Source organism: Triturus cristatus, chromosome 5_2 (assembly GCF_964204655.1).
Source record: "Triturus cristatus chromosome 5_2, aTriCri1.1, whole genome shotgun sequence".
Classification (NCBI taxonomy): Eukaryota; Metazoa; Chordata; class Amphibia; order Caudata; family Salamandridae; genus Triturus; species Triturus cristatus.
This window is the reverse complement of record NC_140588.1, coordinates 189946264-190018352: the sequence shown is the minus strand read 5'-3', so window position 1 is coordinate 190018352 and position 72089 is coordinate 189946264. Positions and strand designations below refer to the sequence as shown.

The 72089-nt window shown below is 47.2% G+C and overlaps 1 protein-coding gene across 1 annotated transcript; it reads right to left on the bottom strand.

The window, feature by feature from the left end:
• Positions 1-24490: 24490 nt before the first annotated feature.
• On the bottom strand, positions 24491-34403 carry LOC146822771 (zinc finger BED domain-containing protein 5-like). Its single transcript, XM_085606298.1, has 2 exons — positions 33608-34403; positions 24491-24609 (listed from the first exon to the last, which is right to left on the bottom strand). Exons 1-2 carry the CDS (start codon positions 34401-34403, stop codon positions 24491-24493), a joined length of 915 nt encoding a protein of 304 aa, XP_085462424.1.
• Between the last annotated feature and the right edge of the window lie 37686 nt (positions 34404-72089).

Here is a 72089-nt window from a genome sequence, read left to right as displayed (position 1 = left end):
AGGGGGCGCTACCAAAAATTTCGGGGAGGGCTGATACTTCTAGCAATATGTAGAGTGGAGATGCAGGGGCTCTAAGAAGGGGTGCAAACACAACAAAGCCTAGTTAGCAAGTAAATGGTCTTTTAAAGACCTGTGAAGTACTTGGGTGCTGCTGTGTGGTTGCCCAGGAAGCTGTCTCAGCTGGGCTGACATACACGACGAGGGGGGGGCTGACGCCCTTCCAGACCAATGGGCGTTGCGTGCCAGCATGCCTCTATAGGGCACTGCGGATGGGCCAAGAACTACCTTTGGATGCACTGAGGACTAGGTGGGAGGAGGACCTTGACACTCCTATTGAGCAGAGCGACAGGGACAAGATACTAGAACGAATACCAAAAGTCTCCAGAAATGCACGGTTTAAACTTATCAATTACTACATACTCCATCGAGCATACCTGACACCTGAGCGCATGCGCAGATACTTCCATACACCAGACGCAGCATGCCCCTGTGCGGCGATGAGAGAGCCCATATGTTACACATCTTCTGGGTGTGCCCTGCACTACACCATTTCTGGGAGCGAGTAACACAGATGATCGGGACGTGTATCGGGAGGGAGATCCCACAAACCCCGGGGAACTGCCTGCTACGTTGGATCCCCCACCGTTCAAAGACCAAGATAACGGGGAGGTTCAAGAACCTAGCATATATCATTGCCAAGCGCGAAACAGCTCAGAATTGAGAGGCAACAAGAGGGCCGCAAATGACAGTATGGAAAAGGGAACTGATAAAATGGGTGGACTGCGAAGGAAGGATTCTTCTGAGGGAGGCCCAAAGGGGCTTAGGTACCATGGACGCGGCGCGTGCCTGGGGTGCGCTAGTAGATGATTTGACCAACCCAGAGCGGAACTCGCGGGCAAGCTCCCCTGTGGCACCACAGTGATAACTTAAACATTCCAAAGTTAACGGCCCACTACACGACACCTGCTTCTATGGCACATAAGGCACACCAGTATTATCCACAGGACAGGGCGCCCCTCTGACCAGAAGGCTCTTTTCTTTTCTTATATACCAACCTAGATATTGTTTGAGATTTACTGACATGGGGAATGGGAGGGAGTGGGGTTGATTGATTTTTGTTGTTTTTCCTTTCTTGTACTCATAATGACAGATTGTGTTGTTCATTATGCTAAAGTGTTTTCATACTGTCATAACACAATTCAGTAACACTGTTTAAAAAAGTTGTATTTGTTCTTTTTAGCTTTATCAAGGCACTGACAGTTTCCTTGCTCAGGGCTGAGTTGGCTATTTCTACTTAATCTAGTGCTCAAGGAAATGACTTGATCTGCAATGTCTGCGCTTTGGCTTCCAAATTTGTTCCTTATGGTGTGGTTGCTTCGCTGGATTCACAGCAGCTCCTGAGCCTCACTTTAGCCTGTCGGTTTACTTCATGAGTCTGTTCCTGGAATGTTAGCTCCTGCTCTTCAATGCAGACATCACTGCTCCCCTTTCACAGATGCTTTGCACACCTTAGAGTCCACTCATTACAGCACTTAGGGTATGAGGGTTAAACCATATTAAGGCATCTCCTTCACTAGAGCCTACCTTTATTACCAACTTAGTCAGTTCTTATGTGGATGGACTTGCTGTCTTCACTTGAATGCCAGTCCTGGGTGGGCTTGGGACTACTCCCTGGCATTCACAGGCTGTCTAGGGCAAGCCCTGTTCAATCCCCATCTGCCACTCCAGTGTGTAATACCCTCATACAGCACCAAGGAGGGTTCTCTAATACAGATCCTATTTCTACTGCATAGGTAGGCTGTCCTTTACAGACTGCCTGTCTGGGGTGCATACCATTTTGCTCAGTCGCTTCTTATGCAAAGCTCATATGCCCCTCTTCCAAGCTCGGCTACTATCAACAGGACCTGCTGTAGCTTTGCTCTTTCTCCTTCTCCTTCAGTATCTTGGTTGGGAGCTTTGTCTGTGCATATGTGCACTCAAAGCGTGGTTGCAGGTTGTTGCCCCAGGACTTTTCATACTGGTGGGATTTATTCTGCCTGTGCTAGGACTGTGTGTCGCTAGGTCAGACCCATCCCTTGCACTGCAGAAACGTATTGATGATCTTCATTACTCCGAGTCCAGGTCTTCCTTGTCACAGTCAGAACTCACGAGCGAATTATCCTGTCCACAGAATGATCACCAACCAAATAAAAACACGCTGTTTCCCATCCCTTCCAAGATGGTTGACCCATATGTCGTATGTAAATAATATTAAGGGGAAGTTAGCTTAGCTCACTTCCTATTTTTCATGTCTGTACCAAGTAATCACCAGACACAAGTAAGTATTACATTCTTAAAATGTTGATTTGGACCTGCTTTAGTGACCCTTGTGTTTAGTAAGAGGTAAGATGTCCTGCTGCAGAGGATCCACAGTCATATATAAATCAGTGTAACACACTGTAGTGTTAAAGGAAAGACCCTACTTTAGCAGACCAAAAGAGCATGTTGGAATTGGACAAAACACAACTTTTGTATTAAGAAAAGTCCTGCTCTAGTGGACTTAATATGGTTTGTGAGTCTTGGCCAGGTTTGTGGGATTGTAAGTGTCAGAACATCTATCCGTGGACCACGGAGCAAGCGAGAGCTGCTGGGACCAACCGTGGTGGTTGAGTCCTTTCACTCCTTATGTCCCAGGGCCAGGCCTTCTATGGATCCTGAGCAACTGAGCCAGGTACCCCTCAAGCACTTGACTCTCAGATGGTGCACAGGTCGAGCAGTCTGAGGTTTTCAGGGGGAGGTAAATACAGGGGGTGAACACAAGCTCACAACTCAAACTGCATTCAATAGCAGCAATAATTGATTGTCCAGTCAAATAATTTCTTTTATAATAAAAGTAATATTTATATTTGAACAAAAAGTGAAATATTGCATATATAAACAAAACACACAGCCCCCAGAGGTCAGGTTGCTAATGTTTAATGTGAAGGCTTCTAAGCCTCATTTCCCTCTCTCTAGCTGTGGTGGTTATTCCCCATTTACAATAGGCGGCATCCAGGTTAGGCCCCGCTAGCAGTCCAAGTCTCCAGAGCTCCACTCCAACTCTTTTAAAATAGTCAAGAGTGTTCCAGCACCTCAAGGCTACCTGGCAGACAAGTTCCCCCAGGGCCATTCAGCCCCTTTTATCAGTCTTACCAACACCAGCAGAGATTGCACAACTGGTGTCTCCGAGAGCGTCTCGCGGGCGAGCAGGATGCAGCAGCTACCTTCAGTGAGTAACACTGCAGGGGCAGGAGCTTGGTATCCTCAGCACTCCTCCTATGCGACTGTAAGTTTCCTTTGATCCTTCCCATGGGTGAGGGGGGATTTGGCTCCTTCTGGTTCATACCCTCAGTCAGACCTTCGGCCCACACGGGTTACCATAGAGGACTCTCCCCTCGACAACGCCATCAACGATTTGTCCTCTATGGTGGCCCCCCTGGCATACAGGGTCACCATGTGGAAACTAGCTGCAATGGCTGTTAGCATTAGCTGAAGCCATTTTGTTTGTGGCAGCCATTTTAGTTAGCCATGTGCTCGCCATGTGCTTTCTCCCTCTTCACTATTGCCTGCCCTTGTATTCAGCTTGTGTCATCTGTTACAGTTAACTCTTTCAGCACTGAGCCAGAGCCTTGCAGATGCTCAGAAAGACCTGTAGCTGCCAGAATGCACCTGCTCTTAGTTTATAACTGTCAGGCTGTTTTTATGGATGTAAGGAGAAATGTCTCCCCTCCCACTTTGTTGAGCAAGCAATTATTGCATACCCATATTAGTCAATAACTATTCTTGTATGTGCCAGTACCTCCCCTTGGACTCATGCTGACTATGCAACAAATGTATATATAAGTCCCATGTTCTCTATACTCCTTAGACTGTGTCATTACAGTGGCCTGAGGGTACCGTATTGACGCAGTCTCCCTCATGTGAGATCAGTCTCTCTCATGTGAGGTTAATAAACTTGTGTTTTACTATTCCAGCTTCCGTGCCAATCTCTTCTTTGTTGGTTTAAGGACCAGGTGCATCAGTGAACCCCTAAAAAGGTTTCTTTTCTACAACCACTCCTACTCTGCTGCCATCTTTGTCCTTTATAGTGGCCCCTCTGGCATACAGGGTCACCACTCTTACACTGCAAGGAGGATGCAGTGGCTGCCTTCAATGAGTAAAACAGTAGGGGCAGCAGCTGGGTATCCTTGCACTCCTTCAATGTGAAGGTAAGTTTCCTTTGCTCCATCCCACAGGTGAGGTGGGATTCGACTGCTTTTGGTTAGTATTCTCAGTCAGGGCTTGGTCCCACACAGGTCCCCATGGAGTCCTCTTCCCTTGACAGCGGCATCGACCAGGCTATCAATCAAACAATCAATCATGGTTTGTAGAGTGCGGCTGCATCACCAGTAAGGGTCTCAAAGCGCTGAGAGATCCTGCTGCCTGTTCTATTGGTTGAACATCCAGGTCTTGAGGTCTTTTGTGAGCTGGTGGAGCAATGGTGAGGCTCTGAATTACAGGGGGAGGTTGTTCCAGGCCGTGGCCGCTAGGTGGGAGAACAGGTGGCCTCTTATGTTTGTTCAGCGAATTCATTGAGTGGCTGCTAGGGAGAGGAATTCGGAGCGGGGTTTTTCTGGTAAGTTAGTGGGAATTAATTTGATTGTTGAGGTGCGCCGGTCCTTCATTGTGTAGTGCCTTGTAAGCACAAGTGAGCAGCTTGAAATGCCATCTCTTCGCTACTGGCAGCCAGCGAAGTTTCCCGTGGTGAGGGGTGGAATGAGTACGGCTGGGGAGGTGGAGAGGGAGTATGGCAGCTGTGTTCTGGCTAGTCTGGAGTTTTATTTCAATCACAAATAGGGAAGTAGAAGGAGCTGTGATCCATTCAGCTTCCAGCTAGTTAGTTGCAATCAAAGGGAATGGATCACTTGTAGCTGGCACCATGGTTCGGGTGGTTGTTTCCGATATTTGGTAAAAAACCCTCATTCACGTAAGGCAGTTCGTGGGCGGTATATCTTGATTCTCCGCCTTGATATCTAAATACGTGACAGCATCATCATAGGGTTTTTCCCATGCTTCCTCCAACCCGGAGGGAACCACTGGATGTTCCAGTAGTGAACAGGGAAGAAAAAAAAATCAAAAATAAAAAGGAGGTGAGAAGTGCTCAAGTGTAGTGATTGGTTATGTTAACAAATTCCTCAAGCTACCTATATTCACAAATTTTTATTCTATTAGGTGCAGGGAAAAAGATAACAGGAAGACAGTGTCAGCACAAGTCGTGACTGCACCGGAATCGCGTAATATCGCTGACTTGTTCGCCCTACGGAGTTCTAATTTGGAGCCCCGAAGGTACTATCCTTGATGAAGTTCATTCAAATAGTATTGGAACTTCCACCTAGTATTGGATAATATACCAATCTCACTTTGTTTTCACCTGAGGTCCTGAAGAAAGCCCCCGACGCTTCTGGGCACTCTAGGGGCTGAAACATGTCGACCGACCACTCAGACTAAAACTGCAGCGGATTCATTACATGTCCACTCTGCAACTAGCTGTTTTTTATCTTTTTCCCTGCACCTAATAGAATAAAAATTTGTGAATATAGGTAGCTTGAGGAATTTTTTAACATAACCAATCACTACACTTGAGCACTTCTCACCTCCTTTTTATTTTTAATTTTTTTTTTCCCTGATCACTACTGGAACATCCAGTGGTTCCCTCCGGGTTGGAGGAAGCATGGGAAAAACCCTATGATGATGCTGTCACGTATTTAGATATCAAGGCGGAGAATCAAGATATACCGCCCACGAACTGCCTTACGTGATTGAGGGTTTTTTACCAAGTATCAGAAACAACCACCCGAACCCTGGTGCCAGCTACAAGTGATCCATTCCTTTTGATTGCAACTAGTCTGGAGTTTTGTCATAAGTTGGGCAGTGATCCCTACGTAGAGGGAGTTGCCGTAGTCTAGAATGCTGGTGATGAGAGCTTGCGTGGCGTTTACCTGGTTTTGGTTGGGAGCCATCTAAAGACCTTCCTGAGCATTCGAAGGGTGGGGAAGCAAGCAGAAGAGACAAAACCAACCTGCTTCTTCATGAATAGCTAACTGTCGAGGATGATGCTGAGGTTACGGGCATGTTCAGTGGGTTTAGGGGTTGGGCCCAGCTCAGGGGGCCACCATTCATTGTTCCAGAGGGTATACTTGCCTTTCCCTAAGATGAGTACTTCTATCTTATCGATGTTGAGTTTGAGGCAGTTGGTCTTCATCCAAGAGGCCATGTCTTTCACACATCTTTGGAACTTGTCCTTGGTAGTCAATTTTTTTCAATTCAAAAACTTTATTCGATCATAAATTAATGATCATAAAAGTACATACATACATAGGTATAAAAAACATGAGGATTCAGCAAATTTTAGATTAATCACATGTCATGAAAATGGTGCTTTTCCTCAGACATATCGATTTTAAAATATATACAGCAGTAAAATAGCAGATGTCCTGTGAATTAAGTCCAAATAAAAGCCCCATGGCTGAAACAATATTAAATACATTATATTTTTTAAAAAGCGGTTTCAGGTATACTTTTCGAAGATGGAGATAAAGAGGGCATAACAATAAAAAATGCTCCGTACTTTGTTTAGTAGTCCCGTCACACGGACAGGGGGCGGTAGTATAAGTCTTCATTACAGGATACGCAACAAGCAAATGAACAGTCCCCATCCGGAGTCTTGTCAACACAAATTGGTGGGAACGAATAGTAACCAATTTAAGGTATCCTGGAGGCCCCATTTCTTCCTTATTATATTTGTCATAAAAAACATGTGAGGAGAACTGGACAGTAGCTGCGTTACGCTTCATCATGCTAACCCTCAAAAATTCATGTTTAATCTCAGTCTTCGTGATATCTAAAACACAAGAAGGGTTATCACCAACCCTAAAGTTAAAAAGAACATCAAATGTTCGGATAATATAGTTAAGCCACGGGATGCAGGAACATTTATCCAAGTGAAGGCAATCGGAGATTATCTTTCTTGTAAAGCCAGTCTGTTCCTTCGACCAAATAGATCTCCATACTAACAGGGGTCTTAGTCTGATCAAGTCAGATAGATGTTCTAAACCAGACTCTTGATGGATCAACTTTGTTGAGGAAGAAGATGGCAAACAAAGGAGTTTTTTGATAAATTTGTTCTCCTCTACCTGGAGCATGTTGTTGTTACAGTGGCCCCACACTCCTGAACCATATAGGGCCAGAGCAACACATTTATGTCGATATAAATACAACATGTCTAGTATCCGTCTTGAGCCTAGCTTGGATGCAAACCTAAATAAGCCAAAAGAGCACTTGGCCATTTTGGCTCTTACATTTATCATTTCGGAGGTCCACATCCCCCCACTATTAAAAGTGATACCCAAATAACAAAATTTGTCCACCACTGTTATGGTTTGGTCCATAACTGTAAAGGGCCTTAGGTTCTTAATTTTCTTCCCACAGGGCATTATAAAAGTTTTTGAATTATTAATTTTTAATTTTCTCCCCTTAATAAAATCTGCAAATTTATTCATTAGTTTTTGCAACCCTAAGGGGGTTTGTGAGAGCAGAACCGCGTCATCCGCATAAAGCAAAATTGGGATGGATAAGCCACCAGCAGTCGGTGCATCTGCACTTGTGGACCGTAGTTCCGACTCAATTGCATTAATAAAAAGGGAGAAAAGGAGAGGTGCAAGGACGCATCCCTGCCTAATACCGGATCCTATTTTAACACTGGGAGTGCATTCCCCCGATTGCCCATATCGTATCTTGGCTGTCAGATTCCTATAAAGTTGGGCCAGGAAATAAATAATATCTTGAGGGGCACCCATGTCCAACAAGGTTGACCACAGAAGACCATGGTCAACCAAGTCGAAGGCACTGGACAGATCGGCAAAACAAAGAAACAACGAGCCTTGTTTGGCTCGTGTATATTTACATATAATAAGGTCTAGGTTAATGCACTGTTCTATAGTGCCCAACCCCTTGCGAAATCCATACTGTGAATCTGCAAGGATCCCTTTATCTTCCACCCATTCCTCCAGACGACTCAATAATACTCTACTCGTAATTTTTAGGGAAGCAGTAAGGAGGGAGATCGGGCGATAGTTTTTTGCCTCACCCCTCTCCCCTTTTTTATATACCGGAATAATAATTGATTCCCCCCAGGTCTGTGGAGCCGCAATCGTCGCAGCTGCATTAAAAACCTTTGTTAACAATGGGCTCCAAATGGAAATCTCGGCTTTATAAAGGTCAACGGGTACCCCGTCCGGGCCCGGCGCCTTTCCCCCCTTACTAGCCCGAATGGCTGCATCTACCTCTAGGACTGTGATATTGAGAGGTATGGGGGTTAAAGCCATGGTTTCACTATCCCCCCCAACAGCTAGTCCTTCGGGGTTAAAAACACTAGTAAAATGAGCCACCCATTGTTCCTCAGATACCTGGGCTGACATTACCGGAGCTTCTTCATTTTGGAGGAAGGGACTATTTACAGTGGACCAGAAAAGCTTGGTATCCTTAAGGTCCACTGCCTTGGTCAAATTGTTCCAAGCCTCTTCCCTTAATTCCTGTTTCCTATCCCTCAGATGAATTGTGTATTCCCTTCTGAGGGTATTAACTGCTTCCTTATCTCTGGGTTTTCCCTTGAGAGCAGCTTTGAGTCTTTGGAAGGATTTGGTGCATTCTCTGTTAAACCATCCCCCATTAATCATAGGGCCCTTTTTTTTTCTTCCAGTTAAAATTTCAGCAACATTTTTATTAATAATGTCGAAACTAACTAGAATATCAACATTATTCTTTCCGGGTTCAAGACAGCATTCCACCTCGTCAATACAGGCAGACACGATAGTACAAAGTAATTGTTCCTCGTTTTGCCTACCCCATTTAATTCTAGGGCCATTAGGTCTATGTGGGACTATATCTGTCACTTCACCATGTAACGCCTTTTCTTTGTCCCCCCACAAAGAAAGATACATTGTTAAACAGTTATGATCACTTAGGGCCGGATCTACTATTACAGGTAAGGAACACAGAGCTGTAATACTGGTGGAGACAATGAGGTAATCGATAACCGTGGCACAGTTCCTACCAATAAAGGTTGGTACCGAATTACCCTCACTGTCTACCCTAGGTAACATAATACATAAATCCATTTTAAGCATAAAAGTGTTAAGGGAATCCCCATAGGCCGAATGCATAAAGTGGGTCTGATCTTCCCCCACGTCGTCCCCATGCCCACACACCCTATTGCCACCAAATGGGCACATGTAAATGTTAAAATCTCCGCCCCACAAAATATCAAAATGCACATCACTGCACCCATATAGTCTTTCCACCTCCGCTTCAAGTTCATCAACCATATCTGTATTTGAGTGGTTAAAGGCATTATTGTAGTGATTTATAACTAAAACATTTCGCCCATTCCTATTTTGTAACCACAACAACTGAGAGTGTAGACCGACTGTCCGGTGGATTTTTACTCGAACCGGTAGCCTCACAGAAAGCAGTATCACCATTCCACCGCTGGCTCTCCCCATGTTGGATGGTTGGGCATGGCAATTATAAGCAACATACCCGTCAAGATAGACATCTTCGGCCGCCCAAGTCTCCTGGAGACACAGGATATCAAATTGGGTTATAAATTCTGACCATCCTAGACATTCTAACTTGTTATTCCATCCAGCAATATTCCAGCTCGCCATCTTATATCCCCGTTCCATTGAACTAACAGCCTCAGTGGATGGTGGGGATAAGGTGTGGACATGGGTTAATTCCCCTGGCACGGGATCTACAGATAATAAGGTCAGGCTTGTACTTCCATTGGCCGGGGTAAAAGCATCAAAATTACAGTGAAGCTGGGCAAAATTACATGTACTGCCCCCAGAACTACATGTAACATTGTATCCATTGGGTGTATTAGTAACTATTGAACCTTTTTCCCCCGTTCCTCCACCCGTGTCTCCCCCTATATCACCACGGAATTCCTTCTCCTCCTTCCCCGTGGCTCGATGGCATCAATCGCAGTCTTCCAGGCCACTAAACACCTCAAACCTGTTGGTGGTATCTAAGGGTGTAAAGGGTTTGAGATGATCCATTCTCCTATGTGTTAGGGGGTTATATCTTGGGCCTATAGTATTCCACCCATAAAAATCTACAGCTAATGGTAGTTTCCTGTCGCTAAATATAGGACCATTATTGTAGACAGGTGGGCGATATGGGTTTGGAAGCATTTGTCTCAATAATGGTGGGGGGGGGAGCTCGCTGTGATTGATGATTTGGTGGGAACACCACTGAGCGAGGGTAAAAATATGTTAGGGGACGGGGGGTAATCGGTTTACTATCGTGGTCTGACGGCCAATTAAGTATAAAATGGACGGCATTCTGATCTCTAAAATTAATGACCACTATGTCTCCCTCAATATCTTTGGGTCTTCCTCCCACCCAAGGAAGGCGGCGGACATGTATAATTTCTCCATTGATATTATTTGCAATAGGTCTGTGTAGACTTAGCCAGTGTGATATTTTATTTTTCAACTGGGTAAAGCTCTCCCGTTTGTCCTTCTCCAGCTCTGGTACCCCAGTAAGGACTACTACAAGGGGTACTGCTTCTGGTGGAAGTTCTGGAAGGGGACCCTTGTTATAATTATCTCGAGCCGGTCGCTCGTTACCTCTCTCTCTATTTATATTCCCTAGGGCTTGACCAGAGTTATTCCGCTGTCCATTGGACGTTTCAGCCTGTACTGATGTGGGTTTACTGTTAGGTCCAACAGGATTACTCCCTGATGTACTTCCACTCATACTAATTGAGGGTTGAGGCTGAATAGTAGTCTGATCAGGGGTAGGTAGCGTTATTGTAGCGGATGTACCTGATGAAGGGGGTACCATTGGGACTTGTATAGAGGGGTTAAACGACACTTTATTAGTTACAAGCTTTTTCTCCAATTCTTGTTCTATCTTTCCAAGTCTGTCTTCTAGTTTGTTAAGTCTTTCTATGATAGCCAGGGAATAGGTCCTCATTATGGACTCTATGCTCTCAATCAAGGCCCTGTCTGAAGATTCCTGTAACTTCCCCACCGTTGGGGGGCTATCGGTGATGGAAATAACAGGGTCAGTAAAGGTAGTTACACATGAATGCGTAGGAGATATTGCTTTCCTTCCTTCGTCTGTTACTTTAACCAGTCCTCCTCTAGTACTAACACCCTTTTTCGTGCCAAAGTCTGCATGATTAGGTTTCCTCTTTGAAAGGTTATTTTTACGCCGTTTGGCCGGAGGGGGGCCATGGATTTTAACTTGCGTAACTTTTTTAACCCTACTGTTGACTTCTTTTATTTGTTTGGGGATTGGGGTAATTTGTGCTTTAGTTATAACAATAGATTTAGTGGTACTGGGAGTGATGACTGTAGTTACCTGGTTACTAGTGGTGCCTAAGGGTTCAGATTCTCTCGCAGATGTACCTTCTCTAAATATTAGAGGGATACTGTCCTGCGAGGTAGTGCAAATATCACCCATAGAGCTCATTAGCGCTGGTGACACCGGCAATGGTCTATTCTTTAGACTATCAATCGACCGCCGTCGTTCAGCCCGAAGTTCTTCAAGGGTAGGGGGAATTGGGGAATCCAAGAGGGTTTTCTTAAAATACTTATCTAATTTCCCATCTACCAGACCCACCGACTTCGCAGGGCCCGGTAACTCCGGGGTTAAAATTTCAATGGACATAATGTTCATACAATGAACCCCACAAACACTTACACAATAGTTCTATGTTGATCGGTATTCGGGCAGGGGTTCTGGCCCAGTCCAGTCTCTGTGGGTCTATGAGGGTCTCAGAGGGTCCGCCCTTAGTCCGGGCTTTGTCCCGGGTGATGTCCCGCACACGCGTCCCGCTGACGCGTAGTGACCTCAGGTCTTATGCTATTCGTAGATAGAGGGGGCGGAGACACGGGAAGAGGCGGCAGGTGTGCTGGATGCAACACGCACAGCCTGCTGGACCTCGCAGTCCCGTCCTCCTCCACCGCACTCCCCCAGTCTATTTTCGAAATCCACAGGGGCTCCCCGCATACAGGTCCAGTAAGACTAGTGCCCAGCAGGGCTCCACACGGCTTCAGTCAAAAGGGCTGGAACAAGGCAAGGACTCCTCGGCGAGCGGCACCCGCGAAGCGGGGGCCGCGAGCGGTTTTCACCGGTCAGCAGGGGGCGGAGACACGGGAAGAGGCGGCAGGTGTGCTGGATGCAACACGCACAGCCTGCTGGACCTCGCAGTCCCGTCCTCCTCCACCGCACTCCCCCAGTCTATTTTCGAAATCCACAGGGGCTCCCCGCATACAGGTCCAGTAAGACTAGTGCCCAGCAGGGCTCCACACGGCTTCAGTCAAAAGGGCTGGAACAAGGCAAGGACTCCTCGGCGAGCGGCACCCGCGAAGCGGGGGCCGCGAGCGGTTTTCACCGGTCAGCAGGGGGCGGAGACACGGGAAGAGGCGGCAGGTGTGCTGGATGCAACACGCACAGCCTGCTGGACCTCGCAGTCCCGTCCTCCTCCACCGCACTCCCCCAGTCTATTTTCGAAATCCACAGGGGCTCCCCGCATACAGGTCCAGTAAGACTAGTGCCCAGCAGGGCTCCACACGGCTTCAGTCAAAAGGGCTGGAACAAGGCAAGGACTCCTCGGCGAGCGGCACCCCTGGTAGTCATTTGGTCGTTAGTCAGGGAGAGGATGAGTTGGGTGTCGTCGGTGTAGAAGATGATGTTGAGTTCTTGGCTGTTGACAATGTTGGCCAGGCATGTCATGTAAATGTTGAAGAGGGTTGGGCTGAGGAATGAGCCTCGAGGTACACCACAAAAACCAAAGGAAATGATGGACGGAGTGTTGAACATTGCAAGCACTCACCCCCAGTCAACTGATCTGGGTTTAATCCATCACCGTTCTTTAGCCCACTCTGCCACCCCAGTTCAGACACGGCCATATGCAAATCAGTCTGACCCTGTGCCTCATGGGAACAGTCCAGCCCGAACTGCCAAGCCATGTCTTCCCTGGACCAGAAACAAGCTTCCTAGGACCGGTTTCTGGCATTTCAGCCGTCTTCAGCCAGGCTTGCTTGAATCCAGTGGCAAAGGGAGCAAGGGACTCACGTCTGAGCATACCCTGCCAACTTATGGCGAACAAAGCAAAAACCAAAGGAAATGATGGACGGAGTGTTGAACATTGCAAGCACTCACCCCCAGTCAACTGATCTGGGTTTAATCCATCACCGTTCTTTAGCCCACTCTGCCACCCCAGTTCAGACACGGCCATATGCAAATCAGTCTGACCCTGTGCCTCATGGGAACAGTCCAGCCCGAACTGCCAAGCCATGTCTTCCCTGGACCGGAAACAAGCTTCCTAGGACCGGTTTCTGGCATTTCAGCCGTCTTCAGCCAGGCTTGCTTGAATCCAGTGGCAAAGGGAGCAAGGGACTCACGAGGTACACCACAGCAGATGTTCTTAGGGACCGAGGAGTAATTGAGGAGACTGGACTTCTGCATTCTTCCTGTGAGGTTGGATGAAATCCACTTGAGGGGTGCTCCTTGGATTCTAATCTGGGAAGTCTGTTGATCAGTGCATGGTGAGATATGGTGGCAAAAGCTGCTGAGAGGTTGAGGTGGGTCGGTAGTTCTTAGGTTCGTCTGGGTCCGTGAGTGGCTTCTACAACAGCGACTTCACATCGATATTTTTCCATTTCTGCGGTAAATAGACCATGGCGATTGAGAAGTTGAGGACTTTGGGGAGCTTTTTGCTGATGGGTTGATTGCTGAGGATGAATATATGGTGGGGGCAGGGGTCTGCTGGGGCTCCGCAGTGCATAGATCTCATGATGGACACCTTTTCCTTCTCAATGAGGATGTTCCATGAGGTGAGCAGGTGTGGGAGTGCGTCGGTAAGCGTGATGCGGTTGATGCTGTCCTCGGCGGGGGTTGGGGTGCGAAGGCTTGGCAGATGGTGTTGATTGTGTTTTGGAAAAAGTCTGAGAGGGTGTCACAGAGAGCTTGCGAGGGTGTGATGTTTTCGGTTGCCGATGGGTTGGTGAACTCCTTGACCATGTTGAAAGTTCCTTGTTGTTGTGGAGCTGTCCTTGATGCAGGTGGCTAGGGCGGTTGTAGGAAGCTGGCTTAGTATATGGTGCACACCTATTTAAGTGGTGCACCTTGCAATAATCCAGGCAACCCTCATGGTGATTTTAGTGGTCTTTGATAACCATAGAAAGCTCTATAAGTGGTAGCTGTGGAGAGCAGCCTTCAAGCTTATCTGCAAGGAGTGTTAAGCTGCTTGTTTTGCCAGTTTAATCTGTAATGCAGTTCAGATTAAAATAAGCTACATAGTGTTTATCAAAAATAAGTCTATATATTATGACACACTATTACATTGATATATCTCCTACCCGGAGATATCAACAAAATACCCAAGAATATTTCAAAAGCAATCAGGTAAGTTGCACAAATTACAGTTGTCTCCAGGGGGAGACCAAACTATAAACTATGAAAGTGGAATGCGAACTGCAATGGAGAATGGAACTTGGACCAAAGACCCAGTAGACCCAGGGACACAAGAAACCACCCAAGGTAAGTATCCAAGAACCCCACGGAGGCTGTGCCCATAGTGGAAACACAGCATTCTGCCCAGTGGGCGTCATTGGAGAAGTCACGGTTACAGTTTTGAAGAAGAAGGACACTTCCCAGAGGACCCTAAAGAAGTCCTTTGGAAGACGGAAGGTTGGAGAGCTCCTGCATCCATGGACGCCCTGGCAACCAGGGAACTAGGTTACCTACGCCAGGGAACCCGAGTGCATAGGGGTGAAGTGACGTCTGAACCTGTCGTAGAAAACAATGGACGACTTTGAAGAAGATGCCTCTGGAGAAGACTGTGAAGGAGTCCGGTGGAATTCAAAGGTGGGTTCTGGAAGTGAAGAACCTGCAAGCAGAGGGGACAGAGTCTATACCACTCTGAGGTGCCCAGGAGGCATGGAGACACAATTCCCACCAATGTCAGGATCTTCTGAAAAGTCGACGGCGACCTTCTTGCTGCAGCTGTGAGGACCAGGCAATGCTGAGGAAGACCAGGAGCTTTGCATGAGCTGTCCCACATCGGATGTTGGTGACCAGATGGTCGGTGTCCAGCAGGAGCACCAACAAGCCTTGACAGCCACAACTGGCATGGAAGACAAAAAAGGAGCAACGTTGGGACCAGCAAGGTCCAAGGGACTCACCAACAGCAGGAGAGTCAGAGCAGGCCCCAAGCAAGCAGGGGAACTCACTGAAGCAGAAGACCCTCAGCCAACAGGCCGTTGGCACAGGAGTCGTGAGAGGTCCTCGAGCAGCTCACCAAAGATGGAGGCCACGGTGCAGAGCGTGTAGTGAGGATGCTGCTCTTGGAGGGAAGAGGTGCTGGAGGTTCCTGTAGCCCGAAGATCTCTGAAGTGCAGAGCCAACATGCCTTAGCAACGGTAAGTCAACGCAGTGCACAGGGGTTTGGTCCCAGCAGTTTCAACGAGGGATACTGGCCTCAAAGTTGCAGAGAGGACAGGTCAGGCCTCGAGGGAGTTGCAGAACCACCATCTGTGTTGCTGAGCCTTGGGAAGTCGACAGGAGCAGCAGACCAGTCAACTTCTTTGAGGTGCCTGCAGATGCAGGTCTGTTGAAGAACCTGAAACAAGCACAGAAACAAATAAAAAATAAAGAAGAAGACTTGAAGAACAGCTAGACCAGGAGCAGCAGGAGTCTTCCTTGGTGCAGTCTCAGTTCTAGTCAAAGTCCAATGAAGTCCACTGAAGTCCAAGTGTCCTGACAAGTGAAGAGCGACATAGTTTCAGGGTTGCTTTGTCCCACGACATATCTAAGGACCCACCCACAGGTAAGCTTTTAAGTTCCCTAGGGAAAGGGTTGGAACAACTCTGGGGTCGCTCCCAGGGGAGGGGCTGGACAGAGGGGCGGATACTCCCATGTCCTTTGTCCAGTTTGGCGCCAGAGCAGGAGCAAAGAGTTCCCTGATCTGGTTCAAACTGGAGTATGCAAGTAGGGCACCAAATGTGCCCTTCAAAGCAGTCTGATGGTGCTGGCAAGTGCCCCCACCCAAGCCCAATAAACTAAGTCTTGTTTGGGAGCTGGTCACATCTCCCTGTTACAGGATACATATTGTTCTTCCTTGACCTGCTCAAATTTGGCTCAGCAGCAGTAGGGTAGAATTGTGTATGTGGTCGGCAGCAGCACTAGCTTGCCTGCCGACCAAGGCTATTACAGGGAGTACAGGGGGTCCCATAAGGATCCACCCAATACTGTTGAAATTAAAATGCTTCTGCATGCGCATTGTTCTATGTAAGTTAGCATTCGCTGCACCATTTTGTGTTAAGATGCCATTTTAACCCATGATCGAAACTAATCCCTTGCTGTTTCTCAGAAAAGGCGTCTGCTGAGTTTCACTTTTCCAAGGTTGGGTTTTGCATCCCTAATGAGTACACTGTTCTTATTATTGCATACAATTCCCACTAGATACAGGCCTTCTCCCACTCTGTCTGAAGACGGGCCCTCCTGCAGTTACTTTGAACTCTGTAACTTTGTAAGATATGAACAGTGAGATTGGTTTTTTTTCTCGTTTGCATTGCTTTACAGCACCTGCCTTGAAAATTCCACCATGGGTGTGTTCTAGCCCAGTTAAAAAATGTACTAAATGTATCTCTATGCTTGGACTTTAGTCCCTCTGCAGCACTCCTAGAGACTGGGCAGATTGGGCTCCGCTCTGAGTGTACTTTGAATAAACAATCATTGGTTTGTATTCTCTACTACCTGACCGACTCTTCATTTGTATGGAAGGCTGAGAGGTAGTCATTAGTGACCCGAGTGACCCGAATCGGGCCACTTCCTTCATACTTCCAACACTGGAATTGGTATTGGGGTATGATTCCAACATGTTTGATACCAAACATGACCGGGTTCGGTGCATTCACTGTATAGTTAGACATCTCGTAATGACTTATGTCCACTATATATCTAAAAATAGCTGACTGTGCTTACAAAACCTGAAGACTCAACTCCAAGGTTTGTAGGGGTGTCCTGCGCATGCAGTGGCACCCTCACACTTGTAAACAAGCATCCTTCCCTCAGGACTGAAGGGCCTACTATAGGGAGGACTTATTTATTTATTTATTTATAAAGTTTTATATAGCGTGAACATAATCCCGAGGGATATAAGAGCGCTTTACAATTGGAGGGATAGGAAGGTAACAGTTGCATTACATGTGTCAAATAGGAATAGGTTTTAAGTGCACTGACCTCAGATATAAGGAAACATATCTGTTGTGAGAGGTGCAAGCACCAGCTCACACAGGCTGCCATGTGAGGCCTGTAGTCACAGTTTAATGAACTCCCATATGTGGCATAATACACGCTGCAGCCCATGGTAGACTCCTGGTGTACCTATGCTCTGGTAAGCTTAGTACCATATACTAGGGACATATAAGGGTACCTCAGTAGCCAATTGTGGAGGCACAAAAGTACTTACCATAATCAACTTAGGGGAGAAAGCACAGTTGCTGGGGTCCTGAATAACAGGATCCCAGCAAACTAAGTCAAAAACACACTGACAACTCGCAAAAAGTGGGGATAACCATGCTAGAAGGATCCTACCTTCCTACAGCTGTCTTCTTGGTGTTCTTCAAGAGGTGGAGGTATCGGTTAAGGGCATCTTTCTGTCTGGAGTCACGTTTCTTTTTTTCAGTTCTGTCGTGAACTAGTAGGGTTGTTGTGTTCATTTCTTGGGGTTGGTGGGTTTCTTAGGTGCGACCTTGTCAGCGCTTGTCATAAGCCAGTTAGCAAAGTTGTCTGCCACTTGTTCTGTGTCTTCAGTAGTGGTGGGTAGGCAGAAGTTGAGGCGTTGCTTTGATACCTTTGCGCAACTGTTCCATGTCTCGCTGCCGGTGGGAACAGGGGCATTGAAGGGCTCCGAGATGAGGAAGTGGAAGCATTGGTGGTCAGTTCAGGTGAGCTACTTGGTGTGGGTGTATTTTACTCTGTTGCTGGGTGAGAAGATAGGATTGAGCATGTGTCCTGAGGTGTGGGTGGGGTCGAGGACCAACTGTTTTAGTCCGAGTTTGCTAAACTTCCTAGGAGGTCGGCCATGCTGGCATCGTCTGTGTTCTCAAGGTGGAAGTTAGTGTCTCCCAGGAAGATGTAGAGGTTCAAGTCAATGGTAGTAGAGGCAATGAGTAGGGGAGGGCATTGTAGAAAGCAGGGCGGGTCCTGGAGGTCTATAGGCAAGGGTACCTCTGATGATGGTTTTGGTGTTTGTTCAGGTTTGGAAATTGAGGTGCTCCATTAAGGGGGTGGAGGCGTCTGTGGAGGCTAGAGTATTTGAGGTTCTCTTTGTAGATTATGACGATGCCACTGCTGTTTCTGTTGGATAGGTCTCGTGTGCAGTCTTGTATCCATCGGGGGAAGCTGTGGCAATGTCACGTGTGGATGCAGAGTTCAGCCAAGTTTCTGTGATGAAGACTGCGTCCAGGGCGCGAATCATGATGGTGTCCCAGATTTGCAATGCATGCTTTCCGAGTGAGCGGACTTTGATTCTCAGACAGTAGATCTTTCCTAAGGTTTTGTCGACTGTTTTGTTTGTAGGTGTGTGTGATGTAGTGTGGCTCATGGGCATGGAGTGGGTGGTGTGCTTAGTGGTGCAGGTGAAGTGGCAGTTCCAGCAGGAGAAAGGGCCTTCAGTGGTTCTAGGGGAGGCATGGGTGCAGTTGTTGTTGACTTTGCATCCAGGGTTCAGGGCTCAAAGTATATCCGAGGTGAAGTGGTGGCAGTCCGTGGGGAATGGGTTCCTGGTGCTGGGCGTGGGCCGGGCACTGGGCATGGTCCAAGGGTGTGCACGGCAAGCCCTCTGCTATGATCTTTGTGTTTTAAGGTGACCCCCTTTGGCAAACAGGGTCACCACTCCTACTCCTCACACAGGCAGTGGCCTGAGTAGCATAGTTAACTTCACAGCTTTCACCTCTGGCATGCGAGGTCACCGATTACACACCACACACAGCTGATGGTCCGATCAGCACAGAAGTCCTCTCTTAACACCTCACCACAGGGATTCACTCACCAGGATACCCCACTGTACCATGCTCCTTTCATCAATCTACACTTTCTCACAAGGCACATAGGTTTTGACAAGCAGGCAGGCACTCATGCTCCAGTCTGCATGGGCAGGGGGTCTTTGATTTTCCCTGGGTGATGTCCCCTCCCCCAGCTGGGAGACTGGCAGGCCTTAACCCCACAGTCTTGGTCACAGGCAGAAGTCTTGTAGAGCTTCTCCTACTCCTCGCACAGCCCAACAGGCTGCTTGACAGTAGATAATTTTGTGGATTTGGTGCTCCCATTCTTACAGCCCATTTGATGACACCTAATGTGATTTAGGGTCTGAGTCTTTGAGGGTTGTATGGGGGTCTGCTTCCTTTTGAAGTGCCCTCTCCTCTGCCCTGCCCTTCCTTCAGCAAGCAGTTTGTTACTACAGGAGTGATTTCAAATCTGACATCCCCACAACACAGACCCTAAGAGGGCCAAGAGGTTGACACCTGGATGTCAGGCACAGTAAAATGTGTATCAAAAGGTGACCACAGGGCCTCAGTCCTACTCATTATGATTCTTATATCATCCCTATCTCCTTCCTGAGATGCGCCCCGGCCCCTTTCCAGTAACCAAATCGAAGAGCACCCTTTGAAGTGTACTGAAGAGCCTGGCTCTTTTTCCTCGAGTCTGTGTCCCACCCAGTTCACATAAATGCAGCAATCCACAAATCTATCTGGGGGACACTTCTCCTCCCCATGCTCCTTTAGACAGTCCTCGGTCTCCCAAAATGGACCCCAGAATCTTCCATGTATTGTACCATTAACAGGCACACATACACCCAGCACATGCATACAACACACGTGCTGCAAAGCGCTACATAGTAATTTGATGTAGGCCAAGGTTGAGTTCAGCAGTGGAACTTTACATGAGTGAGCCCATAGGCCTTACTCTATTAGCACAGGTAAAAGGTTGCTCACTTCTACTGATTACTACACGATATGTTGCAGCCACGTCGCTTGTGCTGCTTAACTCCCGACAAACATAAATACAATAAAAAAGACCAATCCTAAAAGCCCACAGGGACCTGGGTGTAGCTATAAGAATGAACACAGTAACTCCTGGCAAAGGAAGTTGCCTTTCATCATTGTGAGGGTAATGCTTTGGGCTCCCTTCCGGTTCAACAAGACCACAATGTGTAAGACAAACCTATGTCATGGCACACATGCATGTCCATATTTGCCCATGATAACATAAATCAGCACCAGGCGTCCAGACATTGTTGCAGCTGAGGTACTCAGAGCAGGGTACATGTCCATCCCTTTGCAAGGGACTTTTCTGTCCCAATAGTTGGCATCTTCCATCCAGGCTTTTTTCCTGGTTCTTCTGCATTACAGAGCCCCGTAGAGACTCAAAATTCAGCAACTCCGCAAGAAGCGTTATTATGCTGCACAAGTGCAGTTGTCCCCCAAGGCCAGAGAGGAGCTGTCATGGTGGTGGGAACATATGACAGCATGGAATGACAGGGCCACATTTAGCTCTCAACCGGACGCAGTCATAGAATCAAATACCATCCGATGGGGTGGTGGTGCCAGGGTTGGGCCTGTGTCTACTGGAGGACAATAGTCAGAGGCCAAGTTGGAACGTCACATAAGCAGATTGAAACTATTAGTGGGCTCTTTTGCCAAAAATAGTTAGGGCCTGATTTATATATTAGTGATATGTGAATACAGACCAACATGTTGGTCCGCCCACCCAATTTAAATGTGAGTGGACCTTCGGTTTGGCTATGGCAGTGACTACTCTGAGGATACAGGTCCGCCTGCCCAATCAGGATGGGCGGAAATGAAGACATTTTTTTAATGTACAGCACAACCAGGCAAATCCTGATGGCGAAGGACAGTAAAAATCAAAACATGGTCCCTCCACCATTGGACTCCCATGACAAGGGGAGCATTACTATTTTTTATTTCCAAAGAAAATCACGTATTGGGATTTTCCTTTTAAAAATAAAAAAATAATACTGTCTGGGACATGGATGCAGCAAACAGCAGTTTGCATTCAGAGGAACCGATGTGAGGGCTGTTCCTGCCAATGCTTTATAAATGACTGCCAGCTTGGTGGTAGGGAACTCCATCAGGGCAACAGAAGTATTTACTGCCTAGTCCTGGCGAAACAACGGCCTGACTGCCAAAATATAACTCAGGGCCTTGGTGAATGAATTGTTGCATCCTCTTGCATCTGGACAACATTTTGGAGAACCAGTACATAAACAAATTGGGGGGGCTCGAAATCCAAGATATTAGTGGAAATTGCAAAAGATTTCTGACATTTTTGCCTGCAGCACAGGGTTTCAGTAGAAGCAAAATACCTTCCAGTTCAGAACTGTGGGCCCGATTCACAGAACTAACTTAAGACAAAATCCTAAACTTACTACCATTTTTGTATTCACAGAAGGCACTTACTCATTTTGGTATTCACGGAAGACACTTAGTCACTTAGGTATTCACAGAAGTTAGGAGTCCTAACTTTAGGACTCCTAAATGCCTTCTGTGAATACCGAAAGTCTTAAAGTTAGGATTTTTCTCAATTTAGGAGTCCTAAAGTTAGGACTCCTAACTTTACTACTATTAAACTGAGAAATATCCTAACTTTAAGACTTTCGGTATTCACAGAAGGCATTTAGGAGTCCTAAAGTTAGGACTACTAACTTTACTACTCCTAAAGTGAGAAATATCCTAACTTTAAGACTTTCGGTATTCACAGAAGGCATTTAGGAGTCCTAAAGTTAGGAGTCCTAACTTTACTACTCCTAAACTAAGAAAAATCCTAACTTTAAGACTTTTGGTATTCACAGAAGGCATTTAGGAGTCCTAAAGTTAAGACTCCTAACTTCTGTGAATACCGAAATGAGTAAGTGCCTTCTGTGAATACCAAAATGAGTAAGTGCCTTCTGTGAATACCAAAATGGTAGTAAGTTTAGGATCTTGACTTAAGTTAGTTCTGTGAATCGGGCCCTCTGAATCTACCAAGTAAGACTTTTTCCCAGAAGGGGTTTTCTTTGCTATTTCTCGGCATAATAAGACTTTTTCTAAATCCCACTTTACCTGGCAATCCTAAATTGGGTATTGTTCAATGTCTAAAGGTGTATGAGGATTGTACTAGAGAGTCCAGACACGATAATGCAGTCAATTATTAATTGCATTGCAAAACCTTTCAAACCAGTTTTGTCAGCTACTTTGGCTAGATGGGTACGATAGCTCATGTCAGAAGCAAGCTTTGATGTTAGTAGGTTTGGGGCTCCCTCGGTAAGAAGTGCTGTGGCTTCCAAGACATTTCTATATTGGAAGAAATTATGAAGACCGGAGATTGGACTTTGGATTCTACATTCAAGATATTGTATTCAAACCAATAACTGATCTTGCTTCTGTTGAGTTGAGACAGCTTTGAACAAGCCTACTCGGTCGGTGCCTCCAGTCCCAACACAGAATACAAAATGTTCTAGCTACCTCATCAAGAAGTTTTAATTCTGTTAAGGACATGGAGTCAGGGATTATCCCACCCTCAGGAAATGTATGTGATCATGTATGCTTATACCTTATTTGATTTTACTCACCAGTGGATTAATTGTGATGATCACTGTAATTGTCGTAATTGTAGTGAAAGGGCCTGGGCCCATTTGCTAAGTTCTTCTCCAATGTTGATCCTTTGATGGTTCTTTTTAGCAGCATGAAAGTGTAAAGAGGAGCAAAGGTTCATACATGGCATACAATAACCCTAGGTCGACAACCAAATGAGGGTTAGTTAAAATGTATTACAAATTCACAACTAGTTGGACATATACGAATCTTAGCATGGAGTATAAAAATACAGAGGAAACACTAGAAATCCAAATCTCCTGAAGAGATTCACTTGATGCAGTAAGAAGAGGACAAGTTCTATAACTATAATGCATGAAATCAGGAAGCATAAGTTAAGGTTCCCCTGCATCTGCACTTCATTGTAGTAAAGCATTTAATTCTATCTAGCCCTACTTTAACTCTAGACGTGGCATCCCTAAAATTAGCATTTGTGCACGAGATTAAAAAGAGGAAAGGTGTCAGTGGTTAGAGCCTTCATAAGGAGTCACTCCCCCATAAGATTGGTCGGCAGCATGAAGCCACAAACAAGAAAGGATCAAGTTTGTGCTCAAGTGCTCTCTGTCAAGAAGGCAAAAAAGAATGGGGTATCTGTCCCTCTCTACAATGCGTCATATACCCAAAGTTGTATTCAGTGAATGCCCCAAGAATGCTTTTCTCACACACACTTCACAGTAGGCTCAGCCATGTAAATTTCCATGACGTCGATTATTTTCACGGCCTTCTCCATGTATGCTCCTCTGCAACAGTTCGTCCTTGATCTTTTTTCCTTCTCCCATGTTAAAGCACCTCCCTCCACCTTATCTTCGCCAGGTCAAGCTAACTGTACCTCCTTCATTCCTCAACTATCTAATGGACACAATACCCTTACTCTTTACTAACAAGCGTTTATCCACCTGCAATGCAAAACATGGGAACGGATAGCATTCTACAGTACTCAATTGAGAACCTAAGCATTAATTTCAGAAACAAGAAAATTTCAGAATGTACTGTGGATTCAGGCCTACAACTTATGCCAAAATAACAAATGCACCATGTTATTTTAATTAATATTCCCATGAAACCATTAGCATGTTCAGTAGAGGCGTTTACTAAAGTATATTAATATGTCTATTTCAATTACATCATTGGCCTAAGAAACATTCAAAGTAGGTTAATAAGTCAATGAGTCACATAACTAATGAGCTCTATATGAGTGTGTTAAATCATTTATGTTTATTCAGTACAAGTCTATGAATCATTTGTTAAGCTTCACATTAGATTATGTTAATTTCACAAGAACACGTTAATTGATCCACATTTACCCTAACATCTAGTTTCACCAAACACTGAATAACATGTGAGTGCGCATGAAGGGAGGGAGGCAGCGTTGAGAGCTCCCACCATGCTCGGCGGCTGATACGACTGACGGCGCTCGACGGCATTCGAGAGAAAGCGCTGCAGTTTTTCGGCATCTGACCTTTGCCTGGGAGACCGGCAATGAACGATCCTGCGCAGTGAACGAGTCTGGGCTGCTTTTTTGCTCTTTGAGACTGACTAGGTGACATTGAGGAATGATTCCTGGTGGTTGGTGGATACTGGATGGAGCAGCTGAGCAGACAAAGCAAAATTAGTAGATATCAAATTCATACTACTATCCGAGAGTGGAGTTATTTTTACTCTGATCCAACTCTTGGACAGCCATGGTGAAAATTATACCATTAGGGGGTTCCTTCAATCCGGATACCGCAAAAAGATTGATTTTATGACCCCCTGTGTTTTCACGTAACCATACATTCTGATACTGTGGGCATTGGAGATGAGAACTTCTCCACCACCGAGTTACTGCTACTTTGAATCCTAGATGAACTCAACTCAATAAAGGTCTCCCAGGCAGAAGCTAGTAAAAGAATAGAATCACAGCTAATTTCGATAAATCAGAACATGTTGAATCTAACCACATGATTTGCCGAGGTTGAATAACGGGTTTCCAATATCGAAGATGCAAGACTTGGACAGGATTCTTTGATTTCTAAACTTCAGACCGAGCTGGAGGATTTACAAATAATAATTGATGACGCTGAAAAACGGTCACGTCATACAAACCTGACGTTCTCTGGGATTCCTGAGTGACGGGAAAATGGCCAATCTATGGTCAGCCTCATTTCTGACCTTGTAAGAAATAAGCAGAGTCTCGTGAACAGGATTTAACCATTACAAGAGCTCATTGTGTACCGGCTGTTCAATCTTCTGGTGCCAAGTATCATCAGACAGAAATCGTGAACTTTGGAGGCTATCTGATTAAGGAGAAGATGCTCACAAATGCCATTAAGAATAAAGCTTTCCAGATTACTGTGGACTTTAGGATTCTTTCCCATTTGTCTGCTATTTCAGCCCATCGCAGAAAAGAATTTAAGAGCTTCATTAGTGGTTTCCAGCAGGCTAGGGCCCCTGCGGGCATTATATAGCGATCAAAACTCAAAGTTCTATTTGCAGTTAATTCTTCAGTGAAAACAGAAAGTGGGAGAAGGGCAGTAGTAAAATTGCTTTTTGTTTCAGATTTATTCTGTAATTCTCGATGCCTAGAGTCGCCTCAGTCGTTCTTTAGATGCTATGTCAAGGCACCACTTTAGGGATAAGGGTGGGAGGGGGTCAGAGGGGTTGGGAGGTGGGGGTGGGATAGGAAGGAGCATGTGGTGGGTCAGTTAGCACCTTTTTTGGTTTGTTTATTTCAGATTTTGCAAGGATGCAGTGTCCTAGTTCATTCTCAGAGTCCAGAGTAATCAGCTTTTTAAAAAAGCGAAGATGGAACTTGATTCAAAATTGTACCACCTCATTAGTCTCCTTAATATCGATTATAAACTGTTTACCAAAATTATGGCCAAAAGGGTTGCAGTTGTAGCGCAAATTATTGTTCATCAAGATCAGAATGGCTTTCTCCCAGGAGATTGATAACTTCAAACACACATTTTTTAATACAAGCAATAGATTATTTTGGAGAAAATTAAAGCCACTGCCATTATGCTAGATGCTGAGAAAGAATTTGATTTGGTGGAGCGGGGAGTACGTTTTGCAATACTTCGTACAGTTGCTAGTTTTTTGTTGATGTTATGAAGATTATATTTAGGGGCTAAGGCAACTATAATGATTAATAATATTTCCGTGGGAGACATAAATATTAGTTGTGGTACTCGTCAGGGATACCGAATGCCACCCATATTGTTTGCGCTATTTATAGAACCTTTGGCATGTGCTCTTTGTTCAGATCAATCCATTAAACCACCTTTCAGGGCTGTGCCTAAACTTAAGCTACATGCGGATTATATGGTTTTATATATAAAGGCAGATAAGAGTAACGTTCAACGTGCTTTTAATAAGATTTCTGAGTTCGCGGCCATAGGGGGCTACAAAATGAATCAAGTAAAATCTGAAGCTCTAATTTTTAATAGTTCCCCATAGATATTACCAATCGCTATGCAAGCGTCTTTTTCAGCTACACGCCTGATTAGCTATTTTGGGATTAAGGTAACTACAAATTATAGTGATTTATATGAGCTAAACTATGCTCATTTATTAATTAAAGTTTGTGCATTACTTAATCGTTGGAACAAACTTTCTTTAACAATCATTGGCCGCATATCGCTTGCTTATAAAAATGAATTTATTACCGCTATTTCTGTTTGCTTTTTCACATGTACCAATTAAACTAACAAAGGCTTTTTTGGGAGCCCTAGAAGGTAAAATTCAGTCTTTTATATGGAAGTCAAAGCGACCTAGGGCCAAGCTGTCAGTACTTTCTTTATCTCAAGAGGAGGGAGCGATAGCCCTTCCTTATCTAAGAAATTACTATCAGGCCACACTTATACGTTGGATGACCTTAGCTTAAAAAATACAGCTTTTGGAGATAATTACTAACTATGTATTATGTTGAAAACAGCAAAAATTAATTTGGCTTCCTTTTTTACAATTCCAAGACTACCGAAACGTACGCGCTATAAGATACCTCAAATAGTAGTAGAACACACCAATTATATTTGGTGAGAATATAGGATTCCATATTATCACCCTCATATGAAGTTAGATGCATGTTTTGGTTTATGGTTGAGCTTGGGGCATTCTATACTAACATGTTGGGCAAATATAGGATTTTCTACATTAGGTGATTTTTTTTCACAATAATGGCTTTATATCTTGGCCAAAACGTACTCGTGAACATAGATCATTGAGTCCAACACTGTTAGAAATGGGGGTCTCTAGTTGGCAAGGGCTTGCACCTTTGTCCAAATAGGGACCCTTCTTCCTAGTCAGGATAAGGGAGTTACACTCCTAAAATAACCCCTGCTCTCCCCCTTGGTAGCTCGGCACGAGCAGTCAGGCTTATCTTAGAGGCAGTGTGTAAAGCATTTGCACATAACCAACAGTAATACAGTGGCAGCACTACAAAAGGACACACACCAGTTTAGAAAAATATCCAATATTTGTATATACTTAAGACAAAACCAAAAACTATAAAAATCCACAATACAGTCCTTAAAAACTCTTCACTTATCAAAATATGCTTTACAAATAGTTCCTTGATGTTGATAGCTCCGTCCGGGGCTATCACGGCGTCGTGAGCAAACAAATCCAAACAGTTCGGCTGTCCGCAGCGTCGTGGGCCAGCTACGGTGTCGGGAAGACCCGCAAACAGTACCTTTTAGAAATGCAGGGCATAGATGACCTCTCATTGAGCTTCCGAAAATACTGCGTCCGCAGGCATCGGTTCCGGAGGTCGGTGCAGGAGTGGTCGGGGCCCTCGAAGTCACATGCGTTGCAGGTCGATCTCCTCTCTGTTGGAGTCAGGACCACTGGCGTCGGCAAGCGTCATGTGCTGCGGTGCGAAGTGCAGCGGTGCCCTCAGGCCACGGTGCGAGCAGCGGCTCAGTGGCGGCGTCAGATGGCATCATCGGTGAGGCCAGGGTCGCGGTGCGAGATGAAAGTGGTGCTCGTCACGGTGATGTCAGGTCACGGTGCAAGCAGGGGCGGCGTCGTTGCTGAAGCTCTGTCATCGGCTGACAAACTGGAGTCGATGGCACCGGCGTCGGTAGGCCAAGGCTGCGGTGTGGGATGAGAGCAGTGTGTCGTGTAACTTTACGAGCAGTGCCCTGGAACCACGGTGCAAGCGGCGGCGGCGATTTTGGCGTGGAGAGGCGTCATCAGTGAGGCAAAGGCGTCGTCGTGAAGCGAGGCAGTGCGGAGTGCGGTGCCCGCAGGTCGCGGTGCAAGCAGCGGCTCGGTGGTGGCTTCAGCAGGCGTCGTCGGTGAGAACAGGGTCACGGTGCGACGTTGCGGTGGTGCCCTCTGCAGTGCCAAGGTATCGTCGTGAAGAGAAGCGGTGCGGAGTGCGGTGAGCAGCGGCTCAGTGGCGGCGTCAGCAGGTGTCATCTGTGAGATCAGGGTCGCGGTGTGGCGTTGCGGTGGTGCCCTCTGCAGTGCCTTCAGAACACGGAGTCAGCAGCGGCATCGTAGACGTCGTCGAGTTGCTTTTTCTTCTGTTGCATTACAAAACACACAGTCCCCAGTGCTAAGGGCAGAAGAGCTTGAAGTCTTTGCTGTTCTTGAGACTTCGTGAACAGGGGGGCAAGCTCTACCTCAAGCCCTTGGAGAAACACACAAAAGTAGATTGCAGAAAGTTCAGTCCAGTCCTTTCACTGCCCAAGACAGAAGTAGCCACTGCAGGCCAACACAGCAACGCACACAGCAAAGTGGTAGTCCCTCCTCACAGCTTCTCCAGCTCTTCTTTTTGGCAGCCTTCTTGATCCAAAAGAGTTCTAAAGTTCAGGGGTCTGGGCCCCAATATGTATATCCCAAAATCCTTTGATCTCTTAGGCAGGGAGTGTCTGTGCCCGGCCAGAACCAGTTCTGCCTTCTCTGGTGTGACTTCCTGGCAGGTGGTGGAGACGGCATTGTCAGAGGCAGACCAGGCCCTTTGAGGTGCAAGGAAATCTCCTCCCCCTCCCCCTCTGCAGCCCAGGTCTATTCATCCCTTTCCTGACCCTACCTATACTATCTGGAGCCACTCCTGCTCCCCTGCCTTCTGTCATCCAAAACCCAGACAGGCAATCCACATTCCAGCAGAGGCACACGGGATGACTGAGCAAGAAAATACCTACTTTCTAAAAGTGGTATTTTCAAACGCAGACTGTAAAAATCACCTTCACTAAAAGATGCATCTTTAGATTCTGAGTTCAGGGACACTAAACGTTATTTTCCTCCCTAGTACCCAGGGTCCGTTATGTTTATAAGATGTTATAAACAAACTTCCCATTCTGTTCTATGGGGAACAGGTAGCCTTGCAATAGTGAAAAACGAAATGGGCTGTAATTCACTATCAGGACATGCCACACACACCAGGGCATGTCCTACCTTTCACATACACTGCACCCTTCCCACAGGGGTTCCTTGGGTCTACCTTAGGGGTGGCTGACATGTAAGAAAAGGGAAGGTTAGAGACTCGCAAGTGTGTACACTGGCCAAGTCGACATGGCAGTTACAACTGCGCGCAGCCTCTGCATTGGCAGGTCTGAGTTACCTTTTCAAGGCTACGCACGGGGGTGGCACAATCAGTGCTGCAGGTCTACTGGTAGCATTTGGTTTACAGGCCCTGCACACTCAGTGCACTTTACTAGGGACTAACAAGTGAATCAAACATCCAATCATGGAAATACCAATCCATAACACAATTTACCAAAGGGGCACTTGCACTTTACCACTGATCAGCAGTGAGAAAAGTGCGCAGAAACGCTAAGTCAGCACAAACAGAGTAAAAAAACGGGAGGTCAGAATGCAAAAACTCAGGGGAAACACACCAAAAGATGCCAAGTCTAAAACATGTCCCCTCCAGCTGAAAGTAGGGAGAACTACCCACCCTCCTGGGAGTTCTCTTCACTAAGGCGGAAGAACCTGGACAGACCATCTGCATTGCCGTGTTCTGTGCCAGGACGGTGTTCCACTGTAAAGTCCATTCCCTATATGGAGAAGGACCATCTCAGCAGCTTTGGATTCTCACCTCTCATTTACATCAACCATCTGAATTTCCTGTGGTCTATCTGAACCCGGAAGTGAGTCCTAAACAGGTAGGGCCTCAGCTTCTTCAGTGTGCAGACCACAGCAAACGCTTCCCTTTCTATGGCACTCCACCTCTGTTCCCTGGGGAGTAGTCTCCGGCTAAGGCAGACTACAGGCTGGTCTAGGCCCTCTTCGTTCAGTTGTGAAAGCACCGCTCCCACTCCGTGCTCTGAAGCGTCGGTCTGCACGACAAATTCCTTGGACAAGTCAGGTGCCTTGCGGGTGCCGTGCACATGGCAGCCTTCAAGGCATCAAAAGCCTTCTGGCAACTCTCAGTCCAGATCACCTTCTTGGACTGCTTCCTGGAAGTCAGCTCTGTTAAGGGGGCAACAATGGTGTCATGCCCCTTAACAAACCTCCTGTAGTACCGGTGAGTGCTAAGAAGGCCCTCACCTCTGTCTGGGTCTTCGGGGGGCTCCTAAGCCAGAATGGTGTCAATCTTGGGTTGTAGGGGCACCACCTGACCGCTTCCTACCTGGTGTCCCAAGTACACCACAGAACCCTGCCCGATCTGGCACTTACTGGCCTTGATCATGAGGCCTGCCCTCTGAATCACCTTCAACACTTCACTGAGAAGCTGCAAGTGTGCTTCCCAGCTGGAACTGAACACTGCGATGTCATCCAGGTAGGCGGCACTGAAATCCTCCAGCCCAGCCAACACCTGGTTGACCAACCTCTGAAAGGTGGCAGGGGCATTCTTCAACCCAAAGGGCATCACCCAGAACTGGTAATGTCCTTCTGGGGTTGAAAATGCTGACCTCTCCTTGGCCCCATCGGTTAAGGCAATCTGCCAGTACCCTGACGTTAAATCAAACATGCTGAGGAACTTCGCAGCTTCCAACCGATGAATGAGCTCATCAGCTCTGGGGATGGGGTGTGCGTCAGTCCTGGTGACGGCATTGACCCACGGTAGTCCACACAAAACCGCAGTTCTGGAGTGGCACCGGGTGCAGCAGCCTTTGGGACCAAGACCACTGGGCTGGCCCAAGGACTGTTGGAAGGCTTGATCACCCCTAACACCAACATCTTAGAGACCTCATCTTTAATGCTGGCCTTGACCCGGTCAGTTAACCTGTAAATCTTGTGTTTCACAGGAGGGCTTTCACCGGTGTCCACATCGTGGGTACACCAGTGAGTAACACCTGGGGTCAGGGAGAACAGTGGGGCAAACTGTCCTAACAACTGGTGTCAGTTGCTCCGCTGCTCTGCGCTCAGGGTAGGGGAGAGGATTACACCTTCGACTGACCCATTGCCTTCCTTGGTAGACAGGAGGTCAGGGAGAGGCTCACTCTCCTCTTCCACCCCATCATCTGTCGCCAAGAGCATGCTCACTTTGGACCTCTTGAAGTGGGGCTTGAGGCGGTCCACGTGGAGGACCCTCAAAGGGTTTCTTGGAGCCCGCAAATCCACCAGGTAGGTGACATCACTTTTGCGCTCCACCACCTCATATGGCCCAGTCCACTTGTCCTGCAAGGCACAAGGTTCCACTGGGGCCATGACCCACACTTTTTGTCCAGGGTGAAATTCAACCAGATTGGCATTCTGGTCATACCACTTCTTCATTTCTTCCTGGCTTGCTTCTAGGTTCGCCTGAGCAAGTTTCCTGAAGCGGGCAGTTTGGTTTCTGAAGGCCAGCATGTAACTAAACACATCCTGGGGAGTTTCCTTCCTTCACCAAACTCAGAGGTCCTCTCACAGGGTGACCATACAGGGTGACCATACAGGAGCTCAAAGGGGCTGAACCCAAGAGACTTCTGTGGCACCTCCCTGTATGCAAAGAGAAGGCACGGCAAGAGGACGTCTCACTTACGCCTCATGGGTTCTGTTAGACCCTTAATCATGACCTTCAAGGTCTGGTTGAATCTCTCCACCAGACCATTACCTTGTGGGTGGTAAGGGGTGGTGAACTTGTAGGTTACACCACACTCCTTCCACAGGGATGTCATATACTTGGATATGAAATTGGTCCCTCTGTCAGAAACCACATCTTTGGGGAGCCACACTCGGGAAAAGATCCCCCTTAACGCCCCGCCCACCACTGGTGCCGTTGTTGTCCTGAGAGGGAATGTATGACGTGACAATGCACACATTTACAACACATGCCTTTACAACGCAATTTTTACATCGCAACATCCTTTACAACGCATTCTTTTACATCGCATGCCATTACATCGCGTTTTAAGAAACTACCTTTACAATGCATTCCATTACATCGCATCATACCATTACAACGCATACCATTACAATGCATACCATTACATCGCATTTTAAGGTAAGTGTTGGATAGTGTAGGGGTAAAAATTACTCTTCTAACTCCAGTGAGTGCAGCAGTAGGGTAAGTGTTGGATAGTGTAAGGCAGTGGTTCCCAAACTTTTTTGACCCGTGTCTCCCTTGACCTAATTGGCAGTTGGCCGTGGCTCCCCACCATTTTTTTCCGGGTGGGGGGTGGATGGGAGGGGATGTCAGCCTGACCTCGGGAGTACTTCCTGTTGTCTTCCTTAAATTAATTGGGATGCAATGAAGGTATTATAATCATATTTGTAACAAAATACGAAGATAACAGCTGTTTAATAAAAATTTGTTAAGTGTGAAGCGATTCAAGATTAATAGCCATATATGTTTCCATGCAACTTTTTTTAACCACACAACAATAGATCAAAAATTTCTATATGATAAAATATCTTTTCAATGGACAGGTACAACAACAGAGTCCGAAATTTGCCTTACAAATCCTAGTGAGATGGATGTGCTTGTTTTTCCTTACATAACTCCTGAAATCTTGGAGTTATTTTTGAGATCGCAATACGCATTTCTTTTTCAAGGTTAATTTTTGCCCTATATTTAGACTTTATCACTGCAACTGCTGAAAAACCAGCTTCACAAAGGTACGAAGTAGGAAAAGGGATCAAAACAAGCAGGGCTCTCTTGCTTATCATTGGATATTCATCACCAGCTTGGCACCAGAACTCAAGCAGTGACTGAGACTGGAACCTTACTTTCAATGTTGAGTCACTTGAAACATCAATAAGCTGTTCTGCTTCCTCATTGCTGAAATGCTGAGGTATCTCAGCATTGAAGGGGTCTCTCACCCATTTTATTGGCTCCACTTCATCCTCTGGAAAATATTTATCAAGGTAAAAACGCAGTTGAGACAAATACAGAACAAAAACGGTCCTCAGTTCCTCCTTTAACGCCATCTCATTCTCCTGCAGAAACTGGTCCAATGAAGGAAAACATGTATAGTCACCTTTGCTTATACTACTTTTCCAAAGGATCACTTTCTTCTTAAAGCCTGAAACTTTGTCTGACAGTTGCAAGATGTTAGTATTATTGCCTTGCAAGGACTTGTTCAGTGCATTCAGTTTTTCAAATAGATCAGAAAGAAAAGCCATTTGTATTAGAAAGTCTGCATCAATAAACTTGTCAGCAAAACAATGTTCATCATCATGTAGATATGAGTATATTTCATTCCTCAGTTCATACTCCCTAAGCAGGGTGTTACCTAGAGACAGCCACTGAGAACTGCTGTAGAACAAGAGACATGAGTGTTCCGCACCCATGTCCTCACACAGTTTAGCAAAAAATCTTGCTTTCAATGGTCTTGTTTTAATATAATTTACCACTCTGATGACAATTTTCAGAATACCATGCAGTTCTTCACTGAGGTTTCCTGCTGCCAGTGCTTCTCTGTGAATTATGCAGTGTGTCCAAACAGCATTAGGAGCTTTAGATCGTATGCGAGCTTGAAGTCCTTGGTAGCATCCTGCCATGGAACGGCCCCCATCTATACAAACTCCAACACATCTCTCCCAGTCAATGTGATTCTGTTGCATAAAATCATCCACAACCGCATACAAGTCTTGACCTGTAGTTCCACCTTTGATTTCTTTACAGAACAGCAAATCCTCAACAATTAGTTTTTCGTATAGAAACCGGACATAGCAAATAAGATGGGTGTCTTTGTGGTTGTCTGTTGCTTCATACAACTGGAGTGCAAAGTCTTTGCCTCTTAGATTACAGATGAGCTGATCGTTAATATCTTGAGCCATATCATTTATCCTCCAGCGGATAGTATTATTAGAAAGAGGCACTTTCAGCAGCTGTTTACCCGCATCATCGCCGAGCATGATTGTTACCATCTCAACAGCAGCAGGCAAAATCAGCTCTTCTGCAATTGTGTGGGGTTTTTTACTCTGTGCAACTAGATAGGCCACTTTATATGAAGGCAGGAGGGAGTTACTATTAATTTTGGTTGGTTTTGAGAAAGTGGACTTTTGTAGTTTGGCTTCTGCAACTTTTCTTACAAAAAATTCCCTTGGCTTTCCCAACACATTTGGGTGAAGACTTTCAAAATGTCGCTTAAGTTTACTTGGAAGCATGGATTCCAGAGCCAAAACTTTTAAACAGATTGCACATTGAGGACGGTCCTCGTTATTAACCTGAACACACGCGAAACCATAATCCAAATACCTGTCATCATACTTTCTGTACTTGGCCTTTCGTTTCCCGTCCTCTTTTTTGTCAGAAGAACCTGCAACTTCACTTTGCTCAGACGAACTTGAGCTTGGCATTAGAAATCTCTTCATTGTCAATCAGAAAGATGGGTATCAGTTCCTCTCGTCTTAATTATTCGGATTGAGAAGAATTTACAAAATATATAAAGAAAGGTCTTTCTATCTGTAAAGTTCCTGGCCGTCTTTTCTTTTCCTTTGCTGATGTATTTCCAGGTTTCTTGCGGGTCTCATCCACAGTCTCCACGGAATAATAAGCCTGAAGTACAAAACATCCACGTAAGACAAGTATAAGTAGAACTAAAGTTATTCTCTGCCTAATGATGGATCTATTATTTCTGTTATTTTGCAATAGTAGCCCATGATGATGGTGACCATTTGGACTTATTATTCTTATTGGCACCCCGCACAGACAGAAAGAGCATTCAGTTTTTTAACGAAATCTAAGGTCAAATAAAATGGCAAATGGAAAGTTTGCTGCAATTTAGTGCAGCGATTGCAACCAACAATAGAAAACATGAGCAACTCTGACTTAGTTCATATAAGCAAGGTTTAAGCCCGCGTAAAATCAAATAGAAACACATTTGGCCGAAACTAAATAAAATGCTGTACTTTTGCATTCATCAATGGGAAAGCAAACAAGAACACATGGGATGAATGAGGATCCACATACATTTGCATACATTTCCATACACCGTGGGTCAGGAGAAAATGTCCCTGCATATTTCTTGGGTTACGCCCGGTCAGAAACTCATCAAAGCTGCAGTGCTAGAAGCACGGCAGGTGAGCAGATGGCGACTGATGGCTAGTATTGTAGGATTTAAGTCTATGATCGGCATGGCATTTGATTCATAATTATAAACAGTGCTTCAGGTATCAAAGGTTGCTAAGAGTATAATAACATCTTTTTTTCACAATTTTCAAAATTTGTTGGCAAAACGGCAAGATTAGAAGATCGCTTAAATATTTGTCTCTTCCGTGTGATAGAGGGGGGCTCGCAATCCCACAGTTACTTTTATATTTCTGGGCTGCCTTCCTCCAACAATTCGCCCCATTGGTTAACCCAGTAGTTAATTGGGAAGAGTTTGATTTACCATCCATATACGAACTAGCCCTGGGTACCAATTCTAGAGGACTCTTCCTGAGACAACACGAGCCCAGTTATTTTAAGAAAGTTAAGTTTAAAACTGTTACCGGGGCATGGAAAGTCTGGCGTAAAATTACAAAATATATGAATATTCCTAGGATAAGTCGTTACACTCCACTCTGGCACTCCTGTTTGTTACCGCAAAGCATGAATGACCCTATCTCTGCTAGATGGGAAAGACTGGGAATTATCTCCCTTTTTGATTTTCTGGGTTTAGATATGAAGGCTAGTTTTATAACTCTTCAAAATCAATTTAATATACCCAAGTCTGACTATCTAAAATACCTTCAAGTAAGATCTGATTTAAACCCCCAGTTGCCTAATATAAGCTGGAGTAGAAACTCTCTTATCAAAGCTACTATGAGGCTCACCTCCAGAATTGGCACATTCTATATGCTCCTCCACGAGAATTCACCGGATGATATAGTACAGACCAAGCTATTATGGATAAATCGACTCGACAACCCAGATATAGACATTGACAAGGTTTTGGCCATGTCTTCACAACTATTACTCTCTACTAATTTAAAATCACAACTGTATAAAACCATTTACAATCTTTATTTCACTCCGGCAAAATTATACTCATGGGGTAGAAGAAGTAATGATCAATGCCCCAGGTGTAATTTGGGACCCGCTACGCTAACACATATGTTCTACTACTGTGATAAGCTTACATCATTAAAAAAAATGATTTGGGAATTCTGGGAGGAAATCTTTGGGCGCAAACTGCCCGTGTCACCCACCATCTGCATGCTAGGATATGATGGTACGCTAGAGTTGAACTCCAGTGAGGAAGCTGTTCTTTTTATTGGGACAGCGATATATAGAATTATTCTTGCTGCATTATGGAAAAATTGTGAGGCCCCTAGTTTTCAAATGTGGTTATCCAGATTTCTATCTGTATATAATTATGAGACAGCAATATATGCCACTAGGGGTCTTCAATCCAAAAGAAGAGGCGTTAAGATTTGGTCCCCTATTGCAGCTTGGATCACTGCAGCAGATGGTTCAATGTAATGTACAAAACCTTTGCTAATGTGTACCGCATATCTTTTTTGTACAATTGCTGGTATTGTTTTATCTGGACTCTGTGAATTCGTTTTTTTCTTCTCTTTTTACTCAGCATGTATTAATGCATTCTCTGCCCTTTTTTTTTTTTTTTTTTTTTTTTTGATGTTATTGTTTGTGGTTTCTTTGGAGTTGTCTAAATAAAAAATTATTTAAAAAAAAAAAAAAAAAAAACAGTATAATAACATCTAATGTGCAAAATGTTTCTACTATCATTTGTATTGCTTTCCCGTCGCCCTGCCTCAAGTATACCAGCAGAGCTATATTTTCTTGCAAGAATGAGTATCCATCCTCATGGTGACCATGGACGTGCATTACCTCATCCGAATCAAATCAAAGCTTCCAACAGTTCATGATGAATATTGGCAAAGCGTCCCGCACAGCGTGGTAGTTTGTTTCCCTGTACTAGTAGTTCTCAGTGCCTCTTTGGGGCTGAAAAACTGAGGCATTGATGCGCTTTTCTTCAAAGACACAAATGTCATGGATGGGTGGAAAATAATTTCGAAAGGCTGCTTACTGTGCCAGGAGAAATAAATGGGGCTTTGGAAGGCTGACTTGACCGTATTCTCCTCCGCAGTACCATTTTGCAGGCTCAGAAATGTATCAATCAGTACGCGGGTCTAAAAGATCAAACAGTGCTGGATTCCTGGGTGGTCCGGCTTTAGAACTGGTGGTGCCCAGTGCCACAATGTTTTTTGGCGCCCCCCCCCTCCCAATGACCAATGACTCAGATGCATTTAATACATTTTATAGCGTCACTCATAAAAGTGAAGGCAGGGCCGGCTGTAGGGAGGTGCGACCGGTGCCACCACACCGGGTGCTGACTTCGCAAAGGGGCGTAAATGCACCTGCTGCCCCGTTTCTGGCCTCTAGCAGTATTCAGGCAGCAATTAAAATGTCAATAAAGCTACGGTGATTAATGTTCTCCCAGGCAAGATCAGAGTTTTGCCTAATAGAAGTTTTGACTCGAAGAAGTTGTTATTCTTGGTTAGGTAGTGCAGAGGGTTGATATGCCTGCTGCACAGAACATTTACCATGCAGATCACCAAGCAAAATTCATTTTGCCAGTTCCATCATGATTCTACCATACACTTAAATGAGAGAGATATTTGTGGGTACTAAAAGCAGAGGTTAGTCTTGCCGATCTTCTGCCCAACCTTCGTTTTACTCCTGTATCACCTGCATTATTTTTACTGTAAAAACGGCGCACGTTAAAAATCGGACATAAAATGTAAGCCAAGCCAAGGCCTTCTTCTCTCTGAGAGAAGTCCTTGGCTTGGCTTACATTTTATGTCCGATTTTTAACGTGCGCCGTTTTTACAGTAAAAATAATGCTGGTGAAATGCCGATCGCAGTTTGGGAACCACGGACTAAAAGGGGCAAAAGGTGAAGGTGGCGAGAGGAAAAGCCAAAGGCACAGAAAGGCAAAACTGAAAAGAGGTGCAAATCGCAAGAGACAGAGGTGAAAAAGAAGGCTAAAAAAGAGAAGCAGATGTGGGTCTCAGATTTTGTGCAGCAGCAGCTAGGGTGAAAAGGGCGAGGCCGGGCCAGAGAGCCAGGCACAGCTGAGGCAGGCACAGCTGAGGCAGGCAGGGCCAGCAGGACTAGGCAGGGCCAGGCAGCGCCTTTGTTGCATTTACGCCCCTGTGCGAAGTCAACACCCGGTGCGGTGGCACCGGTCGCACTGCCCTAGAGCCGGCCCTGAGTGAAGGGTGTCAGAGCACTGTACATAACACACACATTACACAGAGACTATCAACCATAGGTGTGCAAATCAGTGTATAGGACGTGTTACATAAGACAAGGGATAACAAGGGGTGAATTCACATGTCATCCATATTGGTAGGCAGTATAGTTGAAGAGTACTTGGTCTGGAGAAGCACAAACTCAGAATTTCAAATGTAACACAACAGATTGGGGCTCTCTTTAATGACAAGAACAGATTTGTACACAAGTGAACCATTTGCTCAACATTTCAATAAGGAAAGTCTGGGGGGAAAACCCATATGTTCTAATCTATACCTTGAAGTCTGCCAGCAGTTCTTTTATGACAGTTATTAGCTTACTGTAAACTGCAACTAACAAAAGGAAATCTCTGACAAACGCAGTAACCCACGGACATGTTTACGTTACAATCAAAAGACCCATTCTCCGGAGCAAAGACGCACAGACAATGGCAACACTGAACCGATTAATTCAAGTATTCCTTCAATCAGGTTTTGTGCTTCCTGTTAGTCTCCCTAAATAGGATAGGAATGCTAAGATGTGGGTCCCAAACTCGCTGTGCCATAGGACTCAAACTGCACCTCAGTGATGAGGCCCAACAAGGCCAGAACCGGACTTGGATTGCTTGCATTCCTATTTAGAGAGGATCTGGTTTGTGAAGTCATTGAGAAGCATCCTGTGCAGGATAGAGCCAAAACTGCTTTGCATATGGTTGGATCTTATATGTAATGGTACAGACGAATCAGAAAACAATGGAATGAAATGCTGCTTGAAGCTCAGGTTAGTGCAATTGTTCCATCTATCACTTCCTGTGCTTTTATTCCACGTCATTTTTGTTACGCATGGCACGTATTTAATAACCAATACTACATTCAAGTTGCTTTATACGTTGTAGGGGTCAATATTTTGTGACGTGAACTTGATTGAAGCTTCAAAATATTCTATTGCTGCAAAACTACATCTACATGGAACCACATGGCTCAACTTGAATTAGTCTGGGGCTCGGTGGGGACGCACGAGCAAAGATTACGCCGGGTTTGTTGTGAAAACGGAGCGTTAGAAATAAATATAAAATATAAGCAAAGCCAAGGCCATCTCTCTGGCTTCTTGGCTGCCGTGCAACACAGTCACTAAACGGACCCCACAGGACCCCACAGGAATCCCTCCCTTGCCAGTCCCAACACGGACCCCACAGGAATCCCTCCCATGCCAGTCCCAACACCAACGGCCCTTCTAACTTCACTTACCTTATGTTGGAAGAGGGTCCTCCAAGGCAGAAGACGGCGGGTGGTAGAAGATGGCGGGCGGCAGAAGACGGCAGCAGTAACTTCCCTCAAACGGCCCGAGCTGCGTATGGCATGCGTATGCCAGTAATGGAGACTACCTCCGATGCCTGTGAACGCACATACGACGCGTACACGTACGCACGTGTGGCAGCAGTGCGCCTCTTGGGACAAACCATGTCCCCAGTTTTTGCAGGTGAATTCACTTATCCTCATTGTGGTCGCGGCGCCCCTGGCTCCTCATTACGGCGCACCGGGGTGCCGCGGCGCACACTTTGGGAACCACGGGTGTAAGGGTAAAAATTACTATTCTAACTCCAGTGAGTGCAACAGTAGGGTAAGTGTTGGATAGTGTAGGTGTAAAAATTACTATTCTAACTCCAGTGAGTGCAACAGTAGGGTAAGTTTTGGATATTGGAAGGGTACTATGCGTTGTAATGGTATGCGTTGTAATGACAAGCGATGTAAGGCCTGCATTGTAGTGACATGCGTTGTAGTGACATGCGATGTAATGGCTGCGCTGTAATGGCATGCGATGTAAAGGATGTTGCGATGAAATGACTGCGTTGTAAAGGTTGTTTTTCCCCTGAGAGGGATTGCCTTCGGGTACCGGGTGGCATGGTTCACCAAGACCAGGATGTACCTGTTGCCCATGGCTGTCTTGGGATCCAGTGGCCCCACGATGTCCATCCCTACCCTCTCAAAGGGTATCCCAACAACTGGAAAAGGTTGGAGAGGAGCGTTGACCTTCCTCCCACTCTTACCACTTGCCTGGCAAGTTTGACAAGACCTGCAATGTCCATCTGACTGCCTTCGCATTTGGGGCCAGAAGAAGTGGGTGACAAGCCTGTCAACGGTCTTGTCCTTCCCCAAATGTTCTGCCAAAGGCACGTCATGAGCCAGACCCAGTAGGAAGGTCCTGAAACGCTGGGGTACTACCAGCACCCAGGCTCAGCGACCTTAGGCTCACTATACAGGAGATCATTCTCCCAGTAGATCCAATGTGATCCGGACTGATCACCAGCTGCCTGGTCTACAGCCTGCCGCCGCAGACCCTCTAGAGAAGGGCACTCTTTCTGCTCCTTGCAGAATTCCTCCCTGGTGGGACCCCCTTCTTGCTGCCAATGGGTCAGCTCAGAGATGTCCCCCAGTTCAGCTACCTGCTCCCCTGTAGCCACTGGGGCGTTCCCCTCAAGGTCCGCCTCCTCCTGGTCCATGGGAACTTCAGGGGCCGGTTTCCTGCGACCCCTGCCCTTTCTCTTGGCAGGGACTTGGGCCACTGTTTCAGGCTCTAAGTCCTCTTGACCACCCTCTCTGGCCACCATTGGCCGAGTGGACACGCATGCCCACTCTGGCAACCCAAGCATCTCCAAGTGAGACCTAAGCTCAACATCCTTCCACAAGGACTGCTCCAGGTCGTTACCTAGCAGATAATCTACAGGCATGGAAGGGCTCACAAACACCCTCAAGGGACCTGAGACCCCCCCCCCCCCCCACTCGCAGGGAACCTGCGCCACCAGACACTGGCGCTCTGAATCGTCAACCGCAATTACTTGGTGGAATGCCCCTGGGACAACCTGCTTCTCAGAGACCAGGTGACACCGAACTGAGGTCTGGGTACTCCTCCTCCCCAAGCGCTACACTAGCCAACACCTTGGACCGTCCACCAGTGGGTGGCTGTGCCCCCTTTGAACACTTGGAGTCCCCCTTCATGTGGCCCACCTGGTCACATGCAAAACACCTGCAGGGGCGGTCTCAGCAGGCTTTCCCGATACGACCCCTGGCTTCTTATCTGCAGGGGGATGGGAACCTGTACCCTGGGTGTTAGTTTGGGGCCCTTTAGAGAACTCCTGTGCTTTACCCTTGTCCCCCCCACCTTTCTGCTGAGGACCCTGCCCACCTTTGGCTGAGTCTCGCCCAAAAGATTTTTTGTGGACCCTGATACTCACCCAGTGGTCTGCTTCCATCGCAAGCTTCCTGGGGTCAGTCAACTTACTATCAACTAGGTGCTGGTGCAGATCTGCAAAACATAGACTAGACAAGTGATCCCATGCAATCAAATTGTAGAGCCCCTGAAAATCTGTCACATTACTGCTCTTCACCCAGCCATTCAGTGACCGGCAAAACACATCCACACATTCCAACCAAGTGTTGGCATCAGACTTCTTACTGAACCTGAACTGATCCCTGTACTTTTCAGGAGTAGGACCATACTTAGTGAGAAGGGCGCCCTTCATGACTGGGTAGGTGAGGTGATACCCCTTACCCAAAGCTATTAAAGTATCCCTTGCTTCTTCTGGGAAGAGAGGCCACAATCCTGCTCCCCAATTCTCCTCAGGGACCCCATTCATGTGGATTACTGCTTCGTACCCCTGTAACCACCTTTGTATGTCACCCCCCTTCTTGAATTCCTTACCTACATTCTTAGGGATGTGCACAATTCTGTCTGCCTGGCTTGATGGGTTGCTGCCACCATCTGAGCTGGCTCTACTCCTCTGATCCAGCTCCTTTATCCTGATCTTGTGATCTAACATCATCCTTTTCTCTTCCATGGCTAACTTAAGCTTCTCCAGTTCTACTACCACTCTCCTTGCTTCTTCTGGGGACAGGCCACTGCTGCCTTGCCTGGAGGGTTCCTCCCCTCCCAAAAGCACATCCACCCTAGAAATAGGCTCCTCCGCCTCTCCACTGAGATCGCCAGACTGCTTGCTGGCATGTCTGGCTGCTACCCAGGTCCTCAGTGACTTTTGTAGCTCGTCCATCCTAGTGAGGCCTCTGACTTTTAGGTTTTGGCAAATTGATTTAAATTCCCTAACATTGTAGGCTTCCAACCTATCCTCCTCAAAGGCAACTTCCAGGGATGCAACGGATGATGCTCTTGATTCCGGCATGATGAAGTAGCAAGTTCAAACTGGCAAGATTAAAAATAGGCCAAAAAGAAAAAGAACCAGTATGTTGGACGTAATGGTCTGCGATATGATAGTAGTGCACACCAATCACTGTAAGTCAAGTGCAAACGCATGTCCTACCCCACCGCTGCCACCAATGTTAGAAATGGGGGTCTCTAGTTGGCAAGGGCTTGCACCTTTGTCCAAATAGGGACCCTTCTTCCTAGTCAGGATAAGGGAGTTACACTCCTAAAATAACCCCTGCTCACCCCCTTCGTAGCTTGGCACGAGCCTTCAGGCTTATCTTAGAGGCAGTATGTAAAGCATTTGCACATAACCAACAGTAATACAGTGTAAGCACTACAAAAGGACACCACGGGGCGTGGCCAAGCCGAGAGTCAAAATGGTCGCCTGATCTCTCAGCTCCGCCGACCGAGTACCGAATTCCGCTGAAACATCCGTATCACACTGCCTTGATCGGGGCTTTGAAAAACGCTGACTGCACACCGGAAGGGCTGTGGCACAGCTTGAGACTGCCCGCGGCCAAAACGGAGGTGGGAAGCCTGATCGGCGAGCTTTCCTTCATCGTGCCGGATTGAGACGAGGGCGCGGCCGCAAGGTCTGTCGGCCGAGAGGCACCTCGGCGGCGCGCGATCACCGGGGCAGCTGTCTCCGTAAGCGTAGTGAAACGCCCGGAGATGGCTCTCTGAAGGCTTTGAAGGACGGACCTGGGCCGCGATTGCCGACCTCCGCTCCTCGCCGCTACTCTATTAAATAAAGGGGCGGAGGGGCGGAGTGTGGAGTGAAGACCTGAGAGGCAGGAAGGCACAGCACACTGTCACTGGCATCGGCAGCAGCGCTGGCCTCCTGAGGCATACACCCAACGCTTGCAGTGCCTGGGGGTGGAAGAGACCCCGCAAGGACCGGGTGAGGAGATTACTTGGCGCCTTCATACACCAAAGGGTGCCCGGGGCCAGAATCATAGCGCTGCAGTGCCACTGGCTCTGCTACACGGCCGCATGGTTGAGGTGACTGGTGGTTGGGAGCGGCTTTGGGACTGGTCCTTGTCCTGCAGCATACCAGTTTAAAGACTCACTAGCCGGGACGCTGCTGCAGACATCTGTGAGAGTTACCGTGACCAGTAGGCTATGGTAAGCTTACATAAGTAAATATTAGCATTTACACGTATGGCAATAGTTATATTGTTTTTAGGCATACCGAGAGGGTAAAACAATTGGGAGATAATGCGCTGGGTTACAGTTGTGTGATTAAGGATGGGTTTTAACAGTTTGGATGCAATATGTTAGTGACTCCGGGGAAATTAATTCACAAATGTTTTAGTAGATAAGATTACAGTCCAGAACCGATGAATCTGGTTTTTCAAACAATCTTGTGAAAGTGTCTTATCAAACAAATGTTTTTTTAAGCTTATGAACTAAATTAAAATGTAATTTACATTTGTATTTCTAGATACCCCTGAAGAAGGGAATGTATTTCCCGAAATGCATTGGGTTATTGGATTAAAATCATGGTATGTGAAACCCACTTCACACTCCTGTGTTTTTGTGATCATCAACGTCAAGTTATGATTGGATAAAATGAATTGAACATGAGTTTAGAGAAATTGATACAAAAGTATGGTGTAAATAATGAAGAAAACAATGAAGAAAAATAGGATAAAAAAGCATATGAAATTGATTCATTTGATTCAAATTATGTCTGGGCTGTGCAGCCTGATGGAACTGAAATGGTTTCCTCCACTGGTTTAGTTATGTTGCAGCGCAACGAGACGAAGCGCGGAGCAGGTATTGCACGCTTGCAAAATTTAAATGACCAAAGAAAACTCAATTAAAGAAAGTTTACAACACGGATTACAAGGTGTGCATCTCACTCTACATATCTTATTGCATGAATTTTTTCGTCTCAACTGAGATTGCACCCAGGATTACAGGAAGAATAAAGGAAGTTATCAGAAGCAGGAAGAAAGATTAATATCAAAGCAGCGGTACAGATGGTTAAAGGCTCAGGAGTCCGGGTTTCCTTCCGTATCATACCATTACGAAGAGGGAAGCATTTTACACAAGAAATCATTACGAAGACTTTGATAAGAATGAACTATCTTATGAAAGGACTGTGAAAGGAGTTGTTTGATATAATGGAGTAATGTGAATTAGTGTATGGAGGGGGGTTAAAACATAAGGCATTCTGGGAGATGTAGTGAGTCCGATTTAAATATCCGTTGAAGTGCAGCTTGGTTAGTCCTTTGTCATCATCGATTTAGATTTCCGGTGTACACACGTGAAGTTAATTGCTAGGTGATACGAAACAAGGGAAGGAAAGCTACTAAGGATGCTTCAGTATAAATGTTTTGAGCGCGTACATGAACGTGATTTAAGTGCTCTTGCACGCTGGGAAATGAAAGGACGAAATTCATTATTTTAAGATGACGGGTTGACCAGTAGGCTATGGTAAGCTTACATAAGTAAATATTAGCATTTACACGTATGGCAATAGTTATATTGTTTTTAGGCATACCGAGAGGGTAAAACAATTGGGAGATAATGCGCTGGGTTACAGTTGTGTGATTAAGGATGGGTTTTAACAGTTTGGATGCAATATGTTAGTGACTCCGGGGAAATTAATTCACAAATGTTTTAGTAGATAAGATTACAGTCCAGAACCGATGAATCTGGTTTTTCAAACAATCTTGTGAAAGTGTCTTATCAAACAAATGTTTTTTTAAGCTTATGAAGAAAATTAAAATGTAATTTACATTTGTATTTCTAGATACCCCTGAAGAAGGGAATGTATTTCCCGAAATGCATTGGGTTATTGGATTAAAATCATGGTATGTGAAACCCACTTCACACTCCTGTGTTTTTGTGATCATCAACGTCAAGTTATGATTGGATAAAATGAATTGAACATGAGTTTAGAGAAATTGATACAAAAGTAAGGTGTAAATAATGAAGAAAACAATGAAGAAAAATAGGATAAAAAAGCATATGAAATTGATTCATTTGATTCAAATTATGTCTGGGCTGTGCAGCCTGATGGAACTGAAATGGTTTCCTCCACTGGTTTGGTTAGAGTTACCGTGTTGCCATCTCACCCTGCCATCAGCAAGTAACTGTGACACAAGAGAACACTGTCGCCTGCCACAACACGACTGCGGTGGGGGTCTCTCTCCCCTCCCACCTTGACCCCCTGTGCAGAGCCAGAGTGTGCTTTTTGTATAGAAGTTATACGCACCTGCGCACACTCCGGTGTTAGAGGGGATCCCAGACACAGGAAATCGGGGGCCTGCCTTCCTCCTACGATCGGTCTGCACAGGGCTGAGTGGCAGTCTTTGGCGATTTCTCCGTCGACTATTGTATGTAATACCTGTCACCAGCCGCAAGCCAGCCCGTTGGTGGGATCCGCGCGCATCATGGCGGGGGGCCGTAGCTCGACGGCAGCCCTCCAGGCCAAGTTCACGAAGTACGCCTGGGAAGGGGGCCCCAGCACGAGCCCGAAAGGGGGACCTACCGTGACCGACAAATCCGAGACAGGTGGAAAGCAGAAAGAACCAACTTTACAGGACATCCTTGAGGCCATCACCACAGTCCGCACGTCGCTAGAGTCACGTATTGATACGGTGTCCACTGAGGTGTCCCTTATCAGGGAGAATATGCGCTCAATGAACTCACGATTGAAGGATGTTGAAATCAAGGCGACCTCTCTGGTGGAAGACATGTCGGAGTAGCAGAGGAAGATGGAGGAGCTACAAACTCACGCCATGAAACTAGAAGCCCAGCTTGACGACTATGAGGGCCGCTCCAGACACAACAATGTTTGTATAATTGGGGTACCTGAGCGAGCTAAGGGACCCCGGGCGGACCTATTCGTGGAGGAGTAGATCACTACCTATCTCAAGCCAAAGGGACTCTCCAATTTCTTCTCGGTGGAGCGAGCGCTTCAGGTGCCAGGGCCCCACCGAAACCTCTTCTTGCTCGGATCTTCAATTTCCGCGACAGGGATGTCATCCTACCGTGTGCCCGATCTGCCCTGTCATTGGAATTCCAACATAGTCGCATCACCTTCTTCCCAGTCTTCACCCTCAAGGTGCAGAGACAACGACGAAGCTTCTTGGAAGTGAAGAAAGCGCTCCGGGATAAGGACTTGAAATATGCCATGATGTTTCCGGCCAAGTTGAGGGTGGAGTCGGAGGGGAAATCCTGGTTCTTCACCAGTCCAGAGGAAACATGTGACTGGTTGGAGGGCTGGCATACGGCGGGCCGCTGTAACCATCAGGCTCAGGGTGTGAGGATGGACGGAGATGCCCGGGCCTCAGGTGGTGGCTCACCTCTTCAGGACAGGAATGAGGCGGCGGGTGGTGCCGAATAACTGGTCTGTATTAAACTTCTTTTGGATGGTCGACTGTTTCCGTTAAGATGGAGGGTTGTGGGGCAGTCAATTGCGCCAGACTTTTGTGGTACAGAGCCGGCCTGTTATCGATGGCTTTGTTGATCTGAACTCCTTGACCTTTATCATTGTTAAATATGTGGGTGTTAGTGGGTATATATTGGGCCCTTGCCAGTGCTCTTAGTTTAAGCCCAATAGGCTATTAATGTTTATATCAGTTATATAATTTCTCAGAGATGAGTGCTTGGTTGGGCTGCACGCACCCGTACGTTTTCGAAAGGGTGGGCAATAGGCACTCTGCTAGTTTGGGGGCGGGAAGTTTTGGCACTGCCGAGCAGGGAGGCAGGGAGGGGGGCTTTGGGGGATGCGTATTGGATCTGGGGGGTGGGCGGGAGGGGAGGTTTTTTGTGTTTTGGTAGAGTTATTGTTGTGGTGCGTGAATGTCTTCTTTTCTTGGACGCAGATAAAATTCTAGCAGGCACGGTGTTGGCAACGCCCTCATGAATAACTGTGCTGGTAAATGTAATCCCTTGTCTTGCCCCCGGTTGTCCCCTCCCCGGGGCATATTGTATCTTTCAACCTGTGTGATGAGCACTATGGGTAAACAGAAACTTACGTTGCTCTCATGGAATGTGAATGGGCTGGGGGACAAAATAAAGAGAGGGGTGGTTCTCCAATTCCTGAAACGCCACTCACCGAATGTTGTGTTTTTGCAGGAGACCCACATGCTGGGCAACGGGTGTAGGGCCCTGTCACAATGGGGTTTTCTGCTGGTTACTCACTCTGCTTTTGGCTCCGGTTCCCAGGGGGTGGGTATCCTCGTTCGTAAATCCTTTCCCCTAATGATCAACTCGATCCGCACGGACCCGCTGGGTAGATTTATAGCTCTGTCTGGGACCTGGGAAGGAGCCTCCCTTAACCTGGTCTCAGTATACATCCCACCGGGCCTCCATATACAGGCCTTTATCGATCTCGGTGACCTGATTCTGGGTTTGCCGGACGGGTGGTTATTGATAGGAGGGGACTTTAATTCCATTGTCTCTGATACCCTGGACCGTTGGCCCCAGAAAGACCTGCCATTATCCCGCAAATGGATCCACAGTTTTTTAGGTGCAATGGGACTAGTGGATGTCTGGCGGTGCCTGCACCCAACAGAACATCAATATACGCATCTCTCGGGTCCCCACGGCACCATGTCATGCATTGATTATGTGCTTACACTCACTCATCATCTCCACACCGTCAAAGGAATACGACACTTGGCTAGGGGCATATCGGATCATTCCCCAATTCTGTGTACACTGGAGGTGGGAGAGCCTTCGGTCGGCCGGGTGGCGCCGATCAACCCGTGGTATCTCACAACCCCCCCCATTAGGGACAAGGTTCTGTCTGAAACTGACTTGTATTTTCAAGAAAATCAGGGGTCAGTGAGCTCTGCTATCTCACTCTGGGAGGCCTACAAGACTGTCATTCGTGGGTGGTCCTGGTACAAATCGCGGGGCAGCTGAAAGAGAAGGCTGCGGCCATTGTGTGCATAGAGGATGAGATCCTTGAACTGGAACGGGCAGGTAGGTCGCAGGATTCGAAAGAAATGCGCCAACAGCTCCACGTAAAAACCAAGGAACTCCTAGACCTGGCCACAAACACGGCTAAAGCGCAATATCGGGCTACCCTTAGTAGGATCTACGATGTAGGCGATAAGGCGGGCAAATTGTTGGCCTGGCTGGATCGCAGAGATGGGGCACGGCGCGTTGTGGTTGAACATATCACTGACTCTCACTCCCGCCTCACAGCTCCGCAAGACATAGCAAACGCATTTGGTAGTTACTACCACTCCCTGTACTCTTTCAGCATGACCTATTCGGAGGAAGAGGCTTTTTCCCTCATACGCGATATACAGATGCCAGTTGTAACAAAGGAGGAATGTCTCGATCTAGACCGTGACATTACAGTAACTGAGGTGGAGAAGGCCATTCATGATCTGCGAGGAGGGAAAGCGTCGGGCCCAAACGGGATCCCTATAGAATTATTTAAGTTAACAGCAGGCACGACTGCCCCTTTTTTCACTGCCATGTATAGAGAAAGTAAAGAGGTAGGGATTCTTCCAGAGGATCACAGACTGGCCAACATCATTGTAATCCATAAAGCGGGTAAACCGGCCGACCTGTGTTCCTTATACAGGCCCATCTCGCTGTGAGACCAAGATCCTGGCAAAAGTTCTTGCCACTCGTCTGTTACAAGTGCTTCCCAATTTGGTGCACCCGGATCAATACGTCTCTCAACCTCCGTCATCTGCATGCAGTGCTTTGTAGGGCGGGTACGATCAGTGAGGATGCTGTAGTGGTGTCACTTGACGCCGCCTCGGCTTTTGACACCATTGAATGGCCCTACATGTTCGCGGTGCTCCACAGGTTGGGGTTCGGTCTGGAATTTATCAACTGGGTACGTCTTCTATATAGCAAATCGTTGGCGCAAGTGGTCGTAAACAATCGGAAGTCTCCTGTCTTCTCACTGGGAAGGGGCACCAGACAAGGCTACCCCCTGTCACCACTTCTCTTTGCTTTGGCCCTGGAACCTCTCGCAGCATGGATCCGGCAAGACCCTGCAATTCGGGGCCTTAAATGGACTTATGGATGGGAGGATCGCATATCACTGTATGCAGATGATATTTTGCTTTATCTCGCCTCCCCAGTGAAGTCTCTGAATGTGGTTATGGACATTTTCCACATTTTTGGTAGATTCACCGGCTACCGGATCAATTGGTCCAAATCGGTGATTTACATTCTCAGCGGGCAACGACCTCGACTTCCCCGGGACTGTCAATTGACGGAAGCCGCTGAAGGTTTCAGATATTTGGGAATCTGGGTATCTAAGGACCTGACGCGGTTTTATGACGCCAACCTCCGGCCACCACTGACGCGCCTTAAATCTGATGTCCAGCACTGGAAATCACTCCTCTTGACCCTCCTGGGGCGTGCTGCCCCATTCAAAATGATGTTCCTTCCCCGTCTTTTGTACGTGTTGCCGAACACTCCTCTTCCGGTTGCGGCGTCGTATTTTAAAGAACTGGAGGGCACTGTGCGAGACTTCTATGGGAGGGTAAACCACCTCGCATCGTCACACATAAGCTCACACTGGGATGGTTCAACGGGGGCATTGGACTCCCCGACATGAAGAGATACTACTGGGCCTCGCAGCTTGCTGCCATTAATCAGTGCACCTATAGGCGGCACGATGACCCGGCCTTTCGGATCGATCGATGGCTCCTCCCCGGGTGCGGGTTTGAGGGCGCACTATACACAAGTCTCAGAAAAATGTCTTGTCCGGTCCAACTAAGCACACCGTGCAAATATGGAAAGACGCTACTAAAAGTCTGGGGTGGGAGGGCAAACTTACTCAAGCCACGCCACTCTGGCACTGTGACCAGCTGGGTCGATTGTCGCATTCCTTGGGGTTCGACAAATGGGATACCATTGGTATTACCAAAATCGTAGACCTTTGGAAATCCGGGACTGTCATATCATTCTCCCAACTATGTCAGGAATTTGAAATGGCTGGCTCTGAACAGTTCCGGTATCTCCAAATTAGACACGCACTACTCTCGGCTCTCCCTTAAGGTGCAGACCTCCCAGCCTTCTCCCTCTTAGAGGACAGGATTCTAGATGGTGATCTGCCAGAAAGGGCCATATCCCTCATATACAAGAAACTTATCAACAATATGATCGATCCCCTGACACGGCTAAGGGATAAATGGGACCATGACATGGCAGGCCTGGACGACGAGGAATGGCGAGCCGCAGTGGCTTCTCCCCGCGAGGTAGCAATCTCCTCCAGACTCCGACTGGTTCAGTTAAAAATCCTCCACAGGACGTACCTGTCTGGCCCCTCGCTGGTCCACATGGGATACGCCCAGGATAGTGGCTGTACACGGCTTTGCGGGCAAGAGGGCACCTTCATCCATACACTTTGGGAATGTGAAACGATTCAGAAATTTTGGGAGGGGGTAGTTTTAATGATGGGGGAAGAATTGGGGCAACAGTTACAATGCAACATCAAATTGATTCTTTTAAACATATGGGACCCCACTGATCTTACAGCCAAAGAGAGGATATGGGTCACGTTGGGGTTCATGGTGGCCAAACGAAATATCGCACGATTATGGAGGGCGCCGACATCACCAAGCATTGCTGACTGGGCTAGAGACATGGATTGGTGTATGGTGACTGAGATACCTATCTGTGTCTCCAGGGGATGCCTGAAGAAGTGGTCTCAGATTTGGGGGCCTTGGAATACTTTCCGGGGGGAGATATGTGAGCCGACGGGGGGTGGGGTAGATGGGATGAACGATATTGGATGATGTGATGTTCCCGAATATATTCATGTTGCACTGTGGTGGAGGGATCTTTGATGCTTTATCGCACTGTGGGCCATTAACTGCATGTGAAATACTGTGTCTTTACTGTTTAACATGCCAATTTTCAATAAAAAAAGTTCAACAAAAAAAAAGTTAAAAAAACAAACAAACAAAAAAAAAGGACACCACACCAGTTAAAAAAAATATCCAATAGTTTTATATACTTAAGACAAGACCAAAACCGATAAAAACCCACAATACAGTCCTTAAAAATCTTCACTTATCAAAATATGCTTTAAAAATAGTTCCTTGATGTCGATAGCTCTGTTCGGGGCTATCACGGCGTTGTGAGCAAACAAATCCAAACAGTTCTGGCTGACTGTTGCATCGCGGGCCAGCTACAGCGTCAGCAAGACCCACAAACAGTACCTTTTAGAAATGCAGGGCGTCGATGACCTCTCGTTGAGCTTCCGAAAACATGGCGTCTGCAGGCGTCGGTTCTGGAGGTCGGTGCAGGAGTCGTCGGGCCCTCGAAGTCACACGCGCTGCAGGTCGATCTCCTCTCTGTTGGAGTCAGGAGCGCTGGCATTGGCAGGCATTGTGTGCTGCGGTGTGAAGTGCAGCGATGCGGCGTGCGGGGCCCTAAGGTCGCGGTGCAAGCAGCGGCTCGGTGGCGGCATGAGATGGCGTCGTCGGTAAGACCAGGGTCGCGGTGCGAGATGAAGGCGGTGCTCGTCACCGTGCTGGCAGGTCACGTTGCAAGCAGCGTCATCTTCGTTGCTGAAGCGCTGTCGTCGGGCTGACGAACTGGAATCGATGGCACCTGCGTTGGTAGGCCAGTCTGTGGTGTGGGATGAGGGTGGTGCGTCGTGTAACTTTACGAGCGGTGCCCTCAAACCACGGTGCAAGCAGCGGCGTTGATTTCGGCGTGGAGCGTCGTCCTCGGGGAGGCCGAGGCGTCGTCATGAAGTGAGGCGGTGTGGAGTGCGGTGCCCACAGGCCGCGGTGCGAGCAGCGGCTCGGTGGCGGCATCAGCAGACGGCGTCGGTGAGACCAGGGTCATGGTGTGGCATTGCTGCTGTGCCCTCTGCGGTGCCAAGGCATCGTCGTGAAGCAAAGCGGTGTGGAGTGCGGTGCCCACAGGTCACGGTGAGAGCAGCAGCTCGGTGGCGGAGTCAGCAGGCGGCATTGGTTAGACCAGGGTCGCGGTGCGGCTGTGCCCTCTGCGGTGCCTTCAGGACACAGAGTCGGCAACGGCGTCATAGACGTCGTCGAGTTGCTTTTCTTCTGTTGCAGCACAATCCCCAGTGCTGAGGGCAGAAGAGCTTGAAGTCTGTGCTGTTCCTGAGACTTCGTGAACAGGGGGGCAAGCTCTACCTCAAGCCCTTGGAGAAACTCACAAAAGTAGATGGCAGAAAGTTCAGTCCAGTCCTTTCACTGCCCAAGACAGAAGCAGCCACTGCAGGCCAACACAGCAACGCACACAGCAAAGTGGTAGTCCCTCCTCACAGCTTCTCCAGCTCTTCTTCTTGGCAGCCTTCTTGATCCAAAAGAGTTCTAAAGTTCAGGGGTCCGGGCCCCAATATTTATATCCCAAAATCCTTTGATCTCTTAGGCAGAGAGTGTCTGTGCCCGGCCAGAACCAGTTCTGCCCTCTCTGGTGTGACTTTCTGGCAGGTGGTGGAGACAGCATTGTCAGAGGCAGACCAGGCCCTTTGAGGTGCAAGGAAATATCCTCCCCCTTCCCCCTTTGCAGCCCAGGTCTATTCATCCCTTTCCTGACTGTACCTAGACTATCTGGAGCGACTCCTGCTCCCCAGCCTTCTGTCATCCAAAACCCAGACAGGCAATCCACATTCCAGCAGAGGCACACGAGATGACTGAGCAAGAAATACCTACTTTCTAAAAGTAGTATTTTCAAACGCAGAATGTAAAAATCACCTTCACTAAAAGATGCATCTTTAGATTCTGAGTTCAGGCATACTAAACTTTATTTTCCTACCTAGTTCCCAGGGCCTGTTATGTTTATAAGATGTTATAAACAAACTTCCCATTCTGTCCTATGGGGAACAGATAGCCTTGCAATAGTGAAAAACGAAATGGGCTGTAGTTCACTATCAGGACATGCCACACACACCAGGGCATGTCCTACCTATCACATACACTGCATCCTGACCACAGGGGCACCTTGGGCCTACCTTAGGGGAGGCTGACATGTAAGAAAAGGGAAGGTTAGAGACTGGCAAGTGTGTACACTGGCCAAGTCAACATGGCAGTTACAACTGCGCGCAGACTCTGCATTGGCAGGTCTGAGTTACCTTTTCAAGGCTACGCACGGGGGTGGCACAATCAGTGCTGCAGGTCCACTGGTAACATTTGGTTTACAGGCCCTGGCACACTCAGTGCACTTTACTAGGGACTAACAAGTAAATCAAACATCCAATCATGGAAACACCAATCCATACCACAATTTACCACAGGGGCACTTGCACTTTACCACTGATCAGCAGTGAGAAAAGTGTGCAGAAACGCTAAGCCAGTCAAAAACCGGGAGGTCAGACAGCAAAGACTCAGGGGAAACACGCCAAAAGATGCCAAGTCTAACGCACACTCTTTTTTAGCTATACTCAAATTAAACATGCTTATTCATGTAATGCAGTTGAGCTGAACGGTAAGGTTGAAAACATAGGACAAGCTTTCTTCGTTGCGCATTGGGATTATTATAATTGTTTTAGTAGAAAAGCTATCTGAGCGGCCAATTTTAAGCGTATGAGCTTCTAATGTAAATAGATGCTCTACTATACCCCTGCAAAAAATGTAAACAGGGGGGCGTGGCTAGCAGACGATGGAAATGGCCGCTGCCTAAGAGAGCTCAGCGACCACGGACGTCTTTCCCATTAATCCTGCCACTTATCCAGCGAAGAAACACCACATAACTGGCGGGGGCGACTTCAGAAAACCTGCAGCGCTGAAGGAACAGATCCGGAGACCTGGCTGTCTAGCAATGGACGATCGGCGAGCGGTTCTGGAGATGAGGTCTGTGGGACACGATGAAGCCGGGGCCTCGCGTGACATCCTGGTCCGATGACGCAGAGGTGACGGCAGCTTCCAGCTCGGCGAAAGTGACTGTTACACACGGTTGGCGCAGGTGGAATCAACTGTCGCTGTGAGGCAAAAAGTGAGTGAACCGGTGCGACGGACTGTGCCGCATAGATCACGAACACGCATAGGCCAGGTAGCGGTGGCAGCGCAAGACCCGGCGCCGCTGAGCCGAAGGGAGGCGGCGAGTCCCGAGCAGACGGAGGATCGTGCCCTGGACTGGGGTTGCGTCAATGGTATGGCTCATTGGTGCATACGGAGCCCGAAGGGTCCATAAACGAGCGGCGGAAGGGCCACCCATAGTGCCTCACTTGGACTTATGCTCCCAGTTCTCGGGGACCCAACTGGAAGATCACCAGTAAGGGAGAGACACGAAGGGTAGCAGGTGCCGGCAGAGGCGGTAGCACTGGCGTCCCTAGTATTTGCGGTCAAAGGTAATTAAATTTCTCCCGGCCATTAATTGACTATCACCCCCTCCCCCCGATTGGTACAACTACTGGAACTTATCAAACTGTAATTCTGCAACACCTGGAGGGATGACTAAGGGTATTGTAAATCAAGTAAATTTGGCCCAAGGTGACGAACGGTACAGTAACACTGTGTAGGTGCCATAACCAGGGCTTACTCTTTGCGAGAAAATCTCAGCATCGAATTACGTGAGAGGGGGAGGCAGGGAAACCGAAAGGCCGCGTGTGGCTGATAATCACGCAGGCAGGCAGTGGCGATTACTGTCCTCTGCCCGTGCAACTTGATGGAACTCCTGGTGGACAGGACAAGGTGGGGGGCCGGGGCAAGCGCACGATGCAAACCATCAAGTTAGACAAGTACGCATATAGTAAGGACCCGCCGGACAAATCGACGATGAACACTGAGCAGAGAGAGGCCCCTATACCCGAGAAACCCACTGAGGTCAATTTGCAAGACATCATGACCACCCTGCACAAGGTCCAAGCATCCATAGGCACGATTTCCACGGACATTTCATTAATACGTGCAGATTTTTCAAAAATGGCCATGAGAATGACGGAGGTCGAAACTACAACAGCAGCTCTTTCCACAGACACGGCTGCTTTACAATGATAGGTGCGTAAACTAGAAACGGACAATAAGTTAATGGCGGCCAAACTAGATGACAAGGAAGGTGGTTCAAGACGCAACAATGTACGCATCGTTGGTGTGCCGGGCTGTCCAGCTTCTTTTCAGTGGAAAGGGTGCATCGTATGCCTGGAGGCCGGCCCCGCCCAGGTGCCGCCCCCAGACCCATATTGGCACATATATTCAAGTTCCGAGATCGTGATGTGATTCTGCAGGCAGCAAGAATAGCCCCCCATACATATCGAGAACTGTAATGTCACCCTCTACCCGGGCTACACGGCCGCGGTAACCAAACAACGGTGTAGCTTCCTGGAAGTCAAGAAAGAACTGTGCACTCGGGAACTCATATATTCTATGTTATTCCCGGCAAAACTGAGGGTAGAAGCGGAAGGAAAAATCTGGTTCTTCACAACACCCGCAAATGCCCACAACTGGCTGAAGGGATGGCGACCAGCCACGGGACCCAGAAGGACGGGAAAGCAGCGCCGGACGACGGAAACGCAGTTACCAAGATCCAGAGAGTCGAGTGAAACGAGAGACTGATGGCACAATAGCGATGGGAACTGCAGTTGCAACTGACCTAAGGAATTCCTGAGCCAGCCAGAGGAGACCGCCACTGGCACACCGGGGGGGCATGAGAGACCACCACTTCATCTGGTATGGTTTACTGTAAGAATCGAACTGCCTATACTATAAGGCACAGACTGCCGACCTGGCGTGGGGGAACTGGACATTCTTATAACAATTGCCAGCTGATGTAGAATGTTTGTTGAAGGGAAGGACTTAAGGGGATCGCTGGAAGACTCTCCCTCTCACACAAGTACAAGTTATGGGGAATAAGCCCTCTGCTTAATTGGGGTGGCGGGTAGTTTTAAGTCCGCCGGGCAGGGAGGCTGGGAGGGGGGTGGGGGGCAGGGATCAGTTCGAAGTTTTAAAATTGTTTTCATTGGTACAAGTGCACGGTAAACTGGAGGGTGATGTACATTATGTCAGAGGGACTCACATACCACAGAGCGCTTTATGCTCGCTCACTGACGGAATTCTAAATGGCGCAAACCATACAGCTGACTGACGGATCAGACACCCAGTCCTTGACTCTTAACACATTGGTCCCTCCCCTCACTATTATATCTTGGAATGTAAATGGTCTGGGTGACAAGATAAATATAGGGTTGGTCCTACAATATCTTAAGCGTATTGATTCAAGAATCACACTTGGTGGGTTCGGCATGCAAAGCCCTAGATAGATGGGGCTTTAAAATGGTGGCACACTCTGAATTCACCTCCAGTTCTCGAGGGGTAGGGATCCTGGTCAACAAACATTTCCCCCTCATTATAACTGGGTCCTGGACGGAAGATCAAGGAAGTTTTGCAGCAATAGCATGTCAGTGAGAGGGACGATCATACAATCTAGTATTGGTCTATATCCCACCTGCGCTACATCAGGTGTCTTTTCCGGCCCTGGGAATATTCCTATTAACACTCCCGCAAGGAGAATTGATTATGAGAGGCGACATTACACTTTCCACTCGGGAGTCCATAATAGTCTCTCGAGAATAGACTCGAGAGAGTCCTAGAGATACTGCACTTGCCCAGGGGTATTTCAGACCACTCACCGGTCCAAATTAAATACACATCATATATCCCAGGACGGAGACGGGCTTTTCCATTCTACCCCAGATATCTTAAAAAACCCAAGATAGGAAAGGCCTACTCAAAGCCACAGGGCAATATTTCGCAGAGAATGAACACTCAGATATATCCCTGACGACCCTATGGGAGGCATTAAAAACAGTAATACGGGGCCACGCAATCTCATTAATCTCTAGACATAAACAGGAGCGGCGAAGGCACATGGAGACCCTGGAACACAATTTGTCCCAGGCTGAGGGTGAGCATGCCGTGGATGCCAACGACACCACGGCGCATAAATTGAATCTGGCCCAACAAGAATACAGGGCCTATGCATGGGAAGAAGCAAAAACTAGGCTCACCAGGACACAGCACACGATTTATGAAGTTGGGGACAAGACAGACAAGCTTCTAGCCTGGTTAGATAGACGGGAAAGAGCCAATCGATGGGTGTTGCAACTAAAATTAGATAACAGAACTGTCACAACTGACCCACAGCAGATAGTGGACGCACTAGTGGACCGCTAAAAGAAGGTATACACACCTACAGCTACATCCACTATAACTGATAACCTAGCCTTCTTCAAAGATATCCGAATGCCTACATTAACCCATAGTGCAACATAAGAACTTGAGGCTGAGCTGACCTCAGACGAACTAGCATTAGCATTAGGTGCACTACACACTGGGAAGGCCCTAGGAACCAATGGTATACCTGTTGAATTCTATAAAAAGGCTGCCACACCACTCATGCCATATCTGCTCAATATGTACAAAGATAGCTTGAAAAGAGGAGAATTACCAAGAGACCAGCATCTAGCAACGATTGTAGCAATACAAAACCTGTCAAACCGCCACAGGACTGTACGTCGTATTGACCAATTTCATTAATAAATGCAGAAGCTAAAATACTGACAAAAGCGTTGGTCGTCAGGCTGCAACCACATCTTACAACACTGATACACCCGGACCAGTCGGGGTTTATGCCGGGCCATAACACGGCACTCAATTTGAGGCGATTATGCAGTGAAATGGCGCGCATACCCACTATCCGGGAGGACGCTATCTTTCTCTCTTTAGACGCACGCATGGCATTTGACCTAGTCGAAAGGCCTTTCCTTTTCGCGGTCCTCCAGGATCTGGGTTTTGGCCCCAGGTTCTGTGCACGGGTCCGGCTGCTATACACCGGACCCCTGGCACAGGTGGTGGCAAACGGATGCATCTCGGCAGATTTCCCACTGGGAAGAGGCACAAGACAGGGTTTCCCCCTATCGCCGCTCCTATTCGTGCTGGTAGTGGAGCCGCTAGCAGCATGGATACGGCAGGACCCGATTATCCGAGGATTAAAATGGACAATGGGATGGGAAGATCATATTTCGCTTTATGTGGATGATGTGTTGCTATATATGGTGTCCCCGGCACATTCAATTAATAGATTATTAGACATCTGCGCAGCGTATGGGAAAGTATCACGATATACTATAAATTGGGCAAAATCACTCCTCTACGTGCTTCACGGTCCCCCTCTGTGGCTCCCGCCGGGTTGTGAAGTGCAAATTGCGGTCAGTGGATTTAGATACCTATACCTATATATTACGCCCCAGCCCACACAGTTTATTGAGGAAAACCTTATGGAACCACTGAAAAGATTCCGCCGTGATGTTAAACACTGGAGATCGCTACCACTGACACTACGGGGAAGAGCAGCCCTCTTTAGGTTTAACTTTGTTTTATTGATTTTCAGGCAACAGAATAGGCACATTACATACAGCAAATGATCCCACTTTTCGACAACTGGGTCCCCCCCTTCCCCTGAGCCAGCACCGCCACCCCACTTCTTTGAGGACCAACATGTGGTTCTGTAATGAATGTTCCTGCCAAAGCTGGCGGAGTAGGGTATGGGCCCCATCGAGATAGGCAGTACACAAGGCCCAACATAACCAAAACCCCCAACAACCCCTTCCCCGTGTCCAATCCCCCACCCCCCCCGAACCGGTGTGCTGTATCGATACCTTGTTAGGTTGTTGCGTGAGAGGCCTAATTCATGTCGTGCCTTACGGGGCCGCCACTGCTCTCCGAGCGTCAGTGAGACAAAGAAGGGGAAGGTATTTTGGGCATGTTATTTCATTGAATTCTAACGATAGCAGAGATAGTAGAGGGTGCCATGTAGTATTGAATGAGTCTGTTGAGTGTGTAAGGTTGGCTTGTATTCTCGCCATTCCGATGATGTGCCAGAGCTTGTGTAGCCATCCTGTGTGTGTTGGACGAGTCCGTGTGCCCCATAGAGAAAGAATGTGTTGAACTGCCGCTCCCATTGCCAGGCCCATTTGTTTCCCCCTAACTGACTTCAGTGGAAAGGTAAGCGAGTTGGGAAGCCCCAGTAAAGTATAGGCAGGAAAGCGAGGTATTTCGGTCTCAAATTGTTTGTCAATGTCGTCTAGAACAGTAGTCCAGTATCCTGTCAATTCCTTACAGTCCCAGAGTGAGTCAGCGTACCCTCCTCATCACAACCCCTCCAGCATGTTGGGCTATGATCAGGATTTCCGTTATGCAGTCTGGCAGGTGTCAAGTACCAGTAGGTTGCCACCTTAACCGCTTCTTCTCTACTTGCTGTGTTTCTGGCCGTGTGGGTCGCCCTGTAATAAACATCATGCCACTCCTTCTCCGAAAGGTCTCTCCCCAATTCCTTTGCCCATCGCCTCTGTCCGGCCGAAGGCCCTGGCGCAGCCGGAGGGCGTCGCATTCTATATAGTTCAGAGATCATCTTTTGGTCTGAGGTTTTGGTTATGAGCCATTTCTCGTAGGTTTTTAGTTTTCTACCGACCATTGGGCGCAGATCCGGGTGCAGGAGCCAGTGACGAATTTGGAAGTATTGGAAACGTTTCGGTTCCTTAATATCGTGAATGTGTGACATGTCTGAGAACTTGAGGAACCCTTCTAGGTCAAATAAATGTCCTGCTGACTTACACTCCAAGGCCCTCCACTGCGGGAACGACTGTTCTTCTAGCCCTGGAGGAAATTCCGGGTTGTCGAATAAGGGCGTTAATGGTGAGGTAAAGGAGCTGAGTCCACGTTTGACCGCTACCGTGTCCCACACCCACAACACAGTGCGTGTAATTGGGGAGCCGTTGAGGTTCGGTGGTCTATCAGACCGTTTTAGAAAGGGCACTTTCCAGAGGGATAGCTGCGCCAACGCCCTGTCTTGAAACAGCCACCTTTTCTCGGACTCTGGTCTACTCCATTCGACCAAGTATCTGAGTTGTGTCGCCCAAAAGTATTCCAAAACGTTTGGAACCCCTAACCCTCCTTCATCTGAGGGACGGTAGGATAGATCTCTACGCATCCGCGGTCGTTTCCCAGCCCATATAAAGTGTTGCACTGCCCCTTGCAGCTTTTGAATGGTGCCCGTGGGAGGCCCAACTGGGATGGTCTGGAAGATATACAGCACTTTAGGCAATATGGGTATTTTTGCGGCAGCAAAGCGGCCAAGGAGTTACAGAGGTTGCTTCTGCCATCGACGAAGATCCCCCTGTATTTGGGAGAGGAGGTTAGGCCAGGACTATCCCCAGGTATGGGTTTGTGGCTTGGGATTGGAGCTCTCCGTATTCCCTGTTTGCTCTTTTGGGTAGAATCTCATTTCACCCTAGAGGTAGGATCATCGACTTCCCCATATTTATTTTAAAGCCGGACACGTTGCCGAATGTAGTCAATTCCCGAAGGAAGGCTGGCACTGAGCGCTTGGGTGCTTCAAGAGTAGCCAAAATATCGTCCCCGTACAGACTGATTGTGTGCCTTTCTCCTCCGAAGGGAATGCCAAGGATATCGGGGTTATCTTGTATCCTTTGTGCTAGGGGCCAAAGAAGAGCGTGAAAAGGAGGGGTGACAGTGGGCATCCCTGCCTCATGTCCCGTTGGATGTCGAAGAGCTGCGAGATTGTCCCATTGACCCGTATTGTGGCTTTGGGCTTGTCGTAGCAGCTCGTGACCCACGCCCTCAACCGATCTCCGATACCGAAGTGTGCCAACGTTGTGTCCAAGAAGTCCCAGTCTACCCTGTCGAATGCCTTTTTGGCGTCTATTGACAGCAGCAGTGCATCCATCTTGGTGCGATGAGCTTTATCAATAAGGTGTAGGATGCGTTTGGTGTTGTCACTGCTCTGTCTATTTGGAATAAAGCCAGACTGTTCTAGTTAGATAATGTCGGGCATACGTGGACCGAGTCTGGCCGCAAGAACCCCTGTAAGTAACTTCAGGTCCAGATTGAGTAGGGAAATTTGCCGGTAGGAGGCGCATTGGGTGACGTCTTTCCCAGGTTTGGGAAGAACCATTATATCTGCCTCGAGCATGTCTGGGGGGATAGATCCAGGGCCCCGAAAGGAATTAAAAAGGCGAGTGAGGATCGGAGAAAGGAGTGGACAGAACATTTTATAAAATCCGGCCGAAAAGCCATCAGGCCCTGGTGATTTCAGAGGCTTAAGACGGGAAATTGCACCTACCACTTCATCAATCCTAATCGGTGCGTCTAGCGCTTCCACCCCTGCTGCGCTCAGAGCTATCGTCGAAGCTCGTTGAAGATATGCCCCACCATCAACCTCTAGTTGTGGGTCTTTACTGTATAACGAGGCATAGAAATCCCAGAGGGCTTCCGCTATCTGGGTATCGTGTTCCACCTTCTCTCCCGTGGTAGTATGAAGGGCCGCGATTTTAGAACGCTGGGTGCGGGCTCTAAGTTTTCTCGCTGGGAGGCGTCCTGTTTTATCTCCCCCTACGTAATATGTTTGTTTGAGCTGCAGGGCCGCGTATTCAGCTCTGTCTTGGTCCAAGATTGCCAATTGCGCTCTGGCTGCTTTCAGTTGGCGCCATACCCTAGGGGCGCCCGTTCAACTGTGTACTCTCTCTAGTTCCACTACCTTTGCCATGAGTGAGTCTCTCTTTTCTTTCCGTTCTCGAGCCTCCGCAGCAGAAATAGCTATTAGTTCGCCCCTCACCACCGTCTTGAGGGCCCCCATATTGCTGCCATAGATGTGTCTGGGTTGTCATTTGTCTCGAGATAGTTAGTGATGCAATTGTGTATCTGTGTGGATACCCCTTCGCGTTGAAGCAGATTTTCCCGTAGTCTCCACCTCCCCTTCGGTCTGTGTGTCGGGGGAACGTCGAGTGCACCATCACCGTGTCATGGTCAGAAAGTGTCACTGGGGTAATTTCCACTGAAGTTACTAGTGCGTTTAACTCTGATGACCCAATAAAGTGGTCTAGTCTGGTATATGTGCCATGTGCATGGGAGTAAAAGGAGAACTGAGTTCTCCGGGGGTGGGCCTCCCTCCAAATGTCTACCAACCCCCTGTGTCCCAGTCATTCCCTCCCATCTGCCGATAGGGCCGTTTGTCCATAGCGTTGACCCGATCTATCTTTCTCCGAGTTCATGACCAGATTGAGATCACCTCCTACTAGTATCTGCCTTTCTTGGGTGCTAAGAATTTCTGACATGGCTCCTTTGAGGACGTTCTCTTGACATGAGTTGGGGGCATAAAGGGACCCCACTACCACGGGAATCCCGCCCACCCATATCCTATATACCAGTAACCGGCCCTTGATCTCTGTCACTTTATCTCCCACTTTGCCCTGGAAGTGTCTGGCAAACAATATGGCTACCCCCGCCTTATTGTTTTGTTGTAGAGGAGTAAAATTGTTGGGGGAAAGCGCAGGACCTCATTCTGTCCCAATCTCTGGAGAGAAGATGTGTTTCTTGTAGAAGGCACACAGAAGCTCCGGAATTCTGTAGATAAGACAAAATAGCTCGCCTTTTAACGGGGTTATTTAACCCTTTCACATTAAGTGTGAGCACCTGAAGGGTATGTCGTGACATAGTGCGTACCTGAGTAATGTCTGCTGTGTCTTTGGAGGTCTGCCCTTTCTGTTGGTGTGCCCGTATCCTCGTGTCGTGGTATTGTCCCGTATTGATTCAAGCCCTCTTCCATGCCCCGTCCCCCTCAGCACACGGGTTCCCCCACCTCTGCCAGAACCCCAACAACATGTGTGTTCCCCTCCACCCTAGCCCCCCGATATGGCCCCACTCGCTCCCTAACCCTAACTAAACAACCCCAATGTTTTATCATAGGCCAATGCCCTTCAGCCACGAACGCGGGCATGTGGGAATGAAAAAAAAGGGTGAACGTGTGAAACAGTCGACCGGGCCCCCCGCCCCAGCCCCCCCCCCAGCCAGTGTTAGTTCAATGCATTTGTGTCCCCCTGTGCCAGTCAAAGTCTATCCGGCGATGGGGTATCCCGTGACACCGCTTCTAGGGATGCTGTCCTTTCTTGCGTCATGGTAGCGAGATCCGGTCGTGATTCCACCTGAGGCGAATGCCTTCGGCCCACCCTCTGCCATCCTCCCCCTGAAGATCGCTGTGTGCGGCTGGGTGATACGTCTGCGCTTCATTGTTCTAGGCCAAGGAGCGCCTGTGCTTCCTGAAGAGAGCACATTTGATGCAGTTTGCCGTTCCATTTGAAGATCAATCGGAAGGGGTGACCCCATGAATATGGCACTCCCTTTTCTTTCAAGAATGTTGTCACTTCCCTGAATGCTTTCCTCTTTCGCAGGGTAATGGAGGCCAGGTCTTGATAGAGCGCTATGGAGTGGCCTTGATACTGGAGGGGTTGCTTCAACCTTGCTTCGCGTAGTATACGCTCCTTGAGTGGAAAGTCAGGTAGGAAGGCTAGAATGTCTAGTGGAGGGGCTGTCGCCCATCTCGCTATGCCCACCCGTTGCGCTCGGTCAATGCGAATGTCGAAGTCAGAGGCCTCTCCCAGGATCTCTCGGAACATGCCCTGTAGGTATAGGGCAACGTCTGCCCCCTCTTCTTTCGGTGGAACCCCCCCTAACTTATATGTTGTTTCGCCTTGACCGATTTTCGAGGTCCTCCCCGTGAGCCTGCAAGTCCATCTGCTGGTCTTTTAGGCATATGAGTTCCTGCTGTAGTTGCTCTATCTCCTCGCCTTTGGTTTGTTCACCGTCTTCTATGGCGTCCACTCGCTCCCCGATCTCGTCAACATCGCGGCGTATCTCTTTCACCTCTCCTGCCACTTCATGTTTGAGCATTTGAAAATCCTCCCGTAGAGTGTTAAAGAGTGTTTCGAGAAATGCCCGAGTGATTGGCACCCATCATCTTGTTCTGCTTGTGATTTAGGGGCCGGGGAGGCACGACCTCCTTTTCCCCCCATTGTGGAGCCTTTAGTAAGCATCTCTTTTAGCGATCTCTCCCCTTTCTTCCTCACTGTGGACATTGTGGGGTCCTCCGTCCGCCGGTTGTGGGTCTCTGCTCTGGTTAGCATGTGTGTTACAAGGGGACATCTCTGGATGTGATTTAAGGTAAACGGATGCTTGACCTGTTTCGATGTGTTTCTATGGGATTCTTCCTCCCTTCCAGTCCGTGTTGAGCGCTTAGCTGCTTCAGGGGTTTCTCTAAGGTCTCCCGCTGTTGTGTTCCACGTCACGGCGCTTCTTTGGGCTCAGGGGGATGCGTGATTTGCTGGCTATGCGACCTTTCCTCATGTGTGCCCACCTGGTATTGCTAGCATGCCTCGCCGCTGGGCTGCGGGGACAATCAGCAGGCAAGTCCCGGGGCCTGTCTCCCCTTTGTCGCCGGGGTCCTTTCTCGTGCATCTGCTGTATCCCAGCTCCCAGTATTTGTCTCACAGTCCTTGGTTGCTCGTAGGTTCACCCTGTATAGGTAGTGGTGGGCCCCTTATAGTCTAAACCTTATCCCACTTATGACCTCAGATGGGTAGGATCATCCGTCGCTTCTCCGCATAGGGGTCAGGGCGCGCCCAGGTGGGTCTTTGATCCTCGCTCTTAAAGTCCACTGCTGCCCGAGTGGGCGCTGCCCCTAGCTGTCTCCGGGCTTCTGTGGCCTTCACAGATGGTCGTTCTTTAGTGGACCGGATGACCCCCAGGTCTGCTGCTGCCTCCGTTGAGAAGGGATGCGGCCGCTCGCGTGTGCTTTGCCGCCCGACCCCTGCTCCGTCTTGGCACCTTTCCTGTTGCTGTCGGACCGGGTGTATGAGCTGTGTCCTGTGTGTGCCCACTGGTCGCGTGTGCTCTCCTGGGCCCTAGGGCGCCTCTACCTGACTTGTTGGCACCAAGGCTGTGGCTGTGTTCAGGGGGGGTCGCGGGCCGCCCTTGCCGCCTGGCGCTCCCCTTAGTTTGCGGCCTTGGTGTTCACCGCCTACGCGGCCCGGGGACTGGGCTGATGTGGTGACTGTTTGCCGATGGCAGCGGGCCCCCCCCCCCCGGAGCCGATCGCCTCTCCTCCTGGGCCTCTTGGGTGGGGGCACTTAGCACAGCTTCTTCCCCGCTTCGTGCCTCAGGATGCGCACCCAAGAAGGCCTGCAGGCCGCGCCCTAGTTTACACGCTGCGGCCCAGGCGAGGTCCACTGTCACTCCCTGCGCCACTCCCTGCTGCTGTGTTACCACCTCCTTTGCTGCGGGTACTCACGCACCAATTCACTGGGCACCGCCTCTGTTTGCCACCGTCAGGTCAGTCAGTGCCCCCGCCGACTAGGGGCCGTGTCTTTCTCCCCCGTTCCACCGCTCTACGGGGCTCCCAGCCTGGCCACCATTGTCACCTACTAACTGCCGGACCGTGGAGAGTGGCGTTCGGAAGCGCCCCTTGCCGGTATTTACTCTCGGGGTAGTCGCCGCACCCCCGCTCGTCGTACCACTGTCTGCGGGGCACAGCGGGGAGCCTCGGAGCCCTGCGACTGCTCAGGTTGCCATCTTGGCCACGCACCCAGCAACCCTCTTTAAAATGATGGTGATGGAGCGGGTAATGCCAAAAATGTTAGTATACCCTCCCCATTTTGCATGTTTATGCTAATTAAATTAATTACTTAATTATAATCGAACTAATGGATTGAAGGGGAAATTATTAATCAACCTTATTAATGACTGAAATACACGTGGGATTGCTTTGCATGACTTTATTAAATCGTAAACTAAATTATGTACGCATACTAATGATAGACAATTAGAATATTGCATGATATATGTTGCTTTTGTGATGTATTTGTGATTTGTGCTTTATTTAGTAAGTATAAAGCGCTTGAGTGATGCTTATTGCTAGATAAATACATATACATATGGGTATTAGCGAGGGAATAACATTTTATTAGTTATTTCTATGTATTAATTACGTTTTGTGTTTCTTTTGCTTAAATTGACCATTTGGGCCTGCCACAAAATGGCTGCCTCTGGTATCTAACCTGACCGTCGACGCTACACGAGGTTTGGGTGAGGTGCGCCTGCGCTAACGCCAGCTACAGTGGCCTCGTCATGACCCTAACCAGACTGTACCCACCAAGGTCGCCCTGGGAAGCAAGCCAGCTTTTCAGAAAGAACAATAAGACGCCTTTAAAAACTGGAACAAGCAAGACTGATGATCTAAGAGACATTATTTTGTGTGACCCCTGTCAGACGATTTCCGATTGTCCAATCAGAGGAGCTAAAGACCCATATTTGTTACAATTTGTCAATGATTTGTACTATAAATTATGGTAGAATAGAGAGGTTGGTGCGGGTTCGTTTTTGACTTTTCTCGATTTCCTGACGTTATGCTGACGGAGAGGATGGTGACGCTGCAGGACAGCTGATTCCCTGAATCTTTGACGGACTGAATTAATGCCCAAACTCCTGATGAACTGAAATTACTAAATTTGATGGGCATAGATTTGCGAGAATACCAGATTTGACTTAGAGGACGACAATTTGCCAGAATAGGTAAATATGATTGGCGATTTGAATAAACGAATGATTTAATGTTGCATTAATTAGATAAAAGATTGAATTGATCAACTACAGAATGAGTTGGGTTGTTTATTCATTGAAAATGTATTAATTTAAAGGGAAATTAGAGAATTGGAGGTCAACCTAAACCTGCAACTAACTGATCCATCCCGATTTATGAGGGGAATACTAAAGGTGAAGTTCAGGGCCTAATGAGTATCAGAAGGTTGCGTAGATTTGTTGCTCATTAGGGTAAAAAGGTAATTCCTTTCATGTCAGTGTTTGGAAGATAATCGCCTCCCGAGAAACACAGATTGATGGTGAATGAATGTTGGTGTTATGGGCCCCACCAGCGAATGTATTGATAGTGTATGTTTGTGAGATCTTTGGTCTGTGACGGAGGGAGAGATTTTGTACTCCACGCTGCAGCAGTTTTTCTGGTAGCAGTATGATGGTTGTTTTTGTTTTAGTTTGGTGATTATTGCTTGTACATTGCTTATCGATTATGGGTTATTGATTGGTGTTGATTTATGTACTAACACTCTATGTTGAGTTGCGTTGAGTTCTATGTCGTTAGCACGGCTTCTGGGATGTAGGAAGTCGGAAGTTTGTAAGGGTTCCGTAGTAGAGCAGAGGTAAGTGCTGTTCACGGGAAAGACGGAATTTATGTTGCCCTGTAGGTACACAGGGGAAACGTGTGACAATTGAAGTTGCATGACGCATTGTCTGGGTTCGATTCGGTAGCATTGTCGTCTGTTGCCATTAGAAGACATTTACAGTGTGAGAGAAGAGTGTATGATAGCGAAGGTTACCTGTGAAATTCTGGTCTTAGGTACCAGGGATCCAACTGGCATTCCGATAACGCTTATCACTGGAAAGGTAATAGGTACTCTCTGAGCTTGTTAGAAGGACAAAGCAGAGGTAAGCTCTGCTTTGTTAACGTATGTCATAATTCTGTAGTAGAACAGACTGTTCGCTGTTCTCGGGAAAGGCAGGATTCTGTGTGAATGTACTACATTTTTCTTGTGTGAACGTGCGTGAATGTAAAGGCATTCGGGTTAATTGCGAAACTCTGGGTTTATTTCTCAGGAGCATTGGGTCTCCAACTATGTGTCTTAAATACTAAAGAAACAATTAGACAATGCTTGTTAGAAGGGTGAAGTAGAGGGATGTTCTACTTTATCAACGGAAGTAACGATTCTGTAGTAGGGCAGCGGTAAGCGCTGCTCTCGGGAAAGACGGAATTCTCGTGAGAAAGGTCTTTTTGCTGTTCTTTGGTTAGCGAAGCAGACAATGGAGACGTTTCTATGTTGTTACTAACAGAAGTGTAAAAATTGAAACAAAAACTTACTGAGCAGATTTGTAAAGGAGGGGTAGACAGGAGCAGGAGCTGCCGCAGTGGCTGCTGACGTCAGAACGACCGCGCTCGGATTGGACAGTCGGTTGGAACTGTGAAACGCTCCGGATCGGTGCGTTAGTGTACGCCGCGCTAGGAGTGGAGAAATACAGGGTGACGTAGACGCTCCTTATTGGTGCGTTAGTGTGAGTCGCGCTGGGATTTGAGGATTGTGACAGTGACGTAGACGCTCTGAATTGGTGCGTTAGTGTGAGTCGCGCTGTGATTGGATAGAATAGCGGTACAGTTGTAAAGAGAGACTAGCGACACACGAAAGACAAGAAAACGTATTATGATCCACCAGAAAAAGAGAAAAAGTCATGGTTGGGAAGAATCAAGAAGTGGTTTAAGAAGGACAAACCGGTCAAAACTAGGGAAGGACAGTTACTTCCTCCACCGAAAACCCCCGCATCCTTTATGATTGCGAAATATGGGTATCATACTTGTATTTGGTTAGACAATTGGGTGAGATACACGAAAGAGGACGGAGTATTAGCTTTTCCAGAACATGGTTCATTTAATTTGGCTGTTTTGAGAAATTTGAGAGAGAAAATTATGAATTTAGAACCAAGACCTAGACCGACACAGTTTGAGGCTTTGACGGAATGGGAAGACGAAATGCATGAACGAGAGAGACAAAGAAATGGTAGAGGATATAGGTACCTGTTTGGAAGACCATACGGACATGAAACGCATAATGATCGAATGAGAAGATGGCGGGATGCTAGTATGACTGAGGGTTTGTTCCCTGTAAGAACTGTAGGAGAGAATGAAGGACGAAAGTGTGTAGAAAAGAGGCATAATGTGGAGTCGAGAGGGTATGGAGTGAATGAGTCCGAGGATGATGTTCTTGATGATATGTTCTATAAGAATCCACCACCGTATCGACCAGAAACAGAAATATTAACCCCAAGTGCCCCAATGAGAGAAACAGTACGAATCATAAAATCGGAACCAGAATCCCAAAGTTTGGGTAAAAACAATGCTACTAGAGAAGTAGAAAAGAGGTCGGAAGAAAAAACAGATGGAGAAAATTCTGTAGAATTAGCAAAAACGACTCTAGAATTAACTGAGAAAATAAGAGAATTGACTAAGAATTTAGAAGCGGTAACTGTTCCAGTAACGATAGATCCAGTAATGCCTATTTTTGACAAACAAAAAGACAGTGAGCATTGTTTGACAGTCCCTTATAGAAGTAATAAACCGGTTGAACAACCAAGAGTGAGTCAGAATGAGAATCCGTGGAGACAGACTATGAGTATAATTGAACCGAATTTTTCAAATAACCCATTTGTAGGTCAGAACTGTGCAGAGAGACGTATGACAATGATAGAGACAGTGTCAGAAACACAAAAAGATTTTGGACAAGGAAATGTAGAGAAGCCAGTAGGACCATCAACAGAGGAGTTAAGTGAATGGTTAAGAAGCTTGCAGAGGAAAGACAAAGAATCCCAATCAATTGCTGTGGCCAAGTTACGAATGGTATTGCAAGAATTAATAGTAGGGACTATCCCAACAGAAAAATTGAAAACCTATCAGGATGAAGAATTACTATTTTTATGCAAAAGTGTGACCTGGAGAGCGAAAAACTTACATGAAAGGTTAGAAGAAGTGGCAAATGAGATGGGTATTGATATTGAAAAGGTAAAAGCCTTACAGAAACCATATCGAGTAGATTTCACCGAAAAAGATATTGAAAACATGAACACCACAGGACGAATAGGACAGATTAAGGACATAATCATTTTATTGAGAAAATGGGGAGATGTGGATAAATGGAGAAGCAGGTGGTATAGAAAACGTGATGATGCCTCAGATAAGACATTTTCAGGATTTCCTGTAAGAGAAAAGGAAAAGGTAGTGACTGAATGCCCTATGAGAGAGATTCCAGGAGGAGGATATGTACATGTTCCATGGACGAGACAGGATATTTTGTCTTTTACGAATGATTTCCCTCGATTGCGTGAGAAGCCCTTCGAGTGGTACAGGCAGGTAGACAGATTTGTAAAATTGTCTAAAGTACTATGGATTTATTTGAATAGTCTATTTGACATAATTGTACCAGCAGATTTATGGACAGAATGCAAGCTCATGATAAATTGGCCAACCCAGGAATATCCTAGGGATCCTAAAACAGGAGCTTCAGACCCCGAGGTAATGAAGAAATATGAGCAGGCTATGGTATTTTTGAAAAACAAAGTGCCCCCTAAGAAGACAGATTGGGTAAAAATTGATCGAACACATCAAGAAAGTAAAGAGTCAGTACATGCATATTATGAGAGGCTAATACTAGCTGTTAAGCAGTTTAGCGGAGATGAGAATTTAAGTGAAAAGGATTTGAGTCATTTTGTATACAGATTTGTATATGGTTTACGTCCAGAAATTGGTGAGATGATTAAACAGCATACTGTTGATTGGCAAAATAAGAAACTAGATGAAGTACTGAGACACGCTAAATACTTTAGTGATGAGATTGAGGCAAATCAGCGAAAACTGAAAGAAAAGGCTATGTGGGCACAGGTAAAGGTAGCGGAAAGACGGGAAGCTCAAATAGTGGAACAAGCAAGTAACACAGGAACAAGACAGAAATTTGGTCCTGGGAAAGGAAAGGGCAATATAGAAGAAGCTAAAAAGAAATTTCCGTGTCATAATTGCGGCAGGATAGGGCATTGGAAATCCGAGTGTAAATTTCCCCCAAATACTAACAATGAAAATCCATCATTGAACCCACAGGTGCAGCATGAGGTGAGTGGTCAACTGCAGCAACAGCAGCAAGTTGTTCCCCCACAGAATCAGTTGCCAAAACCGCCTTTTTCACCGAGCAGAAGCTCACAGAAGTATAGTAGTGAATCGGGATTCTACAATGAAGAACAGGTAAATAAGCTGCTACGCGCTAGCGCTGTTTCGCAGTATTGGCTGCAACGCGATGAAAGTGACTCAGAAGCTATTGACGGAGCCGAAGAGAGGAAGGAGAGTGCGTACTTGGCGCAACTCTAGAAGTAGACCAGACAGGACCATTTGTAGATGGGAAGGTTAATGATGAAAATATTACTTTCCTAGTGGATACTGGTGCTACTCGGTCAACTGTTAGATCAGCTGATATTAAGAATCTTCCTCTCTCGGATGAAACGATCCAAGTAGTTGGTATATCCAACAGACAGATTAAAACATACCTTACAGAACCAGTGAAAGTTAGCATAGGGAAATTTTCAGAAATGCACCGCTTTGTGGTGTGTGACACCAGTCCTGTGAATTTATTAGGTAGGGACCTGTTGTGCAAAATGAATTGCACTATATTCTGTACTCCGGATGGAATAGCTTTTGAAACACCGGATGATGATGTATTGTATAAGATAACCATAGCTAACAGAGAAAATGAAGTTACTGAAACATATGCTGTATTGAACCCTGATGAATTACCTAAAGAATTGAGACAGTCTGTAAAAGCAGATGTTTGGGATTTCACTGGAGAAGATGTAGGGTTAATGAGAAATGTAGATCCAATAAAAATAACAGTAAAGGAAGGAGTAACATATCCAAATGTTCCGCAATACAAATTGACACCTGAAATAATTGAAGGAGTAACTCCTGTAATAGAGAAAATGATCAGGCAAGGAATCTTGAGAGAAATATTGAGTTGTCCATGTAATTCACCAATAATGGGACTGAAAAAGCCTAATGGGAAATTCAGGAAAGTGCAAGATCTGAGAAAGGTGAATAAAATTGTGGTATCATGTTGCCCCATTGTACCAAATCCATCAGTGATCTTATATCAGATTCCCCATGATGCAGAATGGTATACAGTGATTGATCTGTGTCATGCTTTCTTTTCCATCCCATTGCACCACGACAGTCAGCAAATTTTTGCATTTCGTTTTGGTGAGCGT

What these genes read in the sequence shown, in the direction of transcription:
- LOC146822771 (XM_085606298.1), bottom strand. Translation starts at nt 34,403, where the DNA reads ATGAAGAGATTTCTAATGCCAAGCTCAAGTTCGTCTGAGCAAAGTGAA. An exon ending in GGAGAGATGTGTTGGAGTTT is followed by an intron (nt 24,610 to 33,607) that starts GTATAGATGGGG and finishes TTCTTTTACTAG; the next exon opens with CTTCTGCCTGGGAGACCTTT.